The sequence below is a fragment of the Ailuropoda melanoleuca genome, chromosome 8 (genome assembly GCF_002007445.2).
Source record: "Ailuropoda melanoleuca isolate Jingjing chromosome 8, ASM200744v2, whole genome shotgun sequence".
Classification (NCBI taxonomy): Eukaryota; Metazoa; Chordata; class Mammalia; order Carnivora; family Ursidae; genus Ailuropoda; species Ailuropoda melanoleuca.
In genome coordinates, this window is record NC_048225.1 from 4,839,730 (window position 1) to 4,911,818 (window position 72,089).

General features: G+C 40.8%; 1 protein-coding gene and 2 non-coding genes across 5 annotated transcripts; 2 read left to right on the plus strand and 1 right to left on the minus strand.

Moving 5' to 3' along the window:
* Nucleotides 1–1,624: 1,624 nt before the first annotated feature.
* ALKBH8 (alkB homolog 8, tRNA methyltransferase) lies at nucleotides 1,625–57,099 on the minus strand. Of its 3 annotated transcripts, none has more exons than XM_034665687.1 (12): nucleotides 57,008–57,099; nucleotides 50,756–50,891; nucleotides 46,949–47,186; nucleotides 44,646–44,777; nucleotides 43,876–43,971; nucleotides 42,101–42,205; nucleotides 40,916–40,986; nucleotides 25,230–25,336; nucleotides 13,666–13,817; nucleotides 10,650–10,906; nucleotides 4,071–4,220; nucleotides 1,625–3,145 (listed from the first exon to the last, which is right to left on the minus strand). In XM_034665687.1, the coding sequence occupies exons 1-12, from the start codon at nucleotides 57,019–57,021 to the stop codon at nucleotides 2,600–2,602; spliced, it is 2,004 nt and encodes a 667-aa protein (XP_034521578.1). In that variant the 5' UTR covers nucleotides 57,022–57,099; the 3' UTR covers nucleotides 1,625–2,599. The 3 variants fall into 3 exon arrangements, with proteins under 3 accessions (XP_034521578.1, XP_034521580.1, XP_034521579.1); XM_034665689.1 differs by lacking the exon at nucleotides 57,008–57,099 and adding an exon at nucleotides 51,584–51,648; XM_034665688.1 differs by having other exon boundaries at nucleotides 1,626–3,145; nucleotides 56,962–57,042.
* Nucleotides 57,100–60,273: 3,174 nt separating this feature from the next.
* Nucleotides 60,274–60,359, plus strand: LOC117803624. The gene has a single exon (XR_004627567.1). It is a non-coding gene; the product is annotated as a small nucleolar RNA SNORA61 (small nucleolar RNA).
* Nucleotides 60,360–60,441: 82 nt separating this feature from the next.
* Nucleotides 60,442–60,610, plus strand: LOC117803623. Its single transcript, XR_004627566.1, has one exon. It is a non-coding gene; the product is annotated as a small nucleolar RNA SNORA61 (small nucleolar RNA).
* Nucleotides 60,611–72,089: the final 11,479 nt, after the last annotated feature.

The window sequence follows — 72,089 nt, forward strand, 5'->3', positions numbered from 1 at the left end:
GAGGAGCTAGAGGTTAAAGGTCAGCAGCAAGAGTGGTCAATCATGTCCGTGTAGTTAGGCCCTCAATTAAAAATCTGAACACCGAGCCTCCGGTGCGCCTCCCTGGTTGGCAGCGCTCCAGATGTGTTGTCATATATCTTGCTGGGAGAAGTCAGCTCTGTCCAAACCCCACTGGGACAGGACGACTAGAAATTCCATGCGTGTAACACTCCTGCACTTGGCACCATGCACATCTCCCCTTGGCTGACTTTAATCCCTATCCTTTGGCTGTAATAAACTATGGTCATGAGTGTAACAGTCTGTGTTACAGTCCTGCGAGCCCTTCTAGCAAATCATCAAACCCAAGCGTGCTTGTGGGAGCCCCTGAACGGGCAGCTGGCGTCAGGAATGACGGTGGTCTTAAGAGACACACCTGAACTCGACAGGAGTCATATGGTCATTACTCCGTGTATGGCTTCTTTAACGGAGCATTACCTGAGATCCATTTGTAGTGTGCCTTGTAAAGACAATGTATTCAAGTCGTCGCTCATGCAGTAACAATGAACGGACCATTACTCACTCACTCTACTGCTGTAGGCATTTGGAGTTTTTCCGGTTTTGCCTTGTTATTATTGATAGACCTAGAAGGACAAATAGAGAAATCCACAATCATAGCAGGAAATTTTGATACCTCTGCTGCACCTGATAAGAACAAAGCAGATAAAAAAAAAATCAGTAAAAACGTAGGTTTTGATTATATAATTAACAAATTAGATTTTGACATCACTCAATACCTAAAACTCCTGTGGCCGTTCTTTGGGAGTAACGGGAATAAACATTTTCCCCCAATGCTTACTATATTCTTATACCACTCTAAGAGCTCTGTAGGTATTATTTCAGCTAATTTTGTAACACATCTTCCAACTTTACAGCTGAAACACTGACACAGGGCAAAGTTAGGGAATTTGTCCAGAGTCCCACAGCTAAAACAAAAATGGCAGATCAAGAGTTCAACTTCAAATCTGATTCAAGAGCCAAGTTTTGCTTTCTACCTCTTCTCCAGGTAATGTTGGTATTTGCGTCTTCCTTGGAAATCGATTCCATCCAGAGTTTAAAATTTGTTAGCATGAGCTGAACTTCAAATTGCGATGTGAAGTCCTAGAATTCCTATCAGATTAAAACTGCTTTTTAGCCCTCTATTTTTTCTTTCCATATTATGAACCTTATAAATTCATCTGGAGGGAACAATTATTATCTTGCAGTGAAATTCCATGACAAAAATAATCATTGTTTTCATGTAAGACCTATTGATCACCACCAGTTTCTGGAAGCTTGATGCCTGAAAATAAACATCACTAACACTAACAAGAGATACAATCATCTGGGCATCATCAACCACGGAAAGCAATTTTTCTTGAAGTTGTCTTAAGCATTATGACTGTAAAAGCAACATATGCCGGCAGTAAAGTATTAAAAAAAAAAGTACTTTCCTTTCTGCGTGATTGTTTGACCTATGGTCAACTTTTTACCTTTATTCCTCCTGGAAACTTGACCTGAATGGTAAGTTAATTGAGTAACTAGGACACATTTGTAGGTAAAAACTGCTGATGGCACCCAGACCAGAACAAACTATGAATGAACTAGAAATACCCAATAGTGGCACCATAGCTTTGGCTCAACGGGCATAATTAGGTCTGACTGACAATTCTAACCTTTGCTATTTAAACAAAGGAGTTACAAGAGCATATTGGGGTTGCCCTTAGCACACAGTCAATGCATTAGGGGTACCAATTCATTCTTGGTAATAAACTACAGTCAGGATTAGTGGTTATCTCAGCCCTTTAAAACTACATCTTTTGTTCTCAGGTGCACCCTCCCGCTATCTTACCTTCCCCCGTGGCATTTATCACCGTCTAGCACACAGTGTGTTTGTTTGCTGATTGTCTGTCCTCCTCCTACAACCTAAGTTCCAGGAGGGCAAGAGCTGTTGTTCTTGTTCGGGGCTCCACTCCCAGTAGCTAGAATAGTAACTGATACATAGTACAGGTTCAATGAGGATTTGTTGGATGACGCTCCTACTAAGGTATGGCTATTAGCTGATGGACTACAATTTTACTGAGCACCTACTGTGTGTCAGGCCCTGTGTTAGTAAGGTGAAGGGACAGAGTGGTTATCATCTGTGATTTTACAGAGTTAATAATCAAAGATAAAACTTCAGACAATTCTCTACTGACCAAGAATATTTTATTAAAATGTATGATTACATCACTAAGATCTACATGATTCAGCTCAATTAATAACATTTACAGCAGAAGTTTATTTTGGACGTGCTGTGTTCTCACCCCAAGTTCCCAAATACTTCACAGATGACTTCACTCACTGCTACAGACCGTCCCTGTTCCTCCCCATTCAGGAGAAGCCTACATTTACGGATGAGGTCTGCAATAGTAGTACACTGGATGTGTCCTAACTAATCTTGGCTCCCAAATCTCTCTCAGGCATTCGTTCTCCTTTGGGACTTTTCCACAAGTTTTCTCTTTAACTATAAAGACAGAAAATTTAGTCTCCTTTAAAAAACCAAGCTGAGCCTTTCTTCCCTGTTCTATGTTCACGGAGACAATCAGAGCTTTTGAAGAATCACACACCAGTTGCCCTGATCGTAGTAGCTCTGCAGTAGGCGGACGTGACCCAGAGTCTGGCAGGCCGCCTCCAGCTCGCCCTCACAGAACACATGGTAGTAACGATGAAACACGGGGCCTGGGTCACGGGGTCCTGCTGCACCAACAGCCTTGTCTTTCCCAGGCTTCCCGTGATGGTGCCAGGGAACCAGTAAGTCTTGAGAATGAAAAGAAGTCCTGTTAGTGTGAACAGGAAGCTTGGCCTTGGTGACTGTGCTGGCATGACCCCCTCCCTCCTGGAGGTCAGTGATGGCGGCGACACAGCCTGCGGCATCCTGGTTGCCCACGTCAGGCACCTGCTCCGTCAGCGACTCTGGCACCACTGCACCACTGCTGATCTCTTCCTTTCCTTGGCTAATTCTGTTTTCTCTAAGATACTTGGATTTCTTCTTATTATATTCTTGTTCCATCGCCCAGACGTAAATGAGTGCCGTCCCACCAGGTCTCAAGAGTCGAACGAGTTCTCGGAGAGCCGCCACTCTCCGCTCCTGGTGAAAAACACACAGTGCCCTTTATCAACTGGGAGGAGACTGGAAAGTATGACTGACGACAGGGCTGTTTTTAATTAAGATGAACAGCCCAGAAAATCTAACAAAATATAAAACAAAAAAGAAAAAAAAAGGGACATTTTGTTCTGTGATTGACAGGAAAAAAGTGTTGAAGAAACAGGGAAAAGGACATTTTTATTTGTGTTAATAAAATAGAGGCATAGGTTTTCCACTTGATCTTCTTTTGAATTCACTTAAGGTCATCAGGTGTACGGAGACTCCTGGTGATGCCGGCACAGGGTGGTCTATAAAATTATTGCTTAGCTTAGGGGAGAAACTACTGACACACAGAAAAAATAAGCTGTTTTTTCTTATAAGAAAAATACAAAACATTAAATTCACTTACTTTAAAATTAAGAGTATCTGTGACAAGTTAAAAGCATGAGTGACAGCTACTAAATACCTGAGTTTTGAAAAAGAAGAAAAGCAGGATGGGAAGGAAGGGATTCACAAACATCAGGGAGGCGAGTAAGGGCTGAGAAGGGCAGATGAGAAACCGAGAGGGCAGCCACTCAGAGGCTGAGCGGAGTGTGCCAGCGGCCCAGGCGAGCTCCCCCATCTCTGACAGCTGAAATGAGGAGACCCTGCATTCGAGGAAGCCAGTCAAAGAAGAGGAAGACTCAGGTCGGGCCAAGAGCAGAACCACGAGCACTAAAAGCAGAGTCCACTAGCCTCCCGTAAGCACCAGCGCCACGCACCTCCTCTCCGCTCCACACGCTTTCTCAGTAAAGGGGGCAAACTGCAGGACCACGAGGGAAGAGAACGGGAAGAAAGGAAAGGCTACGATCGGGTCCACAGCGGTCACATCGTGAACATTTCCTGCCACCTGAGCTACAAGTCCTTGGAGAGAGAGAGGAATACTCACTGCTGTTGAGAAATGGTGAATCACAGCAATGGAGATGCAGGCGTCACAAGAGCCGCTGCGCAAGGGCACGGCCAGTGCATCACCGATGACGGCCTGAAAGTGTCGCTCTCGACAAATGTCCACGAGGTTCTGGCTACGATCGTAACCAATCTGTAACAGAGAAAAAGAACGAATTGCATAACATCTTGTTAAAATGTCCCGAGAAATTGAGAGCCATGGATGCACTCACTACCATAGGTTATTAGATTGCACGTTCACTGTGGAAAGGTGGAAGGCGAGATCTTCGCAGTTCTTACAGCCGGCGCAGGGTCAAATCAGGTACCGAGACGGCAGCGTTTACCATCTCCAGGGTGTCAAGCTGAACTCAAATCAGTGATTAGAGTAAACATGACAGCGGTGGAAACGGGAAGTCCTAATTGGCATCGAATGCATCCCTGACCAGAATCTAGATCTTTTTGTAATATCACACATATAAAAATGGAAATCATCCCCATTAACACAGACATTTAGTCTTTTGTGGGGAGCTACAGGTGTCTCTCAACACAACATAAACTATACTGTGATGGCCCGGATAGCAGGAGGTAGCTGGGATTTTTGCCTGCTTCTTTTCACTTTTCAATACATATTACTATACAATCAGAAAATAAAATCCCCAAACAATAAAAAAGTAAAATGATTTATTTCATTTTTTTAAAGCTCTTGAGTCTTGTTCTGCTAAATGCCTAACCTAGATACACCAAGAATAAAGTGCTGAATCCAAAATTTGTAAAATGCTATTTAATTAAACCTTTTAGTCTAAGGCGACCATCCTAAGGGAACAGCAGCATCCCCTCGTCTCCCCAGGCAGGGAGGCCTCCTGAGCCCTCCGCCGGGACCTGGTTCTGCGGGACGTGTTTGGGAGCAGGACTGCCCATCTCCTCTCAAGCTCGGTTATTTTTGTACAGTTTTGCTGTTTAGTCCCGAGCGAATGGTGTGTGTGCAGGTGTGTGCGCGTGCACACGTGTGTGGGGGGGGCGAGAGCAATGCACAATGTGCATAGGTAAACTGAGAGAGCACTGGGAGGGGGGAGGGGCATAAGAAATGTTAAATCACTAATATATTTCTTCCTAACTCACTCTGTACAATAGAGAAAAAGAAACGTGAAAGTAGATCTCAGCAGACAAAAGCAGCCACCTCAAGCCCGTACTTACTCATTTGAATTTCAGATGCAGTGAGCACTGAGTATTGGGATTCCCTCAGTCTAGCTGAGAATAAAGAATACGAGTCCTCATGTCAAAACAAGTCTTACTAAGTTAAATCACACTGCCACGCTAGTCATACTTCATATGAATTGGCTCAATTTCTAACTGGTATTAAACAGCTTCTATACTCGATCCTAGAGCTGCACTAATTGTTGAAGTATAATAAAAGGCACCAAACTAGAGGTAAAGTACAGCAATGTCCCTTTGATATATTTTAAGATGAAGAAGTACGAAGGCCCATTAATAACAACAGTGGCACAATTCCCAACTGACTGCTGTCTTTACCTATGTAGGATATACAACTGGCTTCTTACTTTTATCTCTTTTCCACCATATTCTATGCCGCCAAGCCAGCAGCCACAATAGTCAAGCTGACAATACCACTCAAATAATATGCATATTACATTCCAGGGTTTACCACCTTTTTTTACAATAAAACTCAGTTCATAGAGTCAAAGTCTCAAGTTTGTCCAATTCCGACAGATTGCTATAAATCTTGCTAAAAGTCAACAGGGGGAAAAAATCCAATTTTACTACAAAACAAATACCAGGATAGAGAGCACAACCAAAAAGGAATGTTATTACCCGCGAACCACAGATAAAGCACAACAAGGAGAACAGCAGCCAAACGAAGCCAGAGGAAATGTCCTTCCTCCTGCTGCCAGGCTGCTGCATGTGGGATGGAGGGCTCCCCTGCGCTGAGAGACAGGGGCCATGTGACTCACAAAGCAGCAGGTCTAGTGTAGACGTCGCTCGCGCCTGGCGCACGACCTTCATTCCGCGCTTACTCTGCCCGAGTCTTTCATACGTTCTCGTCCAGTCATCACTAATTTTCTCTCTTCCCTTTCTATTTTTAAATTTCCTTAAGTCTTTGTACCAAGGACAGTACCCAGGATTTGAAGGTCTCCCTAATCACGATGCATAATGTCAACAGTGTGACAGAAAGTGGCTTCTTTATAAATACGACTTATAAATACTCACATTTATTAAATGACTCACATAAGGCTACATAATTCTGTGTGCTGGACAGAGGTCAGTGACATAAAAACACATGCTGGTTGGGCTTGAAATGTATACTTCCGCTCCATTATAATTTTTTAAAATCTTCAACAAAACATTAAACACGCAATTCTGGGAAGATGGGTAAAAAATGAAAAAACATTCGACCTAGTAGTGAAAGGTGCAAACTACAAAACAAGGTTTCATTTTTCTCCCAATAAAGTATCAAAAATGTTTTAAAACCAAAATCCACCACGGTGATACCAGCAATAAAACCAGCCCTCCAAAGGGCTAGCACAGTACAAACAGACTCCACCGGTTTCTGAAAGCAATCTGGTGCACCACTTTCTAAGGAGGATAAAAATGTTCATAACTTTTTTTTTTCTTAAGTGGGCTCCACACCCAGCACGGAGTCTAATGCGGGGCTTGAACTCACAACCCTGAGATCAAGACCTGAGCTGAGATCAAGAGCCGGACACTCAACCAACTGAGCCACTCAGGTGCCCCAAAAATGTGCATGACTTCTGACCCAATAATTGTTCTAAAAATTCACCCTAAAAAAAATTATCCAAAGTATGAAAAAAGGTAAACGAAATAAAAAAAAAAATCGCCTTGGGGGCACCTGGGTGGTGCAGCGGTTAAACGTCTGCCTTCGGCTCAGGGCGTGATCCTGGTGTTATGGGATCGAGCCCCACATCAGGCTCCTCCGTTGTGAGCCTGCTTCTTCCTCTCCCACTCCCCCTGCTTGTGTTCCCTCTCTCACTGGCTGTCTCTATCTCTGTCGAGTAAATAAAATCTTTAAAAAAAAAAAAAAATCGCCTTTTACCAGAAGCAGCCACCCGATATGACAGCAGATTCTCTGTATGAATGACCTCAGCCCTGAACACACACCCTGGGTTAGCTACTGTTACTACATGCAAATGAGGAAGACTTGTCACACCACAGATAACTCCTCTGCCCCAAGTTAAAATAGTTAAGTGGTGGAGCAGAGATTTAGACCTGGGCTTTTCTCGCTCTAAACCCCACGTTCTTCCTTCGCATCAGATGTTTCTCAGGGGAGACGCTCGTTACTGTGTTATTTATAATAACTCCACACCGAACACGAGGAACCATCAAGTAACATCTACCTCAAGAGTGTTAAGTCAGGAACTGTGTAAGGCTACACATCAACAAGGAAATATGAAGTGACACAAATGAGTCATCGAGGTGTATGCATACTCGGGACAATACAAACTACAGGAAAAACACTGGAAGGACATCTCTCATAACAAGGTGCTTTATTAGGGTGTTAAGATTAAGGCAAACACCTTTCCTTTGTCCATTTTCTGAACTGAGGCTGTATTATTTTTATTACTTAAAAAATACCGCATTTTTTAAACTACTAAGGAAACAAGCACTGTAGGGAAATGAGACTGACAGGAAGGGGTTCAGAGCTCAGAGGAACAGGTGAAACCTGTCGACTACAATGAAAATAGCAACCTACAGTCTCGAACTGAAGCAGCTGAACAACCTAGGAAAGCCACTAACCTTCTGTTTCCTCATCATATAAATGCCTACTTCTCAGGGTTGAGATGAGAACCAAACGAAATGATGTATATTAAATACTTCACTCCGCAAATGTTATAACAACTGTACAGAACAAAGGGTGGACACAACCTCTCTTCCTGGGGTCCAGATACAAAGAGAAATCCAGGTATCCTAAACGTCCGTCACTCTGAGCGAAGGCCCACCGTTCTGAGTTTGTCCCATTTCCTTCAATGTATAGAACACAGCACTGTGTATATTCCGCTTTGCATGTGAGAAACTGAAAGTGAACTCACAGGTTTGCTCCTAACCATTCAACAAACCATCAGTCAGTGTCCATCATGTGCCAAATGATTCTGCCACATCTGAGACAACAGCTGGCTGTTCTGTCAGCAGAGCTGGCCACTAAGATCTCTCTCAGCGGAATGCCACTGAGTATGGACCCTGCAGCTGGAGACGAGGTTCTAATTCTTGTCCTGACACCATGGAACTTTGGGCCTGTTTTCCCGTTGGTAAAACAGGGACAGTAATACTGATCTCCTACACCCCATGAGAAAACATAGCCTAGCACTTGGCACATAGCAGGAGCCTGACACTGTTAGTGGCCGTTCGTCCTTTCCGTTACTGGGGTGGTTAACGGTTCAAACACAAAGCAAAACAAAAACAGAAATGTACAGAAGAGTCTTCCAGAAACACATCTCCAATTCTTATAATTGTCAATAGAAAACTGGCATTATTATTAGATCTGCATCCCAACTATTCACACCAACCAAGAAAGTCCCTACAATGTATTAAGTAATTATTAACCTGAGAAACACATCCGGACCGAATGTGGTCTGAGACCAATGCACAGAGTCATCACTTAGTGAGCGAGCCGGGCTGAGCTCTGGGTACATACTATCTCATCTATTGTTGGTATGATTATAAAGGCGGCAAGTCTCATGAAGGTATAAAGTCCTTGCTTACAAAATTTACCTCTGAACATAAAGGCAGCAGCCAGTGCTGAAGACGGAAGTCAAGACAAACTGAAGACACCTAACAAATGAAAAGCAGCTTATAAAACGATCTCCGTGAGAGCCTAGGCTAGTATTTGAAAAATACATTTTGTTACGGAAGCATGTGATAATAATATAAACAGTATTTTTAATTCTGAGACAATCCTATGTTTGAACACCTAAAATGAATGTCCCACGTCACATTCCCTCATGAATATCAAAAAATGCACAGATTTTCAAGCTCAAAGACAGCTGCTCAAAATACACGCAAATATACGGGCTGGAGCTTCGGCAGCTTCCCTTTGGTCATGTGTAACTCCACTTCTGGTGTAATGAAAGCCGGACTCCAGCCAGACAAGCGTCTCATTCCTGCACTGAACCAACACCCACTGAGCCTTCCCGGGAGGTCAGACACCACAGCAGGCTCTGCGAATCGCAGACTGCCAACTGTAAAATGAATACAAATAATGGAAAGTGACTATGCTTGTGATTTTCTAATTCTTCTAAATGTATTCCTTCTTGAACAGATTCAGATTCTGGGGCTCAGTTTACCAGGAAACCATGCTTCTCACTAAGAACAGGATAACGCAATCAGTATGACTACATCAGTGTGGCTGACCTCAACCCAGCTTCGCTGTCACAGGTGCTGCCTGACTCAGTAAAACCGTGCGTTAGCATCAAGAAGGTGCAGAACAGAGCTCACTGAGAGATGTTCTGGACGATACCTGAAGATTAAAATATCATAAGATATCACTTTGATTTTAAGTGGCACATCAAAACCTACCTCTTCCATGTGAACAGTGACCTTATTCCTGATAAACTAAAATTTAATTGTAGACATGATGACAATACATGGATACTAACGTCTTATCTTGATGACGAGCTATGCTTTATCTATCTCTTAATACACGAGCTCTGCCTTCCCCCAAGAGCAGCAGTGACTTACTTTCCTCACGGAGTTGCGTAAAGATACAGGGAGGAGGAGGTAAAGATACAGGAGACGTGTAACATGACGGCCTCCAGGAGCCCGAGTGAGGACTGCTCTCGTTGTCCCTACCTACCCTCCTTACTCTAGTCCTCCGGCACCTAATCTTGAGAAAGGGAAGCTTCAGTCCTCCCAGAGCAGCGTTGATATGGGTGTTTACAATATTTACCAGCGTAGGGAGAATGTTCTCCTTCCCAGCATAGCAGGAAAAAAAAAGTGGACCATAGGAAAGTAATAGCAACTGGAAACAGAAATGTGGCACAAGAAAGAAGTGGGTTCAGATCCTGGGCCTTGTGCTGTAACCTCGGTCACATGGTTTAAGCCACTTAAGCCCTAGTTTCCTCAACAGTAACACACCAATAAATAGTAACCTTTATTTTTTCCTACAGTGAATAAAAGAACACTATATTTGGCATCAGAGGCATGGGTTCAAGTTTCAGTTATGTCCCCTAATTACATGCCATCAGGGGAATAATATAGTCTGTGAATCCAGTTGCTTCATTTAAAACAGACAGATGAAAATACCAGCTTTAACGTTCTCATACTTAGCGGGATCTAAGCAAAGAAAGTGGCTTCTCTAAACATCCTTTCTGACCCGTAAGGAGTTTTATAAATTTAAGATAGTTTTACTGATAAAATAAGCAAAATCTAAAGGGAGGGGAACAACACACACACACACACACACTACAAAAGAATAGGAGTGCTCATTAATTTTCCATCTGTTGGTTATAACTTTTCGGCAATGACCTAAAAAACAGCATTATACCATAAGGCAGAAGGTGATAATAACCTAACAAAAAAAGCCAAAAGAGAGCCAGGAGCAACAATGACTTACCATATATAACTCCTTATTGATGCCAAGATACTTTCCGTTCCCACAGCCAACGTCGGCCACTAATGAACCACTTGGCAAAGCTTTCAAGAAGTCCACGACACGCGGCCACGGGGTGTGTCTTGTGCTGCTGAAGTGCCCAGCAATCTCCTCATAGACTCGATGGACGTATTCTTGCTCCAGCTGTGAGGCTTCTCTAGCACTCCCTGGGAATGATGGGGGGGTCGCCTTCATCTGGCTGTCACAGACCACAGGGTAGCCTAATGAAAAAATAAAGCAACATAAACCTTTCATTTTTATCCAAGTGATTCATAAGGTATCACGTTTTCTTAAAAGAACAAGCAAATCAATGCAAATTTGGTGGCTAGGGATAAGCAGGCTCTGATTTATTGGTTTAAAAACAGCTCTTAACCTAATGAGTCCAATTACAAGTGTGAGGGGTCTAAAGAAAAAGAAGGGGGAAAATCCATCTGCAACAAGACATGAACTGCAATTCTGCAGGCTTTCTAATGCAGATGCCTAGTTCATCCTGGGATTAAGGGTCCTTTCATTTAGGAAAGCATCTTGATGGGAGCTTAATTAACAGGAGTTAGGGTTTTTCTCTTGGTGAGCAAAGGAAACAGGAGTTCTGGGGCCCTAGCACTCTTGGAAAAACGACGAGACCTAGGAGCAAAGTGTCATTTGGTTATGATCACAAGCATTTAATGAACACTATTTGAACCAGTTTATACGGATGGTCTCAAGTCTCACAATAGCACCATGAGATGGTACTGCTGTGTCCTTTTTACAGATGAGGACACTGAAGCCCAGAATGCCAAGTAATGATCCCGAAGTGACAAAGAATGGTAAGTCATGGAGCCGGTGGGGGACTCACGAGCCCATAATCTCAGCGACTACAGGCGTCACCTCCTTCACTAGAATCAGCACACCCTAAGGAGAACACCATCAAGTCAAGGAGATGAAAGGAAAATGAGGATACACTGTTATCCTAATTAACATCCTAATTAAATGAAAGCTCCAGCTGTTCCCTGTTCCCTGCAATCATGTCTAACACTCATTTTTTTTTTAAGATTTTATTTATTTATTTGACAGAGAGAAAGACAGCCAGCGAGAGAGGGAACACAAGAAGGGGGAGTGGGAGAGGAAGAAGCAGGCTCATAGCAGAGGAGCCCGATGTGGGGCTCGATCCCAGGACGGTGGGATCACGCCCTGAGCCGAAGGCAGACGCCCAACGACTGAGACACCCAGGCGCCCCGTCTAACACTCATTTTAAATCCTTGCCTGTTCTCTGCTACACTGTAATTTCCCTTTATCTTCGGCCGAAGTCTATGAGACACATCCTTTTACTGCAGGAAATACAGGAGGAGGAGCGGTGCTCCCAGAGAAGCCACAGTCAGGACAAAGGCAATCATGAGAAGTCATGTGGCAGCTCAGAAGTGGGCTGCAACCCTCACGGCCTCAGGAATTCTCCCAACTCTGATCAGAGGGTGCCGAACCCTAAGAAAGGGGTGGGAGAGAGCTAGTCTTTGCTACTGTGTGAAGGGCAGCTCTAAACATTTCATGTGGACATTTAAGAAAACCTGACGGCTCTAACACATGCAGATCCCAGCAGATGGGTTACGTTGTATCTTGGGCACATCAGGATTACACTACCGCACGCGCTACAATGACCCTAAAACGGCCCTAGTAACACGTTATTCTTTTAGAAATTATAAACAGCTAAGTAATCTAAAGGAAGGATCAATCCTAATCCTTAAAAATTCACAAATTTTGACCAAAAGTATCCAAAAAACCTCAAACGTGAAAAACATCTGTAAACTGAATATACATTAGAGCTTCTACAACAGGCCTTACATTCAAGTAACGTCCACAGCAAAGAAATCTCTGCAGAAAACTAGCTTCTCTCTCCAGCTAGACCTCAGGTTTCTCGAGAACAGGAGTCACGCTTTATTTTTCAGTATCTTGTAAAACTACGGACAGTGTCAGACACTCAACAAATATGAAATACACTTTTTTTAATTGATAAAAAAAATTTGATGTTTCAAGGCCTCAATGACACCTTTAGCAAAAGAAACAAAAATCTGTTTTAAGCTTCACTAACATCAAGATATAAGATTTAGCAAAATCTTATTAAAAAAAAAGATATCAAATATAACAATTTCAAGTTTCCTAACAGATACTATTTAAAAAATGAAAGAGATTTTTATTCAATGAGTCCAAGAAATACAGGTCATGATGTACTCGTATAGACAATTCAAAATAACATCCTTTTGACAAGTTTTTCAGCATTTCTGTTATTCCCTCCTAGATTTCCAAATTGACCAAAACACAAACCACCGTTTATCCCCCTAGAGTTATCTACTTACTATGGAGCAATTTGTCATCTCTAACTTCCTTGTTGGGTTAATGAGAAGTAATTTAGAAACCTGACAAGCAAGCTATTTCCAATAAAACCTATTTTTGTACAAGTGATATTTTAACGTCCTACAATTTTATTTAGCACTCTTATAACTGTGACTTCAATGTAAAAAAAAGTTTACTTGGCGTCCAACTATGGCTAAGTACTATAGTTAGGAAAAATAAAGATGAATAAAATGCAGTCCCTGCCTTCAAGGAATATAAACTCAATGGGGGCAGTTAAGAAAAATCTACATTAGGGGCGCCTGGGTGGCACAGCGGTTAAGCGTCTGCCTTCGGCTCAGGGCGTGATCCCGGCGTTATGGGATCGAGCCCCACGTCAGGCTCCTCTGCTGGGAGCCTGCTTCTTCCTCTCCCACTCCCCCTGCTTGTGTTCCCTCTCTCGCTGGCTGTCTCTATCTCTGTCGAATAAATAATAAAATCTTAAAAAAAAAAAAAAAAAAGAAAAAAGAAAAATCTACATTAAGAACAACACTATGCAAATATGAGAAATGCCATTAGACAAGTTAAGACAAAGCTCTCCTTGGTTCTGATGGGACTTTAAAAGATTTTTACACTAGATTTACTCCATTTTACAGTGGAACCAAAATTATATACTTACTACAATTACAAGGTGTTTGCCTCACTTTCCTCAATGTAAATGATGTCCGTATTCCCCTCTTGCTTAAAGTTAAGTCTCCAACATCACTGGTGATAATTCCACTTTTGTGACCCTTGGATGCTTGAACAGTATCAAATTTTCTGGGTGTGATTCTAAAAACGACAGTCAAAATAATTTATTTAACATCGTATCCATAAAAATATTTCATGTCCTTTTAAAAATATTAAGGGAACAGCAAATTTAGAAGAATTTATGGCAAATAACTGCTGGATTCCCCAAATTGTTAAGCATTGTAGAAAAAACAAAGAAATAGAAGTCTGTATTTTTTAAGAAGTTAACTTCAGGGTAATCATATTAAAAGAATGTACAATAACAAATTATTCAAGAAATGCAAATAGAAAAATAACAAATATTTATTTATTTTTTTAAGATTTTTAAGTAATGTCTACACCCAATGCGGGGCATGAACTCAGAACCCCAAGATCAAGAGTCGCATACTCCTCTGACTGAGCCAGCCAGCCGCCCACAAATACTTAATTAATACCATTTCTGAGAAAGAGAAAAAAAAAGGAACAGATAGAGCAAAGGCGAAACACATAAACAATAAACTTAAATCCAATCAATAATTATGCAAATGTAAAACGACTACAACATCCAATTAAAGAACAAAGAATGTCAGAATGGGTTAAAAAAATAAAATTCAATTACATGCTGATTACAAGAGGCACCCACTTTAAAATAAGGACATAGAATGGTTGAATATCAAGATAGAAAAAAAAAAAAGATACAGGGGCACCTGAGTGGCTCAGTCAATTGCGCGTCTGCCTTCAGCTCAGGTCATGATCCGGGGGTCCTGGGATCCAGCCCCATGTCGGACTCCCTGCTCAGTGGGGAGCCTGCTTCTCCCTCTCCTCCCCACTTGTGTTCTCTCCCGCTATCTCTGTCACTATCTCTGCCTCTCTCTCTCTCCCTCAAATAAATAAAATCTTAAAAAAAAAAAAAAAAAGAAAAGAAAAAATATATAACATACAGAAGACAAGTATTTTGCATGTTCCAAGCAAAACCAAAAGAAAAGTGGTATAGCTATCCTAATCAAAGCAGGCTTCAAAGGAATAAATATTACTAGAGATGAAAAGGGACATTTCTTTTTTTATTTTATTTTATATTTTTATGTAGGCTCCACACCCAGTGTGAAGCCCATCATGGGGCTTGAACTCATGACCCTGAGAGCAAGACCTGAACTGAGATCAAGAGTCCAATGCCTAACCAACTGCGCCACTCAGGCGCCCCGAAAAGGAACATTTCATAATAACAACAGTGTCAATACAACAGGAATATATAAAAACCACACATATTTGTATGCATGTAACCAATAACATGGCCTCAAAATACATAAAGCAAAAAGTGAACAAAAAATAACAGGAGAAATAGACAAATACATAATTATCATTGTAGCTTTGAATACATCTTTCTTAGTAAGGGAAATCTAGTTGAGGGTCAAGGACATCAACATCAGAAAATAACAGATAATGGAACAGTTCCAGGCTGCCTGACATTCTCACCAATACTTGGTATTACCTGATTAATTTTAGTCATTTTAGTGAGTGGCAAGTGGTATGAAACTGTGATGTTTTGTTTTGATTTTTTTTAAGATTTATTTATTCATTTGAGAGAGAGTGATTGTGCATGTGTGAGTAGAGGGAGAAGCAGAAGGAGAGAATCTTTAAGCTGACTCCCCACTGAGCCTGCAGCCCTATCTCAAGACCCAGGAGATCATAGCCTAAGCCAAAACCAAGAGTCGGATGCTTTACCAGCTAAGCCACCAAGGCGCCCCTGAAATTGTGGTTTTAATTTGCACCACTCTGATGAATAATGATGTTGTATATCTTTTCGGGTGCTTATTAGCCATTCATTAATACTTTTTTTGGTGAAGGATCTGTTCAAATCTTAAGCCCAAACCTTCGTTAGATATATGGATTCTGGATATTTTTTTCCCATGTGTGGCATGCTTTTTCATTTTTTAAATGATATTTTTTGACGAGTAAGTTTCTAATTTTGATGCAGTTCATCTTTTTTTTATATATATATAGTGTGTTCTAAAATCTTTCTCTAAAAAACTTTGCCTACCCCAAGGTTGCAAAAATATTCTCTTGTGTTTTCTTCTAGGTGTTTTATAAGTTTCAATTTTACATTTAAATCTATGCTCTACAATGGGGAACCTGGGTAGCTCAGTCGGTTAAGCATCCAACTCTTGATTTCGAATTAGTTCATGATCTCAGGGTCATGAGATCGAGCCCCAGGTTGGGCTCCATCCTCAGTGGAAAGTCTGCTTGGGATTCTCGCTCCCTCTCTCCCTCTCCCTCTGCCCCTCCCCCAGCTCACTCATGCTCGGGCTTTCTTTCTCAAAATAAATAAATAAATCTTTGAAGAAAATCTATGATCTACCTCATATTACTCTTTGTAAATGATGTGAGGCAGATCATGGTTCATTTTATTTCCACATGGACATCCAATTGTTCCAGCACCACCTGTTCATAAATTTCCTTTCCACACTGAATTGCATTGGTGTCTTTGTCAAAAATCAACTGACCTTGGGGCGCCTGGGTGGTTCAGTTGGTTAAGTGTCTGCTTTCAGCTCGGGTCATGATCTCAGGGTCCTGGGATCAAGTCCCACTTGGGGCTCCTTGCTCAGTGGGGAGCCTGCTTCTCCCTCTCCTTCTGTCTGCTACTCCCCGTACGTGTACTCACTCTCTCTGTCAAAAAAAAAAAAAAAAATCAACTGATCTTATATATGTGGATATATTCTGCCCCACTGGTCTGTCTATACACCAACACTACATTCTTTTTTTTCTCTCTCTCTCTTTTCTTTTTGTTCAAGCAGGCTCCACATCCAGCATGGAGCCCATTGTGGGGCTTGAACTCAAAACCCTGAGATCAAGACCTGAGCTGAGATCAAGAGTCAGATATTTAACCGACTGAGCCACCTGGACATCCCATACACTTTTCGATTATGTAGCTTTAGTAAATTTTAAAAACCAGGTAAAATAAATCCTTTAACACTGTTCTGCTTCAAGAACATTTCCTTATAAATTTTAGAATCTGCTCATCAATTTCTTTTTTTTAATTTTATTTATTTGACACAGAGGAGAGAGAGAGAGTGAGCACGAGTGGGGCGAGCTGCAGGCAGAGGGGGAGAGAGAGAAGCAGGCTCCCTGGGCAGGGAGCCCAATGTGGGGCTCGATCCCAGGACCCCAGAATCACGACCCGAGCTGAAGGTAGCTGCCTAACCAACTGAGCCACCCAGCGCCCCTGCTCATCAATTTCTATTAAAAAATCTTAAGATTTCTAATTGGAATTACACTGAAACATCAGATCAGCTTGGGACAATTGATATCTTAATAATATTAAGTTCCTATCCCTGATCATGGCATCTCTACCTCTTCATTCATTTTGGTCTTCTGTAATTTCTCTCAGCAGTGTTTCATGATTTTCAGTGTATATGTGTTGCACAACTTTCATTAAATTTATTCCTAAGATTTAAATCTTAGAAGTTTTCTGCTTCATATACCCTAGCTAATCTATCCCCTACAGAGGTGGGTTTTACAGCCAGAGGGAATGTGCTAAGCCTGAAAGATCTTAGCAAATTATTAAAAAGCATAATTTTATATTTAGGTTGTTGATTTCTCTTTATCGGGGGCCAGGTAAGTTTTTTCAACACATCTAAAAAAGAGAAAGTTCAGCCATATAATTAAAATGGATTTGATCCTAAAATGAAAAAATGTAATGTATTTCAGTTCTCAATTTTCATTTTGTCATCACTATACTATTTCTTCAATCTGTTGTTAGAATTCCCAAAAGGCAACAAAAGCAAAAATAAACAAGTGGGACTACACCAAACTGAAAACCTTATGCACAATGAAGGAAACCACCAACAAAATGAAATAGCCACCTACAGAATGAGAAAAAATATTTTAAATTATCTATCTGGTAAGGGATTAATATCTAAAACATATAAAGAACTCCCACAACTCAATAGCAAAAAACAAACCGTTTAAAAAATGGACAGAGGATCTGAATAGACATTTTTCCAAAGGATATATACAGACGGTCAACAGGCACATGAAAATGTGCTCAGTATCACTGATCATCAGCGGAATACAAATCAAAACCCCCACTGAGGTATCCCCTCATACCTGCTGCAGTGGCTATTATCAAAAAGATAAGAAATCACAAGTGTTGGCGAGAGTGTAGAGAAAAGGAACTCACGGGCACTGCTGGTGGGAATGTCATTTGTGCAGCTGTTGTGGAAAACAGTATGGAGATGTCTCAAAACTTAAAAACAGAACTACCCTGTGATCTAGCAATTCTACTACAAGATCCTTATCCAAAGGAAATAAAAACACTAACTTGGAAAGATATCTGCATCCCATGGTCACTGTGCATCATTTACAACAGCCAAGACATGGAAACAACCTAAGTGTCCATCAATGGAGGAATGAAGAAAGAAAATGCGGTATGTATATTTTAAAAAGCATTTTATTTCATTTTTCAAAAACTACTTTTTGAATATTGACCTAGTAGGCTACAACCCTGCTATATTCGCTTTTTAGTTCTAACGCTTGTTTTGTAGACTTCCTAGGATTTTCTACACCCACAATCATAAAGAGTTTTACTTCTTCCTTTCAAATCCCTATGATTGTTATTTATTTTCCTTGACTTATTATACTATGTAAAACACCCACTGTAATATTAAAAAGAGGTGGCAAGAGCAGACATCCCTGCCCTGTTGGGTATCTTAGGAAAAGGCATTCAACATTTCACCATTAAATACACTGTCAGCTGTGGGTTTTTTACAAATGCCCTTTATCAGCTTGAAAAAGTTTCCTTCTTGTCCTACTTTGCCAAGTTTTTATCATGAGCGGATGCTGAATTCTGTCAAATACATTTTCTGCATCAATCAAGATGATTGAATATTTTTTTCACTTTTGTTCTTTTTATGTCTTGAATTACATGGCTTGGTTTCAAAATGTTAAGCCAATCTTGCAGTCCTGGGATAAACTCTACTTGGTCATGATGTACTTTCTTTTTTATGTATCATACAACTGGATTTTCTCCTGTTTTATTAAGGATGTTTTTTCACCTCTGTTATGAGAGACATTGGTCTGTAATTTTCTCCTATAGTAACGTCCTTGACATGTTTTGGTGTAAGGGTAATGCTGGTCTCATAAAACACATAAGGAGAGTGGCTCTTTTAAAAGAGCTTGCATCAAAGGTAATTTTTTTAGAAGTAAAAGAAAGCAAACATTGCCTGAATTTATATGACTGTTACCCTGATAGAGGAAAATGAGTAAAACTATGGTATTATACACAGTCATGATAGTTCACAACAATGAGTATCTTGAAACTCTTATCAGCAAATAAATTTCCCTCTTGAGGACCAGTAGTTCTCTATCACAGGCTTTTTAAGTCAATTTCTTTACTTGCCTAGAATTAAATCTTAGACAAAGGCCAAGCAGTACTTAACTCCTTTCGGCACCAATCTCAGATTTTTAGGAATAGGTAATCCATACGTTAAAGATTAATGAATTCTTTAAACATTACTGAACATCTTTTTTTCTCTCCCTACTCAAATTAATAATCTAGGTGAAAAAAAAATGAAATAAAAAGATAAAAACGTTTTTTAGATTTAAATAATAGTTCGATAGAAGAGACATCTCAAGGTAGAAGACGACAATACAATCTTTAGGAATTCAAGGGAGAAATTATTTCAGGCTAATGTACCCAGAAAAGGTTTTACATACTATAAGGAAGTAAGAGCTGAGCTCTATGTTAAAAACAAAGTAAAAGGAAATCTATTGCACTGAGGGCTGGCGCAAGAGTAAAGGCCAGAGGGCACAGCATGAATTTGGAGGAGAGGGAGCAATCAAGGCCAGCTGGAACCACAAGGTTAAGGACACAGATCCTGAGGCCAGACTGCCTGGCTTCTCATCTTGGCTCTGCCACTTAATGGTTTTGTGACTTTGTAAAAGTTACATAACCTCTTTATGCTCCAATTTCCTTTAAAAATGGGGACAAAACCACAGAACAAACTTTCCACTGTGCCTTGTATGAGTTAAGTGAGCTAATTGTGTGAAACTTTGAGAACAAGGCTCAGCAGAAAGAAAATGCTCCAAAAGTAATTTAAAAGGGGAGTTAAATAAACTTATAGATAAACGCCTGCCAAGTCAGTCGAATAACCTCAAGGAGGGAAGCACGTGGGTTTGTCTAGAAACACAATGTTCGCTGTTAAACACATGAACGGTTTCATTTCAAAACAACAAAGTGTTCTCTTCCACTTTTCTTAAAACTTTCCCATTCATTTTAGCTTTCCATTTCCTACTCCTAATGCAGACAAGATTTATTTCATTTTCAAGCGGCTCTGTCCCAACATAAGCAAAACAGTGCAAGCACAGTGCTATGTGACAGCTGATGCTCAGCCCTAGCATGGGGCACCACAGAACGTGCTGGAACTGCAGAGAGCTTGAGAACGCAGGCCTCATCTACAGAAGCCCACAGATGGTCTCCAACCAGGCCCGAGGCATCCGAGGGCCCGATGTTGTCAGACTGCCCAATTTTCAAAAGAAGCTGAAGGCTCAGATTTTTAGATGAAAGCTCCTGATTTTTACATGTATGCAATTTATAAAAACGCTGCCACAGGGACCACCACCGCCAGCCAAAGAGAACATGCCTGACTGCTGGATTTGACTCGGGTGCTGCCGGCAGCCATTCTGATTTAAGCCGTGGTGGCTACAACAGTAATCTGAACTAGACTGAAATGAGAGTCTGGAATTAACCTTACACGACAGAGTCTGTCAACCTTTTCTTATTTTAAAGTAAACATTAGATCATTATATTGTACACTGAAACTAATATAACACTACATATTAATTATACTTGAATAAAAAATAAAGAACCATTGAAATTGCAAGGATTATTAGAAACTTTTATCAACAGCTATATGCCAAAAAACTAAACAATCTGGAAGAGATGGGAGGCCTTCCTGGAAACCTATAAACTACCAAGACTGAAACAGGAAGAAATAGATTTCTTAAATAGGCCAATTAACTATGAAGAAATTGAGTCAGTGATAAACAACCTTCCAAATAATAAAACTCCAGGCCCAGACGGTTTTCCTGGGGAATTCTACCAAACATTCAAAGAAGAAATAATACCTATTCTCCTAAAGCTATTTCAAAAAATAGAAACAGAAGGAAAGCTACCAAACTCATTCTATGAGGCTAATATTACCTTGATCCCCAAACCAGGCAAAGACCCCCTCAAAAAGGAGAATTACAGACCGATTTCTCTAATGAATATGGATGCCAAAATCCTCAACAAGATCCTTGCTAATAGAATCCAACAGTACATTAAAAGGATTATCCATCATGACCAAGTGGGATTCATACCTGGGATGCAAGCATGGTTCAACACTCGCAAATCAATCAATGTGATACATCATATCAACAAGAAAAGACTCAAGAACCATATGATCCTCTCAATTGATGCAGAAAAAGCATTTGACAAAATACAGCATCCTTTCCTGATTAAAACCCTTCAGAGTGTAGGAATAGAGGGTACATTTCTCAATCTCATAAAAGCCATCTATGAAAAGCCTACTGCAAGCATTATTCTCAATGGGGAAAAGCTGGAAGCCTTTCCCTTAAGATCAGGAACACGACAAGGATGCCCACTCTCGCCACTATTATTCAACATAGTACTAGAAGTCCTTGCAACAGCAATCAGAAGACAAAAAGGGATCAAAGGTATCCAAATCGGCAAAGAAGAAGTCAAACTGTCTCTCTTTGCAGATGACATGATACTCTATATGGAAAACCCAAAGGAATCCACTCCCAAACTATTAGAAGTTATAGAACAATTCAGTAAGGTGGCAGGATACAAAATCAATGCCCAGAAATCAGTTGCATTTCTATACACGAATAACGAGACTGAAGAAAGAGAAATTAGGGAATCCATCCCATTTACAATAACACCAAAAACCATACGTTACCTTGGAATTAACTTAACCAGAGACGTAAAGGACCTATATCCTAGAAACTATAGATCACTTTTGAAAGATATTGAGGAAGACATAAAAAGATGGAAAAATATTCCATGCTCATGGATTGGAAGAATTAACATAGTTAAAATGTCCATACTACCCAGAGCAATCTACACTTTCAATGCTATCCCGATCAAAATACCGAGGACATTTTTCAAAGAACTGGAACAAATAGTCCTTAAATTTGTATGGAAACAGAAAAGGCCCAGAATCTCCAAGGAACTGTTGAAAAGGAAAAACAAAGCTGGGGGCATCACAATGCCGGATTTCGAGCTGTACTACAAAGCTGTGATCACAAAGACAGCATGGTACTGGCACAAAAACAGACACATCGACCAATGGAACAGAATAGAGAACCCAGAAATGGACCCTCGGCTCTTTGGGCAACTAATCTTTGATAAAGCAGGAAAAAACATCCGGTGGAAAAAAGACAGTCTCTTCAATAAATGGTGCTGGGAAAATTGGACAGCTACATGCAAAAGAATGAAACTTGACCACTCTCTCACACCATACACAAAAATAAACTCCAAATGGATGAAAGACCTCAATGTGAGACAGGAATCCATCAAAATTCTAGAGGAGAACATAGGCAACAACTTCTATGACATCGGCCAGAGCAACCTTTTTCACGACACATCGCCAAAGGCAAGAGAAATAAAAGATAAAATGAACTTATGGGACTTTATCAGGATAAAGAGCTTCTGCACAGCCAAGGAAACAGTCAAAAAAACTAAGAGACAGCCCACGGAATGGGAGAATATATTTGCAAAGGACACCACAGATAAAGGACTGGTATCCAAGATCTACAAAGAACTTCTCAAACTCAATACACGAGAAACAAATAAACAAATCATAAAATGGGCAGAAGATATGAACAGACACTTTTCCAATGAAGACATACAAATGGCTAACAGACACATGAAAAAATGTTCAAAATCATTAGCCATCAGGGAAATTCAAATCAAAACCACACTGAGATACCACCTTACGCCAGTTAGAATGGCAAAGATAGACAAGGCAAGAAACAACAATTGTTGGAGAGGATGTGGAGAAAGGGGATCCCTCCTACATTGTTGGTGGGAATGCAAGTTGGTACAGCCACTCTGGAAAACAGTGTGGAGGTCCCTTAAAAAGTTAAAAATTGAACTACCCTATGACCCAGCCATTGCACTACTGGGTGTTTACCCCAAAGATACAGACGTAGTAAAGAGAAGGGCCATATGCACCCCAATGTTCATAGCTGCATTGTCCACAATAGCCAAATCATGGAAGGAGCCGAGATGCCCTTCAACAGATGACTGGATTAAGAAGCTGTGGTCCATATATACAATGGAATATTACTCAGCTATCAGAAAGAACGAATTCTCAACATTTGCTGCAACATGGACGGCACTGGAGGAGATAATGCTAAGTGAAATAAGTCAAGCAGAGAAAGACAATTATCATATGATTTCTCTCATCTATGGAACATAAGAACTAGGAGGATCGGTAGGGGAAGAAAGGGATAAAGAAAAGGGGGGTAATCAGAAGGGGGAATGAAACATGAGAGACTATGGACTATGAGAAACAAACTGAAGACTTCAGAGGGGAGGGGGTGGGGGAATGGGATAGACTGGTGATGGGTAGTAAGGAGGGCACGTATTGCATGGTGCACTGGGTGTTATACGCAACTAATGAAGCCAAACTTTACATCGGAATCTGGGGATGTACTGTATGGTGATTAACATAATATAATAAAATAAAATTTAAAAAAAAAACCTGTTATAACACAGGCCTATGAAAAGTAATTTTTCATTTTGTATTTGCTGAAATACCATTACTCTTAAGTTTAAATGTACCGATCATAAAAACACTTAAACTTAAAAAAAGAAAATGTGAATATTCTCAGTTCTAGAAATACCTGAAACCACTGGATCATCTCACCATTTTCATTTACTGTAAGTGAAAATATTTTAGATGGCCATGAAAAGCACATCAGGTAAATTTAAGCCTCATTGCTCAAAATCAGGCCATCTGTTTTTACGGTTCACATTCAGGACCTGTTACAGAATCATTTATGTGTTCACCTCCTTGATTTCTTAAATGCGTCAGTTAAAAATCTCCAAGCAGGACATTATTAACAAGCACAGAACTCAGCAGTATTTTCAGCAGAAGGTACGTAAATTTTAGCAGAAGGTACGTAAATTATAGATGCTTCTCCTCTAAAGGCTAAAGCTATGTTCTTGCCGAAAGTGCATAACCCATTTCTTTGAGATAGGTTCAATCAAACAAACTCAAATTGAGGACCAGTCCATAAAATAACTGGTCCCCTTAAATGTGCCAACATCAGAAAGACAAAGAGAAGTTGAGGAATTGTTTCCAAGTAAGGAAGACTGCAGAGAAATGACAACTAATCAGAGTCACAGACGGAGTCCTGGATCAGAGGGACAGTGTACTACAAACCACTAACAAAGATTCTCTGCTTGACCAAACTTTAGTCGGACTCCCCTGAGCCCAACTGGGCTCATCCTGGGCATGCCCGCCACCCACTGGCGCTGCCCCAGCCCCGCCGCCACCCCCTCGGCTATCTATTCCGACTTTTCCTGTTGTATGTGGAATCCAGCCCAGTTCTATACTGCCATCCCTTGTCTCCTACTGCAATAGTCCCTCGGTGAAATCTGGTTTTGCTCCTGTAAGTGCTGGCAGTCTTCGACAGTACTATAGTATAAGTACAACTAGCGGAATCTGAAGATGGATTGTGGAAGAGTATTTTTATCGATGTTGATGTTTCTGAATTTGAGTTGTATAGAGGTTTTGCATCATAGGGGTTGGCAAACTTCTTCTGTAAAACAGGGCCAAATAGTAAACATTTTTAGGTAAAAAGGGCCACATACAGTTTCTATTCTCCACTGTTTTTTTTTAAGAACACTTTAAAAACGTAAAAACCATTTAACAATCATAATCATAATAATCATAAATAAATTAAAAAATACAAATAAAAATATAAAAACCACTCTTGGCTCAAGAGCCGCACAAAGCAGGCTCAGGGCTGAATTTGGCCAATGAGTCATAGTTTGCCAACCCCTGATATAACGAATATCCCTGCTCTCAGGAAATACGCAATGAAGGGTGTAAGAGTAAAGGATCATAATGTCTGCAACTTACTCTCAAATGATTTAGCAATAGTAATAACAATGGTAACATATGAGATCAATAAAATACATGGTCAAATATTCACAATTGGTAAATCTAGGTGAAAGGTGAAGGGAGTTCATTATACCATGCTTGCAACCTTCCATTAAAATTGAATTTCATCAAAATAAAAGGTCACTATTTACCATAAAAGGGCACAGATGTCCGTGGGGGTTGAAACCTGGAAACCTCAATGTGCAGATAAGGGGCGCAATTCTGGTGGCTCAAGCAGGAAAGACTGAGAACTCTCACAAAGCAAGAGGTATTCTGCCACTAAGGTCATTTAGATACATACCCATGTGTCCAGAGGTATCTAGATTCTCCGGTCATCACCAGCAAACTCCGACGAGGCAACATGACTGGCACTGTGACACCATCTGGGTGCTTAAAATCCATGACAATCTTGAAGGAAAAATGAATGCATAAAGATGAATCCAAAACACCATGTATTCCAAGAACAAGTATGATTGATTCTGGCTATCTTTCTAGGTTAATAGAGATTAAGACGTGATAATGCTTCTTCTAGAAGAGCATAGGGGAGTGGTCCTCAAACTTCAGAGCACATAAAAATCAACTGAATGGGGCACCCAAGTGGCTTAGTCAGTTAAGCGTCTGACTCTTGATTTTGGCTCAGGTCATGATCTCAGGGTCCTGGGATCAAGCACCACGATGGGCTCTGCACTCAACAGGGAATGTGCTTGAGATTCTGTCTCTCCCTCTGTCCCTCCTCCTGTACTATCTCTCTAAGATAATAAATAAAATAAATTCTTGAAAAAAAATCAATGAATGACTAAAACACATATTTCATCCACAGGTTCTAACTCAGCAGGTCTAGGATGAGGCTCAGGAGTCTGCATTTCTAACAATTACCCCAGGAAATTATGACGCAGGTGGTCTGAGGATACAAAACACTAAGGCGGTGGTCAAATGCTAGGACTTGGAGCTGAAACGCTCATTCCTGACTCTTCCATTTGTAGCCACATGACTCAGGACAAGCCACTTAACCCCTCCATGCCTCAGGTCCTTAGCCCTTAAAGGCTGGTTACGTGAATTAAAAATATAATGCAAAATAAGGAATCTGGCACACAATAAATATAAAAAACAGCAGCTGTAATTATTCATAGGATATTAAAAATTAATAACCCCCCAAACAACCATTAGATACCTATTCTCATATAACCCATTTTGCCTTTAAAGTCACTCAACATTTTGGATATTACAGGCTAATTTATAAGAGATAATCAAAGAACACAGGAATATTTTCAGCAACTCCTCCTAAGTTGTGCTCAAATATTATTGGATATTTATTGGATAAATATTATTGGATATTTATTGGATAAATATTATGGATAACAATCTATAAAGATACAACACCCAAGAAACTGTTTTTGAATGGGATAGACTGGTGACGGGTAGTAAGGAGGGCACGTATTGCATGGGTGCACTGGGTGTTATACGCAACTAATGAATCATCGAACTTTACATCAGAAACCAGGGATGTACTGTATGGTGACTAACATAATATAATAAAAAAACATTAAAATAAAAAAATTAAAAAAAAAAAACTGTTTTTGTCCTCAGGAACCCAAACACCAAAGAGTTCAGTCTAAACATAGCAGCAGCTGACAAATGTGAATTTAAAAGGCATGCCACAGGGCTAAAAAATATTTTTAAGTGAACAAATCAATCCCCTTGAAAAATAAATATGCCAACCAAGTATCAGTGGGATGAGCAGAATCTAGCATCTTTGTTAAAGGTTAACTGTTAGCATGGTAACTGGCACAGTTAACTGTTAGCTACTGTTACTATCAGCAATATTATTGGTCCAAATTAGATAACAGACATGAGAATTCTTCATAAACTACAAAGAATTATACAGATCTAAGCTGCTTTCTTCCCTTCCAAGTATGGAAAATAAAGTAAGATGACAGCATTTCATTTTCTAACAATTATCTGTTCCAAATGATCACATATAATTAAAAATAGACACACTCTAAAAACATTCTATTGATAACACTGCAGATGAATTCAGAAGTTGTCAGGGTGAAGTGCTGCATGGACACCCACAACTTCCCAAAATGTATAAGTAAAATATACCAATAAGAGGATGGACAGATAGACAGATATTTGATAAAGCAAATATATTAACATGTTAACTATAGAATCTAGGTGGTGGGTATATAGGTGTTTGTTGTACAATTCTTTCAACTTTTTTGTATGAAAATTTTCATACTGAAAAGTTGGAGAGGGACGCCTGGGTGGCTCAGCTGGTTAAGCGTTTACCTTTGGCTCAAGACCTGATCCCAGGGTTCTGCTCAATGAGGAGCCTGCTTCTCCCTCTGCCCACCGCTCCCTCTGCTTGTGCAAAAGAAAGAAAAAAAGAGAAAGAAGAGAGAGAGAGAGAGGAAGGAAGGAAGGAAGGAAGGAAGGAAGGAAGGAAGGAAGGAAAGAAAGAAAGAAAGAAAGAAAGAAAGAAAGAAAGAAAGAAAGAGAAAAAGGAAAAGGGAGGGGAAGGGAGGGAAGGAAGGAGAAGAAAGAAAGAAAGAAAGAAAGAAAGAAAGAAAGAAAGAAAGAAAGAAAGAAAGAAAGAGAGAAAGACTAAAAAAAGAAAAGAAAAGTTGGAGAAAGGAGAAAAAGCCACTGTGATGCATTTTTAAACCAGTACATACAGGTTTCAGGTTTCTGAAGAAACACTAAGGTCCACAAATAGGAAAGAATAATGAGCACATTTATTAAATATTTTGTTAGAGAGAATCATTTGTGGCTTAAGGGAATGAAAACTGTTGATGGGAAAATACTCTGAGAGACTAGACTCCAGCTTATTCTTTAGGTAAGTACTTATTTTTCATTGTCTGAGATATCAAAGGCCACAATGTTGAGCGAGGGACATGTCCTTGCCCACCGAGAGGTTACAGTTTCTGGCTAATTAACACTCAATATGTGTGACAAATAAATAGTACCTATTTACTTGTGAAATTCAAACACATTTCCTCCCATCGACAGAGAGTAATGATTTTAAATAGGGAAATCCTAGTTTAAACAAATGATTAGAACTAACAAGACAAGTATGAATATAACACTAATTAATTTGGAAACACTTGTCCTGAATACAGAAGCCAAGTTTCAAGGAAGAAAAATACACTACCAACTAAGCCGAATATTATGGGATATAGGTTAGAAAATATACACAATACTTATTATTACTCTTGATGACCATTATCAGTTTGCTAGAGAGCCTCACAGAACTCAGGAAAATAGTTTACTCACTGTTGACCAGTTTATTATAAAACATTATAAAATGATATGATAAAGGACACAGACGAACATCCAGATGGAAGAGAGGCACAGGGCAGGGATGTGAGAAGGGGCACAGAGCATCCCTGACCTCTCCGGGTGCGCCCCTCTCCTAGGACCACCATGTGTTCGTTCATCAACCTGGAAGCTCTCTGAATCCCATACTATTGGGATTTTTATGGAGGCCTCATCACATAGGCATGATCAATTATTAACTCCATCTCCAGCCCCACTTCCACCTGGAGAATAGGAGACAGGACTGAAAATTCCACGCTTCTAACCCCAGCTTGGTCTTTCTGGTGACCAGCCCTCATCCAGGAGCCCACTAAGAGTCATCTCATTAGAACAAAAAACACTGTCATCCCCCAGGATATTCCAAGGGATTTAGGAACTCCGTGTCAGAAGCCCAGGTGAATGACCAAACATTAGAACAAAAAACGCTCCTACTACTCCTATCGCTTACAAGTGTTTCAGGAGTTCTGTGCCAGGAACTGGGGACAGAGACAAACATATATGTTTTCTATTACCTCACAGGTTATCTAATGTGAAAGTACAGTTTTTTTAATTTAAGAAAGTAATTTTTACTTATAAAATTAAATGTACATTTTCTTTGAAAACTAAATTTTTCTTAAAAAGCCCATCATAAAATATTGTCACTATCATCATATTTAAAGTATCTTTATCTTAAGTGAACAATGCTCAAGAGACCAAAAAAAAAAAAAAAAAGAGGGGGAGAGAGAGGAAAAAGACTTTTTAAAAAATTCACCAAGGATTCACAATCAATAATGTTCCCCACAACTCCTGAATCATTCTGCCCTGTGACAGCTTCGCTCCACAGGACCTTCTTTCCAATTACTCTTTTTAGTTTTACCTATTTTCCTTATTTTCCGAGATGGCAGAGTCAATAAAGATCAAGGTCCCAGCAAGCTTGTGGGGCATGACTGAGGATAATGTTCAGTTCAAAGCAAGTAAACAAAAAATCTTAGACTTTCTGATCTTATAAAACTTTTACGCATCCAAAGTACAACTGAATGAAAACCCAGACACAGCCATCACTCTATCACTCAAGTGAAGAAAAGATTCGTGACAGAAAAGTACATGAAATAAATAGATCTCCACATCGGCTAAACAGGAAAATGGAGAGTACACTGCACCTGGGACCACTTCGGAGAAGAACACAAATTTAATGTGGATCCTTACTGGTTAGAAAGGGGCTGAGACGGTTAGCCTCCTGAAACCCTGAAGGGCATACACACAAGAGACAACACGATGTGAAGCAGGACATGTGATTCACATCAAATGACGAATGTCCAAAGTCACTCTGTTTGCCTGAAGAAAGTATCCCACAGCCAAGAAGGGAGCAGAAGAGAGAGAAGTCCACCTGTTTCCCACAGGCTGCCAAAAGTAAATCTTCTGTATTGGATCTTGTCATTGGACCCAAATGTAGTAAGAATTTGCTTTTTATTGTAAACAGCAAACAGGTGATTCCACACGCTTCCTTGCAGCCATGTCTACCATGTCTGGACAAGCGGGAAAGGAGAGGAGACACGCTCACGATTGCAAGCGGACAAGACTGAAGCTACAAACTACTGACAAAGAACTACAGGTATGTCAAAAATGTCTGTTTACATCCTCTCCTTGGATCACAAATACAGAATCCCAGCGTATCATGAGATCGTTAGTCCACTGTGGGGGAGACAAGGAACTGAAAACATTTTAGTAAAACAAATATAATGTTCTGTTTCTCTACAAAAATGACACTCCTAGAAGTCTACTTTGCCCAGCTGAAAAGTAGCTGGAAGAGAAGCCTGCTGACATGCCAAATTATTCCAGGGCAGAGGACCTAAAGGAATTTTGTCTGGGACACGTTCGAGACCAGCAGCTGATGTCAATGACCTTTCCATCTCCTCCCACATAAGCCTGCTCAGTTTCCATTCCTTAAGGCAAGTTAATATCCAAGACTGAAACCAACCTGTTTCCCTTCCTTGACTCCTACTAGCAAAACAGGTTTCCAAACAACAAAAACAGGAGCCTTGACATTTGCTAAATTTCTTGAAAACCAGAATCTCAAGATAACCAAGTCTTGTGAAACTCAAAGGAAAGAAACAATGGCAAGAACAAGACCCAGGGCCTCTCATTTGAAAATCACTGAAAGAAACCAAACTCCTCTCCCTCGTTCTGGAGTAAGAGCAGTATTATAAAGGTCAGGTCTCAGTATTCTCGTCAGGAAAGGGAAACAGTCCCGTATTTGAACATAAAGATGGTGCTTTACAGCACAGCAAAGTGGTCCGTCGACTGGGACATGCAGGAACGAAATAGCACTGCAGCCGAACGCACTGGCCTCTCACTGCCACTGAGAGCAGATGTGAGGGGCAGAGCATCATCTGACGTTTCTGGTATGAAAATCCCCCGCTGCTGGGTTCCACGTGTGCATTTAGCATACATACCTGGGAACCTGTCCGCAGTACTGGGCATGTGAAACTAGCAAAACAAGGCTGAAATTTTAAAAGAAAATACCACAAACAAATCTACTTTAGAGCATATGTCCGCAAATTCCACCTCTCAAAACAACTCTGCCTTACAGAACTAGGTCTCAGCTGCCGAATGAATAGAAGCTGCCATCTCCACGTCCCCACCGCCAAATACACATGATTCTGAACTGTTTTATCTGGCTGAGCTCAAGCAGAATGTAAAACAAGAGGACGCATTTTTTTACTTTAATGTCGAAACACATCTGCAAAAGGCACAAAAGAGAGCAAAGGAAACCTTGCATAACAGAAAAATAAGCCTGAAAAAGAAAAGATGCTAAAACGGAGACACATTAGCCACCACTGAATATCCCATATTATAAATGCTTAGCTGAAATGCCTACAATATAGGGGCACCTGGGTGGCTCAGTTGGTTAAGTGTCTGACTTCGGCTCAGGTCGTGATCTCAGAGTCCTGGAATCTGAGCTCAGCAGGGAGTCTGCTTCTCCCTCTGCCCCCTCCCCCTGCTCCTGCTTCCTCTGTCTCTCTCTCAAATAAATTAAATCTTAAAAAAAAAATGCATGCTTATGTGTTTGCACTGAGACCACTTACTATGAGCTTTCATCTATCACACTGTGGCTACGTTCCTCTGTCGGAACTGTGAAGTGAAAATCTACGTCATCCAAAATCAGACTCCAAAAACGAGAGTCAATCACAAACCACTGCAGTAAAATTAAGTTTTATTTTATATATGACAAAGCTCCAAAGGTAATGAAACATTTCACCTTTAAAAAACATTTTTTGAGATTTTATCCTTACTTACTTGTTAGATTCTGTCTAGCAGATTATGCTCAACAAATATTTTTGAATAAATAAATTAATGAATAAATTCATCATAAACAATTTATGTGAAAAGAACAGGGTAATGTACCTTACATTTTTGGACAGAAGGCTTCCTAAATTAAATTTATTTATTTTCTGAGCTTTCCTCCTTAAGCAAAATAAATCAATAGATTCATATACACAGATAACCAAAATTCATATACACAGCTAAAGTAAAAAGAACAATAATAGTCATGAGTGTATCTCTAGCCCTAGGTTACTCCTCATAAAGAAAAATTCATCGAGGATAGTACTTTCCATAGGTACCATAATGAGTTGCCACCTCACATCTCTTAGAATGTCTACTATCAAAAGAAAAAAAGAAAGAGAGAGAGGGAGGGAGGGAGGGAAGGAGGGAGGAAGGAAAGGAGGGAGGAAGGAGGAAGGAAGGGAATGGCACAAGTGTTGAAAATAAGGAGAAAAGAGAACCCCTGTGCACTGTTGGTGGGAATGCAAACTGGTGCAGCCACTGTGGAAAACAGTATGGAGGTTCCTCAAAAAAACTAAAAACAGAACTACCTATGATCCAGCAATTCCACTTCTGGGTATTTACCCAAAGGAAATGAAAGCACTGACTCAAAAGGTTACCTACATCCCCATGTTCACTGCAGCACCATCTATAGCAGCCGAGACTGGGAAATGACCTCAGCGCCCACTGATAGATGAATGGATAAAGAAGTTGGGTATTTATATACAATCGAATATTTTTCAGTCATTAAAGAAAAGGAAATCCTGCCATTTGCAGCAACATGGATGGACGTGGAGAGCATTATGCTAAGTGAAGTAAGTCACACAGAGACAGACATGCCATATGATCTCATTTATATGTGGAATCTAAAAAAACAAAAACAAAACAAAACAAAAAAACCAATAAAACACCAAACTCCTAGGTACAGAGAGTGGTTGCCAAACCACTAGTTACAGGCTGGTGATTAGCAAAGACAGGGAGGGCAGGGTAGGTGAAATGGGTGAACCACTGTCCAGTTATAAAACAAACAAATTCTGGAGATGCAAGGTACAGCATGATGACTGCAGTAACTAACAGTGTGGTGCATATCTGAGAGCTGCTGGAGGCCTTCAAAGATCTCATCATAAGGCAAAAAAAGAGTTGTAATCATGCATGGGGACAGATGATAACTAGACTTACTGTGGTGACCATTTGCAATACAGACATGTATCAAGTCCTTATGTTATACACCTGAAACTAATACAATGTTATATGTCAACTATATCTCAATTACAAAAACCAAACTAGGAGATATACACCAAAACAACACAAAGAAAGAAAGAAAAGAAAACACCTCATTGCTGGTGGTGACGATCATAGTAACACCAGCGTTGGCAGAAGGAGGGGGAGCTACAGTGGCTGCTGTCATTACTATTAAATTCTTCTCAATTCTGCATAACAACTGAAATTCAAGAATCATATGCATACAACTTCAAACTATCACAGAAAGCACAGAAATGAAGTGATTTCTCCATGGTTCGTTAGGAGTTACCATTAGGGATGAGCTAGAATCCCGCTCTCCCAACTTGTCCAATGCCAAATGCAGTCCCAGTGCAAACACCTGAGGGTCTGGACACAACACACAGGGACTTTCACTTCCTTGGTCCCTAGCGTGGTGCTGGAGTATTTAACTGAATGGTGACTACAACCGCCCCTGGGGCCTACAGTACTTCATGTCTACTTATTTGAGAAGGATTACTATGAAATCCTACTGCCTTTGGAGTTGATACTACATAGATTTAGCATTTCAGCATTTTCTAACTCAAAATCCTAGCTAAATATCATAATTGTCTGTGAGTTTTCTATAAATACAGAGAACCGGCCTTCATCTCAGACATTCTGAATCAGGATAAACCACAGTACCTGCTCTGGAAAAAGCCAGTCTAGCAAAGAGAACGGAAACAAACCACAGGGACCTCAAATATGCAAATATCAGATACAGGCTAAGAACCAAAGTTTCTTACCATGTTTACAGATATGAATGCCAAGCTTGAAAATTTCAGCAGAGAACTGGAAATTTTTTTTTTTTTTAAAGATTTTATTTATCCATTCGACAGAGATAGCCAGCGAGAGAGGGAACACAAGCAGGGGGAGCGGGAGAGGAAGAAGCAGGCTCGTAGTGGAGGAGCCTGATGTGGGGCTCGATCCCACAACGCCGGGACCACGCCCTGAGCCGAAGGCAAACGCCCAACCGCTGTGCCACCCAGGCGCCCCTGGAAATTATTTTTTTTAAGACATCATAAATCTGAAGAAAAACCAAGCAGATACTCTATAACAGAAAAACACCAGGACTGAAATGAGGCCATTGATGACTGGGCTTAACAGCAAATCAGCCGTGGCTGAGAAGAGAATTAGTGACAGAAGAAACTGTCTGGAGTAAAGTGTGGAGAGAAAAAATACACCAAACACAGAACAGAGGGTAAGCAAAACAGAGTCTACAGAAAACAGGCAGGTGGAGAATGGAACAGAGACAAAATCTACAGGGATAATGGCTGAATTTTCCAAAACTAATGGAAAAAAAAAAAAAACCCACAGGTTCAAGAAATCCCACAAATCCCGAGAACAAACCAACCCATCAAAATAAGCAGAATAATCAGGCACATCAAAAGGAAACTACAGAAAACAAAAGATAAAAAAAAAAAATCTTAAAAGAAGCCAGAGAAAGAAACAAAGGTCACTTTCAAAGGTCACAAAAGCAATACTGGGAGCCAGAAGAAAGTAAATGACATCTTTCGTACACGAAGAGAAAATAACCGCCAGCCTGGAATTCTATCCCTGGTGAAAATACCCCTGAAGGATGAAGGTGAAATGAAGACACTTGCAGACAAAAATAACACAGAATGGCCACCAGCAGACCCGGAGTAAAGGAAATGTAAAGGGTGCTACATGACACAAAAGGAAAACGACCCCAGATGGAAGGTGTGACATTAAAGAATGAAGAACAAAGAAAACAGTAAGTATGTCTAAGTGGACACTGACTGTAACTGCCACAGAAGTATCTGAAAAAAAGTAAGATAATTCAAATACACAATAATAAAAGGATATAAATTATCAGGGAGTATTGGAGTTAAAAAGTTCTGAAGTTATCATACTATTCAGCAAAAAAGATACCAAATAAGCTTAGACTTTGAATGCATCTCAAGTAACTATGTTGAGTGAAAGAAGCCACACAGCAGGGTGTACCCTGTAAGATGCCCGTATAACAGACTCCAGAGAATATCTGTGATCTAAGGTGTTGAGGAACAGGAGGTGATAAGCAAATTTCTGGGAAAGATGGACACATTCGTCATCTTGAAAGTCTTGAAGCTTTCATGAGTGTCTATTTTAATACATGCAGCTTACTGCATGTCAGCTATGCCACTAGGAGCTGTTTTTCAAAGAAAATGTTGTGGGATGTAGTTAAAACAGTACTTGAATTCACAATCATAAAAATGTATGCCAAGACTATTTCCCAGGTTCTTGGGATGCCTGGGTGGTTCAATCAGTGAAGCATCTACCTTCGGCTCAGGTCATGATCTCAGGGTCCTGGGATCGAGCCCCGCACTGGGCTCCCTGCTCAGGGGGGCATCTACTTCTGCCTCTCCCTCTGCCCCTCTTCCCAGCTCATGCTCTCTCTGACAAATAAATAAATAAAATCTTTAAAAAAAAAAAAAAGAATATTTTCCAGGTTCTAAATTGATCCACTGGTGAACAATTAAACGGAACAGGAAACTCAGGAAGACCAGGAGCTTGTTTTGTTTTGTACGGGAGAAGAGCAGTGGGTGGTAAATGGCTGAAAACAAAGATGAGCTCAGACTTAGAAAATGTCTTTTAGGAAGTTGGATACTCAGGTCCAAAATCAGAGGTGGGGAGGGGGAAATCAAGGCTGGAAATAATTTTCTATCTCCCACACTGCTTGGGAAAATGCAGGTCACAGAAATAAAAGCTCTTTTAAGACACATCTATTTAACCAACCTATATGCTCCGTTACTCTGGAAGTCATACTCATGCTCCAAATGTGTGCTGATCACAGGCAACTCTCTAACACGTTCATGCATTTCCACTCTCACCACCTGAGCTACATGCTTAACAAGTCAAGCACTCTGTGCCATCCACACTTGTTTTGCTATTACTTAATTTAATGATATATTATGTAAACTGATGAAATTGACAAAGGAAAGATAGAATTTTTTTTTAAGATTTTATTTATTTATTTGACAGAAAGAGAGGCAGTGAGAGAGGGAACACAACCAGGGGGAGTGGGAGAGGGAGAAGCAGGCTTCCCGCTGAGCAGGGAGCCCGATGCAGCTCGGTCCCAGAACGCTGGGATCATGACCTGAGCTGAAGGCAGACACTTAACAACTGAGCCACCCAGGCACCCCAGGATTTTTTTTTTCCATACATTAGGCTGAATACTGCTGACTTAGTACAAGGGAACAAAATAACGAATTGTTGTAACAAATGTGATAACTCAATACTAAAATCTTGGAAACACAAACATCAAAACATAAAACCCTACACTCAGGTGTCACAGGTATCTTTAGAAGCTTTTGCTTCACCTTAAAGAAATGAAAACCGGAAAGACAAGGCAGACTGTGGACCCGCCCAAAAAGAAAGGCCCTATATCAAAATACTGGTAAGTGAATTTATATGTAGGTTAAAACAAAATGTTTGTAATATTCATGATTATCCCCAAATTTTAGTGACTTCTCAGTTAAACAGCCAACCACTGGTTCCTACTGTGTCTCCTAAACGGGCCTCTATTGTAGCTCTCTGCACTCGATGAATTTGATTCTAGTTCCACATATCTGGAGTGACATAATGCTGCTGTCTTGCTACAAAGTAAATGTACAAATTCTACCCGAAAAGATAAAGGAATTGGTATTTGGAAGGCTCCAAATACAACAAAACGTTCTATTTCATGGTGTCAAGCTGTGAAAGATTTTTTTTTTCAGCAGATGACAGGCCAGAACGGGCATATCTCTTTGCCATTATCCTTACTATAATGGCAGCATGGATACTGCGACATATGAAGGACAGAAGGAGGACGTTGTAAGAATTGTCAGCAGCCTCCAGTTTGCCCCATTTACACAAAAGGGAATTTTGGCTTCCAAGAGATCTGGAGAGATAAGAAAATTACACAAAAATTGGAATCTTCAGAACATAAGTTAGTAGAGGAAATGCTTAAGTGAAAATAGAACTCAATGGGGGCGCCTCGGTGGCACAGCGGTTAAGTGTCTGCCTTGGGCTCAGGGCGTGATCCCGGCGTTATGGGATCGAGCCCCACATCAGGCTCCTCCGCTATGAGCCTGCTTCTTCCTCTCCCACTCCCCCTGCTTGTGTTCCCTCTCTCGCTGGCTGTCTCTATCTCTGTCGAATAAATAAATAAAAATCTTAAAAAAAAAAACAAAACTTAGTAAAAAAAAAAAAATAGAACTCAATGTATAAAAACCAACACGACCAAGTAAGGTAAAGCATTTACTTCTGGCCCACAAACCAGCAGATCCATCCACTTGACCACGTTAGTTCTGAATGTTAGGGACACAATGGATAAAAAGGCAAATGAAGACATGGCCCAATGCACCCCCACCAATACACACAGCCATACCACAGCTATGGGTACAAAGCGCCCCTGCACGCACACCCAGAAATGGGGGAACAATATAAACCCACTTGGATGGCAGATCGTCATCCTTTCAATGCTGAGGGCACTACAGAGACGATGGGAAATACCACAGGTAAGTTTTAAGGATAGAGAAGGGAGAAAGGAGCTACACAGCAGACACAATCTATTTGACAGAACTTAACAAAATGTAAATATTCCAAGGACTCGCAGAAGAATAAAGTCTGAGGGGTGGAACCAAGGTAAAAATAAGGAAGAAGAAATCGCTTGGCTTCTGAGGCTATAAATGTTGCCAACATATATACATCTTGAGGGCTGAAGTTGAGGTTAAAGATGAGGTTGGGATGCTGAGGGTCCAAGCTATATTAGTTGTTTCAAATCCCATAAAGTATCTTTGTTTTCTTCCCCCAATTTGTGCTGAGGATCAGAAAATAAGGAAACATTTGTCTGTTAAAGCAACACACTCCTAACAGAGACGTACCCTATGAGTCATTCCTGACATACAGGAAGCGATGAGAATCACTCCAGCATCAGAACATCTCTGGGGCAAACTATGCAGAGTTTGCAAAAAAACACAGAATCTACAAAACTACTCAGCTGGCAACAGAGACACTGGGTCGCTCGAGAAATTTCACAAAGAATTTTTACTCAATACCTTATATTTCAGAAGATCAACCTGGACTCAATATTTGCTAAAAGCATGAGCCTGGAGAGAGAACAGGTAACATAATGAAAGACGGAGCCCTCTAGCAGGCATTCAACAGACACAGTCTTCATTAACCAAATACCCCATTGCCCAGCCCACTCAGCTGCAAAAATCATCATAATAAAAAATATTAACTGATAAACAGCTTCTTATAAAATTGGTACTTCTCCATGTGTTTCATACCAGCAGCTATCTGCGCCCATTGTGGTAACCCTTTGGTCGGTCTTTCTCTGAATTTTAATGTAATGTATACTAACTTTGTAGGGTGACAGAAGGTAACAGACTTGTTATGGTGATCATTTTGTAATGTATATAAATTTCAAATCACTATGTTTCACCTGAAATCAGGATAATACTCTATGTCAATTCTACTCAAAAAAAAAAAAAATTAGGAGTTCTCAAATTTTCTAGGAAGAGGAAGCAAGTAAAAAGTTAAATATAATCTCAAGGATTTTAGCTAAGGAGAAACAAACAAACACTAAAAACAATGGTGCCACTGACAACTTACTTCAATGGAATGGAAACTGGAGTAGATACTATAGTAAATTTCTTACAACAATTAAGGATGTCAAGGATGAGGAAATACAGAAAAAGGGACAGAAGTCTGGGCGCCAGGTTCTAGGTCTGGGGCAAAGAGCCAGGAGAGAGAGCAAGCAATTACACAGTGTCAAAAGCAAACAGAACAGGCGCAACGGTGAGTAAATGCAAGAAGAAAAGGTGAAGCCACCTTCCTGGGGACCACCGAAAATCTCATCTTCCCTCCAGGAAGGGACCAAAGAAGCAGCTTACCTCAGTAAGTCTCTACACGTATGAACTGCTCTGAGTTAGAAAACAGTTCACATACGTTAACTCACGATCCTTCAGCCAGGCAAGAGCTAGTATTAATCCCTTTTACATACGACACAAAGGGCTCCAAATATAGTCAACTTTTTAAACTGCATGATACACTTACATGTTTAGAAAATATTTTTTCCAAAATTACAAAGATTGGCTACTGTCAAAGACCATCTTTTACAAGAAAACCTATTGTTCTTGTCCTAAATTGTAACACCCATGCTTTCCTGCTATTATGAGGGCAGATTTAATCAAGAACCCCATCATTCAAATTGGCAGTTAAAAATTATGTGCCTTCAGAGACATCAAGTGGAGGTGACAATTGCAGCAGATTATCTGTGCAGGTAAAGGGCACATTTTCCCTTCTTTACGACCTTCAATTGTGGAGAGCATTTAAGTTCTCACTCCTCATATTTCTCTAGGTGGGGCAGAAATTTCCACAGGAGTGAAAGTATAGGAACAACACACCTGGCTTTTCTCCCTCCTTTACTTCCGTTTGCTTGTTTGGTTTTGGTTTTTTAGAGAGAGAGAGAACACACGTGTGGGCAACCAGGGAAAGGGGCTGAGGGAAAAGAAGAGGGAGAGAGTCTCCAACAGACTCGCTGCTGAGTGTGGAACCCAACCCGGGGGCTCAATCTCACAACCCTGACTGAGATCATGACCTGAGCCGAAATCAAGAGTTGGTCCCTGAACCTACCGAGCCACCCAGGTGCCCTTCCACTCCTTCACATTTAACTCTCCAGGAGAGAAGGCATGGCTGGAGCCAGTGGCTAGCCTGGGGCCACGCTTGCTCAGCTGAGCTCTTCCCTCTCTCTTTTTCAGATCTAGCTGGTTTGCAGAACCTAATACATGCTCCTTCACGTCTTACTTTAGAGAGGAATCCCCTGCCTCTACGAGGAAGGTCTCCCACTGTCTGGCTGCACCAGTGACAACGACAGCATGTCACTTTAACACATCCATGTGGCACAGATCTAAAGCCACACTCTCCTGTGTCTTCTCAGTAGTAAAGTGGACACGCTGATCTCCAGTTACATCTCCTTTCTCAGTTGGTTACACAGCTGAGAGGAAAAGACAAAGATTTTCTTTACTGATCTCCGAAAGCCACAAGCCAGGATAAGAGGTAAAATAAAAATAAGCCACACAGAGAAGAGCTCTTTCATTTTCCCTACCCATCCTCATTATTTTATAAAGCATTTAATAAACATCCACACATGTGGCTGATACGATGAGTCCATCTCATCGAACAGCACTAACTCTTTCATCACAGCATCAACACGATCACACGAGTTCAGTATCAGTTAAAAAGCCGAAGCACTAAAAACCTAGTGATGGGAACTACACGAATGCAAAACAAAACAACCTAGTAAACAGTATTCGCCTCCAGGAACAAGATCAGATTTTGAAGCAACCTCTAGTTAGATTAGATGACCTGATATTTTAAAGGTTCTTCTGGACTTAAAATTCTGATTTCTAACTAAAATTCTACCTGCAGTTTGCACCTCTCACTTTTTCTATCTTCTTGAGCAGTTCCAAGTCAAGTGCAGCTATACCAACAAGTCAACGAATAACATGAACCTCGTGTTCTTCATCTGTAAAAATGAGGATATTACCATGTACCGCTCAGAGTTTTTGAAGGGATTGAATCAGGTGAAATATGTGGAAAAAGTATCAAAATTCTGGACATACACATTTTAGTTTTGTGTTCCTTTTTCTGTGGCCTGCAGCCACCATCTTTGGCCACTAGATGGCAATGCTGCACGACTCAGGAGGGTAGTCTGACTTGGCTTCAACAGCCACACGTGAAATGCTTAAAAAAATGTGTAAAAGGGGCGCCTGGGTGGCACAGCGGTTAAGCGTCTGCCTTCGGCTCAGGGCGTGATCCCGGCGTTGTGGGATCGAGCCCCACGTCAGGCTCCTCTGCTGTGAGCCTGCTTAAAAAAAAAAAAAAAATGTGTAAAAAACAGGGGTTTTCCTACCATCTGATCAGCTGATGGATAAAACTTCAGACACCTGAAAGAAGAGGCTGTGATAATTTTACATTCTATAAGAAATGAAAGTACTAATAGCACCTTTACTTCTCATGCTTAAATCTTAACTCATTTTACTTAAGAAATGTGGGAAATCCCATGAAAACAGCATCGCGTAAGGTAAGATAGTTGATGGCTAATGAAAATGTTTGAACATTTACCTCTGACCCCAAACTGAGAGAAACAATCTCATCCTCAAAAGCAGAATGTGTGTCAATATGAGCAGGAATTCCTGGGATAGAAAACAAAATCATATGTCATTTCATTTTTCCTTTCAGTAGATTTAAGATGACTCTAAATAAAGCCTCACACCATACTGGGGTCTGATAATCAGGAAGATACTGTAGTTTTAGGTAAAAGGAAACACTGAGGGTGAATGTGGCTACACAAAATCAAACTAAATCTGAATTAAAAACACCTTCACCTCACGCTGAAGAGCCACTGGTACTCCACTTCGAAACTAAGACGTGAGAGTCACTGCTCACCTGGCGCATTTACCCAATCCCAGCCCAAGAGAACATGTGACAGGTAAATACCAAAGTCATGTTTTCCCTTAAAAGCGGATTCCCAAATACATGCGGAACAAAAGCAAGAGCCCATTGTGAAGACTAAGCATATCAATAACTCAAATACGGCTTCCTCCATCAGCTTCTCATCTATGTTAACTGAGCGTCTCCCAAGAAAAAGGAATTTGCTAGGTGGTAAGAGTATATAAAGCAAGTAAGACACATCCCTGTACTCAGGGAGCATACAGACCAACAGAAAGACTGACAGGTAAATACGTAATTACAATACTTATGATAAAAGCAGGAAAAAACCCAAAACCCCACGATGTCTGCCATTGATAAAATCCTTAAGATCATTTCAGTACTAGAAATATTACATGAAGATGCTGCTAATATTAAGTGCAAAACTCAGGAGCCTGAAGATTTTTACTAATATCATCCTAGAATTGTCTTCACATTCTCAGAGGAGAAGGAAGAGCAAGACCATCCAACCGAGCAGCGTTCTTCCAGGGTATCTGTAAATTACATGTTTTTCCACTGTGTGCCTCCTAAGTCTGAAACAATCCCCTCTGTCTAAATGAAATGCTGAGAAGCAAACAAAAAACCACTAACAGCAGCCCCGTGCCATTCTGCTTATCTATACTGAGACACAAGTTCCTCAAGGGATTAACATGTAGATTTCCATGGGATTAAACACTCAACACAGGTAACACACATAAGCAAATTACTGCAAAGAGCTAGTTTAACCTAAAATATCGTATCTTTGATTTTAGCGAGTTAAAGAATCTACTTAGTTATGTGAAATATATGATTGCAATGTGGAAATAAGAAAATACTCACCATGCCCAGGTTCATACTGGTTTACGGTCAACTGATCGGGTTTGTGTTTAATCAAACCTTCTTTCAACCATTTCTCCAGAATGCTATCCCAAATGTCAGGAAGACCTGATGTCAGTAATCATAAAGATAAAACATTAAAATATTTACTTTGCATGTTTACTCAAGAATAAAAAAAGCCACTGTGAGAAAAATCACACAGCTTTTAATTTAGCAGTCAAGATCTAAATACAATAAACCCATAAGACAAAAACAAAATAAGAACAAAACCTTCAGAATCTTTTAAAGTTATTTTACTGATTTTGATCAAAAAAATACCCAAAAGAAAAATTTTGCTCACAATTCTGGCATTTTGTAAAACAGCAATGAAATTACAAAATTTACTATTATATACTGGAAATTAGCCTGACCACTCTTTCTTTTTCTTTTAAATTATTCCACTTTTTAAAATTAAATTTCAATTTAATTTACTTATTCTAAATCATTTCCTTTTATTTTTTTTTAAGTTTTCTATTTATTTAAGCAATCTCCACACCCAAAGTGGGGCTCAAACTCACAACCCCAAGATCAAGAATCGCTCATTCTTCCAGCTGAGCCAGCCAGGTGACCCTAAATTATTTTCTTTTAAAAAACACAGTTTTCAGGGTGCCTGGCTGGCTTGGTAGGAGGAACATGCGACTCTTGATCTCAGGATGTGAGTCTGAGCCCCACTGAGCCCCATGTTAGGTGCAGAGATTACTTAAAAAATTAAAATATTTAAAAAACAAAAACAAAACACAGTTTTCAAAGTAGAACTAATTTACTTTCACTGGAGTCAGAAATGTTATTTTATGAGGGAAAATAAGCCTTAAATAAGATTAAAGTCATACTAATAAATATAACTCCAACACAATCCTACCAAAAGTTTAATATGCAGATCATACAATAAAATCTTATTAATCAGTCAACCCATTAGCAAAAACTGGCAAAGGATATGAAAGAGGAATTCACAGAAAGGTAAATATAAATGGCCACCCTCACCAGTAATCAGGAAATTATATATAAAGTTAAAAGTTTTATAATATCCTATGTTGGTGTGGGTAGGGGAAGGAGGTGCACGCTCAGCAGGAATACGTCAATACGGCTGGGTTAGGGGGCAGTTTTTCAGTATCTATTGACATTTTTAAATGAACATAAATGACATAACAATTCTACTACTTAGCGTCTCCCCTGAGAAATTCTTGCTTACCACAGAAGAGATACACAAGGACACGCACTGCAGCACTCCTTACTAAAGCTAAAAACTAGAAATCACCTAAATGTCTACCAACAGGGAACTAACTGAAGAAGCCACTACTGAACACTGAATACAATGAAAAACCACATAAGATCTCCAAGACAGCTAATAAAGGGAGAACCAGTTGGAGGTATACATGTAAGATGTGAACATATAACACGCAATATACTACTACGTGTTAACAACATACTTACAGTACCTCTACTGGGATGTAAAGTCTTTTGTTACAGCACGGGAACAACGTGTGCTCACCTGGTAACAGCACTACTTCTGAGAAGAACGGGAGTAAGGATGGTGTTCAAGAGGAACTTTCGCCTCAGCTATATGCATCCAATTTTTGCAACAAAACTGCACTACGTATGTAATTTAAATGTTTTAAATTTAATCAGCTATTTCAACAAGCTTACCTAGAAATGACAAATGAAACATACTATGACAAACTTCCAATATATTAAATCTCTCTTTTCTGAGCCACATTTGTCATTTATTAGCAATTACTTACCCCCAGGTAATGGCTTGTCTTTATCTACATTGTTGTTCTCATAGTGGAATTCATAACCAAAATGCTTTACTCTCCTGTGCTTTAAGGATTTTTGAACTAAATGAAGAAAAGAAAGTAAACTATTTGAGAGAAAAATATCTGCATTCCTTTGTTTATTTCAAAGTCAAACTTGTGAGTCAGGATTCCTTTAGTAATGGCAATTTTTGTTAACTGCTAACTATTGTCTTTAATAAAAGTAAACATTCTACCCCATCTCTGCTGTTCTTTTCAGTCTAAAATGGTAACAAACCCTTGTAGAGTTTCACCCCTCGACCTCAAACACGGATGCTGCCACTCACAAGATCACTTAAGACCTTGAGTCAGAAGAACTCTAATTTGCAAGTACCTCCAGCAGGCTCTCACTGCATTGCAGCAGCAAGGTGCTGAGCTGCTGACCCCGCACCGGAAATGTGCCTGTGGGGGGGGGGGGCGGCGGGGGCGGGATCAAAGAAGATTATGTGAAAGGGCTTACCAGTGTTAGCTCTACAAATGTTAGCTAATAAATATTAATTAGTTTGGAGCTTAAAATTGATAGCTATATAAATGTCATTTATTATTGATGCCCCTACAAATTGTAGGCATGACTTGCCTAATATGAGATCTAGGCTACTTTCAGTAATTTTGAGGAAATACTGAAATTTTAATAAAGCAAAGGAGGAGAAGGAAAGGAGAAGCACGAGCATGGCGTTTTGCAGAGATATTAAGTATCATATTTTAGAAGTTTTACTTACCATTTTGATTGTCCATATCCTCTGTCCAGTTAACGCTTTCCAAAAGCATTTTCTCATCCTCAGAAGAAATAATTTCTTCTACTACCATGAGGCCTGGAGGTAAGGCCTGAAGCCCCAACTCTTTCCATTGTGCTGTGGGAAACCAAAACAAAACAGTCACATACAAAACTTAAATTTTCCTAAATACAAATAATTCTGTCCAGAGGCCATTTATCAGTTCATAAAATTCCCAATCCTCATATTCGGAAATAAGAATGCTAAAGGCACATGACACAGGAAAATACAAAAACAAAAACCAAGATACAAATTATGGTACATTGTATCCACCACAGTTACTAACAGCAAATAAAACAGTATTTACTTAAATATTATTTGATTGAGCAACTTTTTACATCTCACTAAGAAAGAAGGCCTGTCATAATATCTACAGTTTGCCACTTTATTAAAAATCCAGACTGTCTCTAAATATTGAATACAAAAATTTAAATGCTCATTTTTGCCCTTAGGTTCTTGATACTAGCTAGCTATGGTCCAGTAACAGAAAAAAGTATAACAACAAAAAAAAGTATTCCAAAAAATGAAAATATCATCGTTTGAAGAATTATTTGGTATATATTAAAATAATTTAAGTCCCTATACCCTTCAAAGTTCAAGACAGGTGTAGCTGTGAAAGAAAAAGAAGAAAGATTTATGATTAAAGGGAATAATGCAAGTCACATTTACTCTTAGGGATCTCATCGTTCATGCTACAGATGTGATTTCTAAAGCTTTTCTGCTGAAGAGTTTTCATCCTTGAACCATTTAACATAAAAATTCACGAACAATGATATAAATGTCTACTAGATTTTATTACTATTTCAGAAATACAAATAGTGAAGCACGTGATAAATATTTACCGAGTGTTTACTGCATGTCAGGCATTATATCACTTACTCAAATTATGTACGGGAAGCTTTGGGGAAAATTCCTTAAAGACAGGCAATTTATAGTACAAGTAATTCATACTTAGTTTTCTAAAAACAGTTTTTAAAAAAAGAATTAAAAACACCCCTTGTATTTATTTCTCAGTGGCTCTTTGGTAGTAGTTATCAAAACCAGTATCAAAACATTCGTGACACAGTTTTGTTCTCTATTTGCTTCTACTCGGATTTATTTCCTAACAACAGCCTTGGAAATACATCTGGATCTAATGTGGGATTTCAAATAAAGAACACTCCAGGACTCACTTTGTACAATTTCTTACAGAGTGTTCAACATAATAATTAGGGGAAAACCCAAGTACTTCCTGATCAAAACTTACTCCCAAACCATTCAGTTTTCAAAAACTGCTCGTAAACGCATACAATATAAAAATGACACAGTTTTTTTAAAATCTAAAACTTATGTCAGATTTTAAATTAAATACATATAGATACTGCAGATCTATATTTAAGATTTTAAATTAAATACATATAGATACTGCGGATCTATATTTAAGAATTATTTAATTCTTAAATATATCTTTAAAAAGTCTTTGAAACTTTCCTCTGAGTCTTATTTTACAAAAACATAAATTCGGTCAGATTAGACTCACCTACCCATCCCCAGGATATCTGAACAAACATTATGTTGCCTAAATAGGTGGCAAATGAATATAATGGGAGACCAGATGTCCACATCAAAGTTCACCCCAGTGCATCTTACTTCCATGGGACAGTGCTGAAAAGATGTACTAATCTCTGTAGCAGTTCTGTATATCGGTCTATAAAGCTTTTATTTAAATTAGTTTCCTTAAATAAAATTTAAAAACCAGTTCCTCAATCACACAATCACATCGGACAGTGCAGCTATGAATGTACAAACATTGCTGTCATCACAGAAGGTTCTGCTGGACACGGCCACTAGAAAGCTTTAGGGATCTCTGGTGGCTAAAGGTGTTCCCCCATAAATGGCAAGCTTGGCACACAATCATCAGATCACAACTGATTCTTAAGCGATGAACTGAAAGCGTCTCCCAGCATTAAATTTTGAAAAACACAATGAGGTAGCAGGGTTCCAAAATAAATAACAGGGGTGATAAATATACTGTGAGGGTGGAAGGCCCAGCTCCTTAAAGGCAGGCTATGTCTAATCCACGTCCCTTCAAGTACTGGCCCCATGCCTGGCACAAACTAGGTGTGTAAAGAGTGTTTGTTAGACAGAAAGGGTCTGCTTACCTGAGGTCCTATTTGTTTCACAATAACTCAACCTCCTAACTCAGGTATGAAAAGAAAACTCACACAAAACCAATGACTATTTTTTAAAAGATGCCTGTATACTAATACCTTTTTCCACAAAATTCAAGTACAGAATGATCTTTTGTCCTAAATCATCCACTATTTCCTTCCCGTTGAGGGTGATGTAGGCTTTCTTGGCTTCGTCGGCAGTCCTGTATCTCACAAACGAGTAGGGCTTATTAGGTGGCATTAGGAGAGCATCCACCAGCCCACACTTCTCTAGTGCTGGGAGCAGCTGGCTCCTACTCACACTGTTACCCAAACCACCATTGGCAACAACCAGGCTCTTTAAAAAACAAAAAAAGAAAAAAAAATGAGCAATTAGTATCAATCCATTTATTTTCAAATAAGATTTTAAAATAAGATAAAATAAGATTCTTTTTAAATAAGATTTCCACAAAGGTGTAAATAAGACAGGAAAAAGGTTTCCTTATGGTGGTTATTTGGTTTTCTAATTTCATACACAGTATATAAACCAATTTATTAAATTTTGTGAATTAAAAAGTATACCTATGATATAAATAATACTGATTTTTAAATAGTCTTTGCAGGGACGCCTGGGTGGCTCAGTCGGTTAGTGTCTGCCTTTTGCTCAGGTCATGATCCCAGGGTCCTGGAACTGAGTTCCTCGGGCTCCTTGCTAGGCGGGGAGCCTGCCTCTCCCTCTGCCTGCCACTACCCCTGCCTGTACACTCTCTCTGTAACAGATAAATAAATAAAATCTTAAAAAAAAAAAAAAAACCTGCTTTAAATAGCCTTTGCAGTGAAATATTCCTTTCTTAATGGCCACACATACAAATTAAAAGGTCACATTACTGCATATAAGTTTAACACAATGAAAGAGAAACAGGAGGGAGACAAGGAATAGGAATTACAAAATACTTTCTGCCAGACTATACTATATACTTTTACCTACTTAATCCTCATTAACATAACCTTCACAACAAGCCTACAAAGTGGGTAATAGTAGCCCCACTTCATAGTTAGAAATTGAATAGCAAAACAATTAAGTTAAGGTAGTGATTAGAGGGAGCTGGGTCTCAAACCTATTTCTGTCAGTTTCCAGAATCCAGACTTGATATAACCATGACACAATGTTTACTACAGTTTCTACTGAACATAAAACAGGAAATTTTTCTTGTGTCTGAGTAATTTGGTCATTTTGCAAAGAAAACTTTTTCCTTATTAAGTTTTATGCTTATTTCCTGTTATTTGCAGTCCTGCACTAAACTTTATTCAAGGGATTTGTTTGCGGCGGGGGTGGGGGGGTGTTCCTATTTTTATTCTGATGGTTACAGCCTAGGACCTCTTATAAAACATTCTACACAGTGTTAACATTTTTAATTTATAATCTACGACTCCTAAAAACTTTGTAGCATAAGAGAAATAAACCACTAATGGCTAACTCTTATCAGTTTTATCATTTATACTAGGTATTGACAAATTTCTTCTGAAAAGGGCCAGACAGTAAATATTTTAGGCTTCTCTGGCAAGTCTCTGTCACATACTCTTTGTTTTCATTTTCAACAACCCTTTGAAAAGGTAAAACTCATTCTTATCCAAGCTGGAGATCAGAATATAATGTATTAGTTTCATATATCACCAAATGGGAATATCTAAAAACTTGATTTAAAAGAATGTAATAGATCTTTATAAAACTGGATGAGAAAAGTAAAGCTCTGTGCTGTCACAGAAGACCCAATGCTTCATATGTTTGCAATTACACACATATACATGATGAACAAATACGCTAATACAATGATATAAAACATGGTATAAAATTTAGTCTAAGATGGCTTGCCTTGGACCTCATTCAACAGGGTTTATAAAGTACTAAAATAATTTGGTTATATGCAGCCATAGTTACAAAAATATTTCTATATTCCCAAATCTAAGGGATTGCAAAGGTGTTATTTGTCAAGGGTCCATTGCCCCATCTAGAAATTGGGGAGCATGGTGAAGTACCACTTGAGGAATACTAGTGGTCCTCAAGGATGCTAAGTGATCTGTGGGCAATTCTAAAGGCAAACCACACAAACACAAGTGCAGAGGGGAGGAAAGGGAGGAATTTATTTTCAATTGCATGTGAGTCACACAATGTCTTATTTTTAATTGTTCAGGCAAGCAATTTTCCCAATAACATGAAGTACAGAATTCAGAATTTTTTTTAAAGTTATCTTCAGTCTTGGCAATTTGAGGACCACTGCTCTAGAAAAATCTCACAATGGCTATAAATTTGCACAAAGGCACAAATACTTAGAATACATCATGAACAGAATATTTATTGTCTCCTGCAATCAGAGGTCCTTCTAGAATTTTATTCTTTTCTTTTAAAAATATTGTGGAGAAAAAATAATCAAGCCCAAATAAGAAGACAATTTGGAAGCCAAGAAGGTGAGATTAAAGCTTCTAGAAATCTAAAAAAAAAAACAGATCCACTAGAAACAGCTTCAGAGGCAGAAAAAAAAAAACTTAACCCATTTCTTTCCTTACACTTATCTTCACCTAGAAGAAAAAGAAAGCAAGTTACACTTGGGAAGAGAGGAACAGAGACTATGTCAGTTTATCTTATGAATGCCGCACAGTCTTGGTGGCTCTTGGCAGAAACAGTATAGTGTGTGCAGCCATATTACTTCTAATCCATCCTGTTACCTGCTAAATTTAAATCTCCCTCAATAGGAGCACCTGGGTGGCTCAGTCGGCTGAGCGTCCAACTCTTGATTTCAGCTCAGGTTATGATCTCAGGGTCGTGAGATCGAGCCCCACATTAGGCTCCGTGCTGATCATGGAGTTTTCTTAAGATTCTCTCTCTCCCTCTCTCTCTGCCCCCACCCGCTCTCTTTCTCTCTAAAATAAACAAATCTTTAAATACATAAATAAATAAATCTCCCGTAACAGATTACTCATTTCTAAAACTATCACACAGCACAGAAGACAGCGTAACGTGATATAAGGGAAGAGAATTGGTCTGAAACCCAAGTTTTAATCCCAGCTTCACCTTCTCAAGGGCATGTGTTTGGCCCTTGGTTAGATGATGGCTGATTTTCCTTCCTACTCCTTAGAACCAGAAAAAATACCTTATATTCACATGGAATTTTAATGATTAATAAGTACTGTCACATACTTGCTCTAGAATCTAATAACCCAATGGAATGAAAACACATGGGATACTATGTCTTTACAAAAGAAGAAAGCTGAGATCAAATGGACTGCTCATGTCCAGATAAGTGGAAAAACTAAAATTTAAACTAAGTTCTTCTTAACTCACAGTCCAAGAAGCCTCACAGTCCCTCATATGTATAATTGATATATAATACATATATTTGAATTATTGCCATTAGAAAATAAAAAGGCTTTGTAAATAAGGTCTAATAAATTTAAAATGTTTTATAGCAATAATCAAAATACTTTATAACAAAAATGAAGTTAGGAATAGAGGGGAAAGACTACATTAGGATACAAAAGACTGAGGTTTAGTTTTCTGTTCAGCCACCTTATCAAAGGACATGCCACCTCTCAGAGCCTTATTTCTCTAACCCATCACATAAGAATTCCTAAAGAATTAAATATAATAATGACTTGAAGCATGCTTTGTAAATTCTACAGTTATACAGTGTTTCTGTTATTAACATATACCTACCACTCCCTCCAGTTCAATCAACGCAGCCAATGGAAATTCAAACCATGTCCCCAAAACAGAAAGTTAGCAGGTCCCATCATTTGTATACTGAATAGAGACATAACACAAGACTGAACGATCATGGCCTTCTTCTCCGAGCAATTATTAACAAATATGATTACAACACATTAACATGGCGACACAACTACACTCAAACAGTAATAGTTCTAGGTTACCTGAGTGGCATAGGATACTGTCTCAATGCCTTCGTGTCTCAGCAAAGTATGCCTGGCTTTAATCTGTTTCCTTAAAAACTTCTTCTCGGTTTTATTGAGTTTGTAATTACTTTGATGGTTGCTGTCCATGCCAATACTGGGGGGAAAAAAGGGAATAAAATGTCAACGTTAAGAATCCTAACGGAAGTCATAACAATGCTATTCATATATTCCATAGTTTATAAATATTTCTATGTGATCATTTTTTAAAACACTTTATTTTTCACCGTCGAAGAGAAGTGAAAATAAACAGATGCCTGGAGAACAAAGGGATATTTAAGAAGGTAACAAAAAAGCAGGAACATCTCTGAGGTTCTACAAAAGGTTCTAATGCTTTAGCTCTGTTAAATGCACTACATTACCCATACGTGATATATCCCCTTACTTGTGAAGTCCTAGGTGAAATGTGCCACAGACGAATTACACAAACATAAGGTTAGGAAAGAAAAAAAAAAAGAAGAAAAAGAAAGAATACAAAAACATCACAGAATATATGCTATGATTCCATTTACATAAAGTTCAAAACCCAAAAGCAAACCATTTATTGTTTAAAAATACACATATAGCAGGGGCGCCTGGGTGGCACAGCGGTTAAGCGTCTGCCTTCAGCTCAGGGCGTGATCCCAGCGTTGTGGGATCAAGCCCCACATCGGGCTCCTCTGCTATGAGCCTGCTTCTTCCTCTCCCACTCCCCCTGCCTGTGTTCCCTCTCTCGCTGGCTGTCTCTATCTCTGTCAAATAAATAAATAAAATCTTTAAAAAAAAAAAATACACATATAGCAGGGGCACCTGGGTGGCGCAGTCGTTAAGCGTCTCCCTTCGGCTCAGGGCGTGATCCCAGCGTTACGGGATTGAGTCCCACATCTTCCTCTCCCACTCCCCTGCTGTGTTCCCTCTCTCACTGGCTGTCTCTCTGTCACATAAATAAATAAAATCTTAAAAAAAAAAATACACATATAGCAAAATGCAAAGAAATAATAAACACAGAATTCAGAAGAGAAGTTATTTCTGATGGGAGGAGAGGAATATGATATAAAAGGAACAGACAAAAGCATCAAAGGTATTTCTTAAGCTAGACGATGATTTAGGTATTTTTTTATTTTTTAAGCTGTACATATTATATATACTTATACCCATAATTTTTTAAATACAGGTGTAAGAACCCCATAGAACCGTGTTTTCCTTCTACTAAAATATGTTAGTCAGCAAGTAGTTACTGAGCACTTTCCCACAAAGGCCTTCACACTATCCAAATCAATACCATACATCATGCTCTATTACAGCAGCCTGTTTATTTTAGTCACAGAATTTAACATAATTTGTGATGATTCGTTTGGTAGCTTAATCTCCCCACCAGGATATAAACTCCAAGACAGCAGGAATGCTAGACATAGTAGGTGTTCAATAAAAATGTGTTGAAGGGCTACATGAGTAATAATGGGCAGATATACACGTGCCTATTTATGTTCTCGGCACTCTACAGCTTACAGCCACAATACACAGTTCATGCTTTCAACAAGTTTAGAAATTAGTTGAGGAAAACACACAAACACTAAACAGTGAAAGAATAACATATCTTGATATAATTGTTAACTGTAGAGTCTTCAGATGTGACATGAATTAGAAAAAAAAATAAGATCCCTGTTAACTGGAAAAATCTGGGAGAACTTCAAAACAGAAGTCGACTTGAGCTGAGCACTGAAGGGCAAGAGGAATACGGAGTCATCTGGAAGGGAAGTATCCGGTGAAGCAATAAAGAGGAGCTAAAAACAGAAACGGACGTGTCTGGCAAAGACAGTGAGAGGTAGGCATAATTTTTTTAGAGCAGAGACTGTCGGCTGATCCACCAATCCCACTCTTCACCCACTTGAAAGTCTTCAAAGTTAGCAAACAAAATAAATTTAGGAAGTTAAATAAAACCATATTCCAAAACAGCTCATCAACAGCCAAATCTCTAATTACTAATCTTTATGTCTAGAGAGAAAGTGCTGAGTCGACTGGAAGAACAGCCAGGAGCTAACTTAACTACGCCACAGGGTGCGTGTGAGAGGAGCTAGACAGCTGGAAGCGAGACACAGGAGGACCTGGCAAGTAGGAACAACAGGCTGATCCCGCATGTAGGGAGGCTGTAAGAAGAAAGAAAACAGAGAGATGGGGAAGACAAAAGAAATGTTCTAGTACCTTCCATAGGACTTGGTGACTACTGAGACGTGAGGGAAAGAGGAAATACAGATCATTTCCTAACAGGACAGAGCCCAAGTGACTGAGAGACCAGCGATGTCATTCGGAAACTGGAGAGTCAGAAGAGGGTCAAGAAGAGAGAGAGTAGGGGCGCCTGGGTGGCACAGCGGTTAAGCGTCTGCCTTCAGCTCAGGGCGTGATCCCGGTGTTGTGGGATCGAGCCCCACATCAGGCTCCTCCGCCATGAGCCTGCTTCTTCCTCTCCCACTCCCCCTGCTTGTGTTCCCTCTCTCGCTGGCTGTCTCTATCTCTGTCGAATAAATAAATAAAATCTTTAAAAAAAAAAAAAAAAGAAGAGAGAGGGTAACAAGTGAGGGAGGTAACAATGAGTAGGACTGAGGATGTAACAGGTCTGAGGCACTGGTGAGATACACAGTTGCAATGTCTGGCTGGCAAGTGACAGTATGAAGTGGCTAAAAGAAGAAATCAGGTTAGAAAGCTTTCCGTGTCCTCATTAGACAAGAAGAGGATAGTTGAGCGGATATTTTTGACACTGCACTGATTATAATTATTTGTTCTAATGTTTGGCCCCTTCCATTGGACTATGAGCTCTTTGAGGACAAGGATTAAATCATAATTTTCACTGTTTGCCCAGAATCTCTTGTGTTATGAGACAGTATAACAGTGTTTAGGGGTCCAGGTTCTATGTTCAAATCTCAGCTCTACCACTTACTAGCTGTACCATCCTGTGTGAGTTATTTCTTTCTGTGCTTGGGTTTCCTCACCTGTGAAACTGGATTAATAGTGCCTGCTCTTAGCACATAACTCCACCTAAACCGTGCACTAGAAAACTAGACCAAACTCTACCATGGCATCTAGCAGCATAAAGCCACGTCCCTAGGATGTCCCCAGCTTCCCCATTACAATGCCTGCCTGAGAAAACTAAAAATGCTGCAGGAAATTTTACTATTTGTTCTAGCAACACCTGCCAATAGGCCCCCAATCTCCCTTTCTTAAGAGTATTTACTAAAAGGGGATTACAACCGTGAATATGTATCTCTTACACTCAGTATCTCTCTCAGAGCACCTAGGTGGCTCAGTCCGTTGGGCATCCAACTCTTGATTTCAGCTCAGGTCATGATCTCAGAAGTCAAGGGATTGAGCCCTGCATTGGACTTTATGCTGAGCACGTTGTCTGCTTGCATTTCTCCCTCTGCTCCTCCCCCCCCACTCACGCACTCCCACTCTCTCTCGCTAAGATGAATAAATATTTTTTAAAAAGAAGTATTTCTCTCGGACCTGAGAGCCATTCTTTGAAATGTAATCATCAGGAAGGACAGGACCTCTGATAAAAAAAATCCTAAAAAAAAAATCCTTACTTTGATTAACTGCCAGGTAGCAAAAACAGCTGGCCTAATTGCATTTGAAAGGACCAACTCTTCGTGATTTTTCACTTCTCTGACTCTACAGAGCCCCTGCTCTAACCCCACCCCATTCTACCTTTAAAACACCCAAATCATTTCTCACAAATTGGAACGGAGCTCAGCTCTTTCCCCTACTGTCAATAGTGACTAAATAAAAACCTGTTTTCACCACTTTAATGTCTGGCTGTGTTAATTTCTAACACCATCTCATAAATTTGTTAAAAGGATTAATGTCTATTAATGTCTTTTATTAATTATTGATTAATTAATAATTGTCTATTAATAAATTTAGGATTAAATGTCTATTAATAAATTGTTGATAACTTCCAGAAGAGCCAGAGCAGAATGATTTAAGAAGACAAAAGCTGAGTACCCTCAAAGGAGCTATCGTATTGCCATTCTATTTCAAGACTATCATCTTTGGAATGGCATCTCTGCAGTGTGAAATGGAAAACAGGGATAAATACACAAAGAATTCTTGTTTTAATATGTCACATAAGCAAAGACAGCAAAGTGGAAGAAATGAGAAAAGGATGCTGAATACATCTTTTTAAAAGTGTGACACTAAGAGCCCAGCACCAGCAGATGGAGCCTCATGATTACATCTGTCATCCTCGCTCCCCCTCTTCCAATTTTTTTATTTTAAAATGTTTTACTTGAGTTCAAACAATTAAGGTCATTAGAAAATACTTTAAAAAGTTGATGAAGTTGGAACTCTGAACTCAATCAGAAATATTCTTGAGTTAAAAACAATGCCATTAATTCAAGTGATAGTGTGTGGGGTTTTTTTTGTTTTTTTCCTTTCTTCCCTTTCAAAGACAAATCCAGATAGCTCTGGAGGCTCGTTTGTTCCCCATTCAGTGACTTGGCAATGTGCTGGCCCAGCAGGTCTGAGTCACCTCAACCCAAGGAATAGGCTGATACCAACTGCTGAGGTCTGGAGATACCCCCTTTCTAACAAGGCCACTTCCCTGGCCAAAAATTTCTACTATTGCACAAAGGTTGGATGCTCCTTGCCATGCTGTGGGAGTGTTATGAGATGTTATGGGAGTGAGGTCACTATTTACTAGACATGATATTAGCCATACTGAGTCCAGTCTAATCAAAAACAGTCTAAGCAACCATGAGAGACTGTGGACTCTGGGAAACAAACTGAGGGCTTCAGAGGGGAGGGGGGTAGGGGATTGGGATAGGCCGGTGATGGGTATTAAGGAGGGCACATATTGCATGGTGCACTGGGTGTTATATGCAAATAATGAATCATGGAACATTGCATCAAAAACTGGGGATGTACTGTATGGTGACTAATATAACAAAATAAAAATTATTTTAAAAAAACAGTCTAAGCACACTCTCTGTGGGATACCAAGAATTTAGAGATTACACAGACTCTGCTAGGAAGTTTAACCTCAACATATCCTATTGGATATTATTGCCCTAAGTGCTAACAGTAGTGTGATCCTGCCCCCCCCTTGAACAACAGAGTGTCCGTAACGAAGTGTAGAAAAATGTTTCTGTGCTTGTAGATAAATTTGAATTTGGTAGCTATTCAAACTGCATTGCCTATTTAAAAAGAAAATTAAAATTTTAAATGATTAAAAAAATTGACCTCATCACTTGTCCTATCACCCTGTTTTAATTCTTTAAAGAACACCTACTCTATATTTTCTTATGTCCTCATTCATTTATTTTCTCTCTTTCTCCTCTTACCAGAAAATAAACTCTATGAAAGTACAGATTTTGTCTGTATTATTCACCCGGAGCACTCAGCACCTAGCACAGGATCTAGCAACAGGCTGACACCCAATAAACTTATTACTGAGTAAGACTGTACTTCCTAAACTTAACCAACCTTGCCTTATCTCCTAAACCACTTCTTCAGAATTCTGAGTTTGGTGGCCCTCTTCGACGTTTTCACTAATACTTGGTGTGTGCCTCCGTCTCTGCTGTTTTCAGATGGTATTATAATTACCCATTTATGTGTTGGGCCCGCCCCGAAAACTGTCGCCGACTTGCGGTCAGAGACTTGAGTGCCTGGCACAGAAGGTACTCAGTCAATACCTGTGGAATAAAATCAGCTGAAACCACAGCCTGACACTCCGAGAGGCTCAAACGTGAGCACAGCAAGATTCAGCTGTGACCCAGCAGACCACCAGCGATGCCTTTTCCTCGCCGCACTGGCACAGGCCACACAAGACCGAGCAGCGCCAGCCTAACCCTCCCCAGGCTGCCGTCGCCCGTCCCCAACCTCAAAGGAAACAGAAAAGTGACACAGACAGCACGTGAGCACCCGCACCGAACACACACACATGTGCACCCCAAACACCAATGGAACCAGCTACCCACGGATCAGCCCAGGGCCCCTATCCCGCCTCCCCCCGCCCCGACCCGGCTCTGGCCTCAGGATCACGCGGGTGAGGCCGACAGAGAAGACCGGAAGAGGACGACAGGAGACCGCGGGGTTGCATCCATCCCGCCCGCCAGGAAGAAGCTCCACAAATCGCCGCCGCGGCTCAGGCTGGACTCTCGCCACGCCGGCGCCCTCCCCTTCGCCAGCCTCACCAATTTGTCCCCGAAAGCTGCGGCGGGTACTCGCACAGCACCTCACCTGGGCGCAGCCATGTTGGAGGAAACTGCACTACATTTCCCGCAAGTCTGCGGGGCGACGAGGAGGCGCTCCCACAATCCCCTTCGCCGCCCTGAGGCTCTCGTTTTCCTGCGCGGCCTGGAGGCTTCGGGCAGTGAGCCGTTGTGCATTACGGTGAAGACTTGGCTTCCTCATTTGCGGGAATAGTAAGGGCTGGGAGTGCATCTGATTTCTGGTAGCTCCCCACATGGTCACTGTCAAGCCGGTTGTGTCCCTCGGTCGCACCATGATGCCTCCCCTCCTTGGGTAGTGCATCTTTACTCCTGAATCTTCTTGGAGGAATGGAAGAGGGCCCTGGGGTCTGAAAGGTGACTTCGCGCGGGCGACGGAGAGAAGAGGAAAGGGAATATGCGTGAACGTGCCAGGGAAGTGGGGAGGACCGCACAGCGACAGGACGATGCGTGCAAGGATGGGGGGGGGTTAAAACTGGAAAGATGGGCTGCCCCAGTCACAGATAACTCTCTGTAATTACAGAAACCATTCCCTTCTGTAGGTCTAAGAGGCCCCTGGAGGAAATGGAGTTGTGTGACCAGAGCTGCTGGTGGAAGGCAGGAGGAGAGAGTAGAAGTGGTGCAGTGGTTAAATAACGAGGTAACAAACTACGAGGTAGGACCCAGCAGTGGCAGACAGAAAGGAAAGATTTGGTTGCAGACCAGAAGACACAGGAGAGGTTGATGATTGGCCATTGTTCCTGCTCTGATGTCATGTGTGGGACGTGAATGTACTGTCACCATTCTGCCTGCATTGTATTGTGAGCTGTGTGAGTGAGTACAGGGAAGGAAACGGGAGTGAGGAGGACATCTCATCCCATAGTGCCAATCGATGCAGGGCCCGCATGTGCACCACGCCACCGTAGACCGGCGGCAACAGCTGGGGCTGGCCGGCAGGGGAAAATGGCCCCAAAAAGAATGTTGGGGAATGACTTTTTGGAGGACAGGTTAGAAGGAGGAAAGAACAGAAGTTGGGGGGGCAGATAGGCAGCCATTGCAATGGTCCAGGGAAGAGGGGGTGCGGCTGAGGCTGAATTGCAACACTGAAGAGCCAAGTGCAAGCTGGAGAGGTCAGATCAACCACACAGCACCAACTACCAAAGAGAGGATAAGGGACAACCTGCTCAGCCTCCTCATTATGTTCTTACTTCTGCACAATTGGATGTGTTAAAAAAACACTCCACTAGGGCTTTCTGTGATGATGGAAATGTGTTAGCTGTCCAGTATGGTAGCCACAGACCATATGTGGCTTTTGAGCATTTCAACTGTGGCTAGTACAACTAAGGAACTGAATTTTGAATTTTTAAAATTTTTATTTGGTTTTAATTAACTTAAATTTAAATAGCTGCATATGGCTAGTAGCTACCAAATTGGACCATGTAAAATATGTGTCTTAGCCAAATTCAACTATTTCATCTTCTTATCCACCCTGCTTGAAGGTAGTGAAACTTTTAAAACTTTTTAATTTCTTCGCCTCCATGAAACTACCTTAGTTCTCTTAGTACTCTTTACGCATTCTGATCACTTGTTTTCAGAGTTTTTCACTAGCTTGTCTTCATCCTTCCACAATTAACAGAAGCAATCCTTCAGGTTTCGTTTGACCCTCTTCTCTTATTCTATAGTCTTTCCCCATCTGCTGTCCCAGAGTTTGAGGGATTTGTGAATCATTCCTTAATCCTTTATCTTCAGCCCTGACTTCCCTTTAGGAGTCAGTTTGGTTTAGTGAAAACAATATGGGCATTAGGGTATGACCTGATGCAGAAACTACAAAGTAGCATTCACCTCTGGGTATTGATGTAATAATTAATTACTATAAAATACCTATTAAATGGTTGTTCGTTCTTTTTCTACCTTTCTGATCTTGAGTTACCGGCACAAATTTCCAACCACCCACTGTCCATCCTTGCCTCCATATCCTGAGAAAAAGGTGGATACATATAAAATTTTGCATGAAATCCTTTTTATAAAGGCCCTTATCTTTTGCTTGGAATATTGCATGGATTGTTTCTCCCAGAGAAGATGACTCCCTGAAGTGATTTTCAGCTACATTAAGACCCTGTTTTATTCATTATGTAACTCCAGTGTCTTCCATAGTCTTGTAATAATAGAAATCTAATAAATGTTGAGCTGAAAAGAAACTTAATTTGAAGATAGAATTCATCTTCACCTGTGCCAAAAGCTTTACGTGGTGATCTATAATAATCTCTCGAAGGTATTAAATGCTGACCTAATCACTCTTTCCTTAGTAAAATTCATCTCAGCTTCTTGGTAGGTACAATCTTCTGTATGACTGGCGCAGGGGTTGGCAAGATTTTCTATAAAGGACCAGATAATATTTTCAGCTTTGTAGGCACACGTGGTCTCTGGTCACATGTTCTTTTTTTGTTCTAGTTTTTTTGTTTTGTTTTTAAACAACCCTTTGAGAATCTAAAAACCTTCCTTAAATAAAAACCTTCCTTAACTAAAAACCTTCCTTAACTCCCCTGGCTTATGCCAGCAGGATCTGGCTCACAGGCTATAGTTTTCTGACTCCCAGCACAGCACAGCCTCAAGACGAAGCTAAGATTGGTGCCACGACTGAAGACATTTATTATGAATTACTGTATAAATGAATTTAATCAGCTTAGTCGATACTATGTTTTAAGCATGGAAAAGCAGAGATCTGTCCCACAATAGAGTTCCAGAAATTAAGGCTAGGAGCAACATATCATTCAGAATTGCTTTTAGTTGCCAATGACAGAAAACTAGAGAGACTGCTTAAAAAAAAAAAAAATAGTTATTTTACCTCAACTGACAACTCCATCCAGACAAAAGCAATCACTGGTATTGGTCCTACTGTTCAAAACTGTCATCAAGAACCCAGGTGCTACCTACTCGCCCATCCCACCACCCTTTGTACGTGGACTTTTTGTCCTCATTCTTGACGTCTCCTTGTTACAAGGTGGCTGCTGCAGCTGCTCCAAATATCTTGTCCCCATACTCGTGTCTCTAGCTGGAAAAAAAAGGAGCAGAGTCTTTGTCTTTTCATCCAGGAAATGAAGTTCCCAATGGACTCCTTGTTTCTTTGATCATACATGGGTTGCACACTATGGGCAGCAGAATAATGGACCCCCAAAGATACCCCACTCTCGTCCTTGGAAGCTGCAAATACACAGGAATAATGAAGTTTGCAAACCTCAAAAGAGAGGATCTAGGGGCCCAATATAACCACGCAATTCCTTAAGAATAGAACATCCAACCCTCTGATTCCCTTTCCCATCTGATTTGAACACTGGTCTTGGTGGTAGTTAAAGGAGGAAAAGGAACAATAAATTNATACACAGGAATAATGAAGTTTGCAAACCTCAAAAGAGAGGATCTAGGGGCCCAATATAACCACGCAATTCCTTAAGAATAGAACATCCAACCCTCTGATTCCCTTTCCCATCTGATTTGAACACTGGTCTTGGTGGTAGTTAAAGGAGGAAAAGGAACAATAACAATATGGGCATTAGGGTATATAGACNGGAACAATAAATTTGGCGTCCCAGTGCTTATAGACTGGTATATAGCTTGTGGGCTGTTTCAAACAAGGTTTGAATAAAAAACAAAACAGAACATCTACTCTGGCCAAAGCAAGAGAGATCGAGCAGAAGAAATCAAAAAGATTCCAAGTGTAAAGGATTCAACATACTGTTGTTGGCTCAGAGAGGTAAAAGTCTGTGTGCAGCATCTGGAAAGAGGCTTCTAGAAGCTAGAAGCAGCCCCCAGCTGATAGCCAGCAAGGAAGTGGGGACCTCAGTCCTAGAACCACAAAGAACTGGATGCTGCCCACAATCCGTATAATCTTGGAAACAGATCCTTCCCACAGTATCTTGATCAGGGCCCAGCCAGCTGACACCTTGATTCTGTCCTTAGAAAACTCAGAGCAAAATAACCAAGCGAGCCAACCCAAACTTAGGGCCTACAAAACCGTGAAATAAGAACTCTATGCTAATTTGTTACAGTGGCAATAGAAAATTATTAACATGCTTACCTCCGACCAATCACTAGCTGAAGGGAGTGGGACTGCCACGGCTGCTTCAGGCTAGTCATGCTTAATTCCCTGGGGCTGAGATGAGGCCCATGCTCCCTGTGATCAAGAGACCTTAACAGAATACACTGTACCTGGAGAAAAATAAAATTAGGGTTGTGTTAGCAGGGAAAACAGCTGTTAGGTAGACAAGTAACAGCATATTTCGTAAGGGGGTTGAACACTTCATCCGGCTGGATTTATCTCAAAACCTAAGAGAGAAGGATGCTAGAAGGATGAGCACTATCCTATCATAAACTAATAAAGCATTGAAAGATAGAATTTTAATGACATTACGTTTCTACTTCAAGATTCCCCAATCAGAAAATATCAAAGATGTTCCCAATAGTCCTTGAGACTTATTATATATTTACTATGTTTCCAAATCATGGTATCATTTCACTGCAGTTTCAGATTTAATTCCTATTGAGAGGTTTCTAATGTCCCTTCCTCCCAACCCAGACCATTTGTTTTTGGCTACCTTCTGGCTTTTTCCCCACTGTCGTCCCCAGTGGCAAGTGTACTACTTTTTTTGCTTTTTTTTTTTTTTTTCCTATTTATGGTTTAAAAAAAAAAAAAACTTTCACTTCTCAGTCTTTCCACTTATTCTTCTGCTACTTACTTTATCCCTCCTAGGTAAATGACAAGTTTGTATCAAATGACAAGTTTCCTTTCCAAACTTTTATTTCTGCTGCTTCCCGGATTGCTGTCTTCTTGAAACTCCAGCAAGAATACATTATGTAAAACCATTTGATGTTCACAGTGACATTTCAGGACTGAATGCATTATTCATGCTTTGGTGATAAAAATTCAATGAAAAGTTTGCAGTTTTGTAAGTCATATGGTAAAAGAATTCCCATGCAGTAATTAGAGGCAAAAAAAAAAAAAAAGAAAAGAAAGAAAGAAAAAAAAAGAAAAGGGGCCAGTCTTCAATGTGTTACATAACACTGCTTGGAGGATTGGTGGTTTTCTTGGTCAGGTGGAAAACGTAAGATTTTACCTGTAAAACAGTAATGTTTTCATGCCCACCCCCCCTCCCCCCCCGACACACACACTGGTTAACTCATTCTTGAGGCTGGAGATCTGCTACTTCACAGAATAATTACTTATTTGCAACATACTTTTCAGGGAGATGTGGTCAGAGGACTGGGATTTGTGATTTATAAAATCATGGTCAAATGAGGCAACTTCTTTTTTTTTTTTTTTTAAAGATTTTATTTATTTGACAGAGAGAGAGCCAGCCAGCGAGAGAGGGAACACAAGCAGGGGGAGTGGGAGAGGAAGAAGCAGGCTCATAGCAGAGGAGCCTGATGTGGGGCTCGATCCCACAACGCCGGGATCACGCCCTGAGCCGAAGGCAGACGCCCAACCGCTGTGCCACCCAGGCACCCCAAATGAGGCAACTTCTTAAAAATGTTTCCCTTTACAAGAATTTAAAACATATAATCTTAAAAATATATAAACAATTCATTTTAAAATGTCAATTCTGATGGCTTCCTACTATCATTAATCTCTTAAAAATGCACCGAACTAAAAAGATACTTGCTGAGAGACCAAGCTTCATCATTAACTATACTGGATGTAAATCCATATTTCATATCGTCTTCATGATCATTTCTAATTTGGGGGGATTTCTTGTTAGATCTAATTAGATGGTCTTAGCTTTTCCCTTATGGCTAACAAAGACCTCCCTCGTGCCAGAAGCATCAATTTTGCCATTTTCTGTTGGTTGGGCTGGAATTATCTTTATTCACCTTCACCGTAGGGAATTTAGAATTTTCTAACCCACTTGTCCATTTTGCAAAAATAGTTTTTGGATTATGTAAGCAACTTATCAGGCACCAAAATCATGCCTGGCTTAAAGCAAAGGAGGGAAGGCACGAGAGGCAGCTCCTCTGCCTGAGAACTCCCACTCCACTCTTCTTTAAGAGTCTCTCTCTGAGTCTGCGACGCGTGACAATGCGACACGCAGACCTGATGAAGCCTCCAGTGTACCAGCTGTGAGTGGAGTCTAACTGGCTCTGCATGAAACTGTAAATAGGATCTCCAACATCTTCCAGCTACTCTCAGCTGGGCACACGGTACATGAGCGGCCACACCACTGGGGCAGGTTTCTCCAAGGGTGGCCCTCACGCTGGCTGTTATCAGCAGCATGGCAGGACCTGGTAAAAACAATTCCAAGCCCCACTAGACAGGAGCCAAATAAACGCAAATGTAAGTTTTAATAGCTTCTCTGAACACCAGTGGATTATAGGGTGCATTTCAAAATCTCTGCAGCCAGGGCTTGGCGATTTGCATGTTTAACAAGCCATGCGACTGCTTTTCAAATGTTCAACCATCGAAGAAAAATTTTGCATGTTACTTGTTAACATAGAGCTCTTTAAAAACCTGCCCCAGTGTAACGAATGGCCAGGTTTCTTATATTTTGGGAATTTATTTTAAGTGAAATATTTTCATTTTATAAAGTACGAGGGACAAAGAAACCAAACGGTACTGCACTCAGATTATCAAATTATTACAGAACCTGTAAAATGTATGTCTCAAAACCGTTCTAATTACTGTCGTCTCCATATCCCATTTTACAGATGTAGCAGCTGAGACTTAAGACAAAGTGTAAGCTGGTTAAATAGGAGACATTTTAAGGAGAGTGATTCACATTCATGTCTGTGTGCTCACAGTGTTATATGTTAAAACACATCTATCTACTATCTTTTGGCAAGTACTAACACTGAACATACGTTATTATTTAACCCTAACAACAAAAACAACCCTAGGACTAAGTTTCATGCTCTCAATTTTACAAACGTGGAAACGAAGTCTCCCCGAGATGAAGCGGCTTTCCCAAAATCACGCACTTACTGGCAGAGGCAGGAGTCCATCCCAGTGTCCCTCCTTCCCCAAGCGTATGCGTTATGCTCAAGGACAGCACTGGAGGAAGATGTCTGCTGGTATTCTGAAGTCTGTCCAAGCATTATGAGACAAATACGGACATGACAACCATGAACAATGTTTTGTTTAAATGGCTGCATCTTTAAGCAAGCACACTTGCAAGAATAATTTACACAGTATAACTTTTAACCTTCAATAAAGATAGTGTGTCCAGAATCCTAATTGCAAGTTTAAATGCTCTCTTGTCAACTTTTTATTTTTATTTTTTTTTAAAGATTTTATTTATTTATTTGACAGAGATAGAGACAACCAGCGAGAGAGGGAACACAAGCAGGGGGAGTGGGAGAGGAAGAAGCAGGCTCATAGAGGAGGAGCCCGATGTGGGGCTCGATCCCGTAACGCCGGGATCACGCCCTGAGCCGAAGGCAGACGCTTAACCGCTGTGCCACCCAGGTGCCCCTCTTGTCAACTTTTTAAAAAGACAAGCAGTATTAATTGTCTTGTTCTCTTTGTTCCAGCTCTCAGCATCAGAAATAAGATTGGTCACCATAACTTTCTCGCCTATTTATGATCATGGCTTCAGAGACCGTGGTTAAGAGGAAGTCAACTAGACCTAGAATTTACTTTTCAACATCTCTAGGAAGCCTGTTGACATTCTCAGGATGAAGAATTAATAATTAATTAGCATTGATTATGGAGCTCTTCATGAAATTTAACACACCATAATGGAAACAGATAGCTTTGAAAAATCATTTGAAACAAGAAACTTAATGAACTTGAATTATTGAGGTAGTGATACAGGTAGACCATGATCTCAAGTTTAAAAACGTCTTCCATGCCTGCCTAAATAGTTGTTTGAGGTTTAAGAGTCTCTGACAGATTTCTTATCTCATCCCTTCTGTTACAAATTCCTCCATAGTTTTAAATGTTCTTTCAGTGCAGTGATTATATGTTATTGTGACAGTGGCCTTGTGTTAACTAGTTCTGATCTAATCCAAGGAAACTGGGGTAGGGTGGGGTGAGGAGGGTGGGCAGACAAGCCTTGGCTGGGAATCCAGGAGAGAAAAGGAGTTACGGATAAATTGTTAAACAATTTAGCGTCTAGGACCTAAAGAAACGCAGGAAGCACAAAGCATATCCCATTCAATGCAGCAGCACCTCCAACCAGGAGATGGCAGCAGTGGAAGCAGGAACTTACAGGAAAAAATAAAAATAAGTAAGAATCCATCCCTGGAAATCAGGAGCCTGCCTCCAGAGCTCTGGCATCACTGCAGGCTTCTGGCCGGTATGGAAGTCTTCCAGAGATGCTGTGGCTCTCAAGGGATCCCAGGCTTCTCCCACTCAGAGTCCCAACAGAAAGCGTTAGGCATACTGAGCAGACCTTAACCAAGCCTGGGTAGCAAAGGGTGTCTCAGAAGTCAGCCCACTTTCTACCAAGAAAAATCAACTAGAAGTAACAGAGACACCAAAGCATTTCAGTAAGAAGCAAAATGATGAATAGGGATTCTGGCCATAAGTCACAGACAAAGCAGAAAAGCCAATCTGACTGGGAACTAAAAATGTTAACAACGGTGGCCGGTGCTGAAGATCTAGGCTGGGCCTCCGGTTCTGCCAGTTTTTGGAACAGTGGTGGGGAGCGCCCCTGGGAGGACTCAGGTCAGCGGTCATGTGTTTGGGGGTAGTTCGGTTTCTGGAGCCATACTGAAGTGGTAATGAGAGCAGCTACAATCAAATGGTGCAGATCACAAATGCCCCCTTTCCATGAGCTGTTAAATAGAGCAAGAAGGAATGAAACCAAGGTGTCAATTAGTTGGATAAAAGAAGGTCAATGAACGTTTCTTCCCAGGAGCTTGAAGAGATTGTTGTTGGGGCTGGGGCGTCAGACCTAATCACCACAAGGAAAGACTATTGCAGTAATGAATTCACTTCCAGTACAATGTCTTGCATTCTTGGTTGTGCCATTTATAGACCATGGCTTAGTCTCAAGATGATCTAGAATGGTCGTTAGTTCTTCTACCCAAGTCTATGACAGAGGTGATGCTTGGAGCTTTACGCTCCTAGAAACACTGACATTAGAGAAATGGGGTCAAACCACAAATTGAAGAAGAGCTGAAAACCTTTGTTTGGTGTTCTAAACAAAAACACTTGGGTTTCAGCAATCATTTCTATTTCCTGAGGGAAGATGTGGGTCAGGAACACTCCTTCCCTTAGCCATACTTTTCAGTTAAAGCAGCATTGTATCAGGTTGTCTGGTCCAGAGCCCAGGATGAAGCAAGAAATCAGTCATCCATCCTTTTTTTAAGGAATAGGGCCTGGTGGTTGGCCTCAGATACATAGCACACCCTCAGCACAGCTCCTGCTCAGTCCAAAACACTCTTCTCAACCCTCTCCCCTTTCACTTCAAGATCCAAGGTCGTACTCTCCTGGTGAGTCAGGTTTGGAACAAGTGCTTGGCAGAGATGGCCCCCAGGTCAAGGATGGCAAGCAAGTGAAACCAGAGCACTCCACAGCCAGAGTACCCTTGCTTTGTTTCTTGCACAAAGAAGAAAGGAAATCTGATATGTAGAAATTCCTAAGGAATTTGAGATTCAGACTTTGATCACCATGATCCAGGCCCTTGGACCATAAAACACAATGAGAACCCTGCCTTGCTCCCAACAACACTGTGTGGGAGACTGAGAATGCCATCCATTAGGTGAGGTCCTACATGGACCTAGAGACTGAGGCTCCAGCCACTAGTCTATCATTAAACATGTAGCCACGGTTGGTAAGGGTCCAGCCCTATTAGAAGAGGGTAAATATAACCCCCACCCCTCCAAACAAGGCACTTTCCATACCAACCATCGGCCAGGAAGCCAGAGTCCCAAGTCATACACAAATGCCAGGAGTGGACAACATAAAGCAGCCCACACAGAGGAGACTGTCAGGCCTTTAATATGGAGCTGGGCTGTCTCCACCCTTGCTATACACTGGACATACGGCTGGAAAATTCTCAGACTCTCACAGTGGACATAAGTCTCCTATTAACAGCTGGGGCTTGAGCTCCTCTTTGCCGTGATGCACTTCAATTTCAACTGGAGAAAGACTTCTAACCTTTGAATTTAAAAGCCGGGTTACTGCTTCTCTCTCACACCAGCACTGTTTTTCTCCCCCCAGATTTGTCAGGGCTTTTCCATAAATGCGGTCCTTGGGGCAGTTACTCACCTAGCAGGTTGCTTACTTCTTGAGGCTAATGACCTTCAGCCTGATTTTCACCTGATCAGTAGAAGAGTCCATGACTAGATTCTAGGACCTAGAAAAATAGAAAAAGGTAGGTCAACACCAAATAGCTAACCAGGACTTCTCTAACTCCTCCACATGGGTCAAACTCTCAGTGAGGTGGGCCGCACTGTGATGAGATGTCCCATGTGCTGGGTCTTTAGGAGGTGGTCCTCCTGGGTGAGGAAGGAGATGTAAGGCCTCAGAGCAATATTCTCCCATAGTAACTGCTGGTCTAGATGCCACACAGCCATAGTATTACCAGGGGGAGGTCAGGGCCTGGAAGGGACAGGTAAGCCTGCTAGTTCACTCATGCTCTTATTTGCAAATTAGGTGGCAAAAAACAACTCTCCACCCCTTAGTGACATAAAGGCCTGAAAGATACATATGCACTCAGGTGCACATTCAGTTAGACGGATTGCAGCTAAGACCAGGAAAAGCCACCAGCAAGGAGAGACAGGACCTCCTCGGGCACCATTGGCAAGGTCTGTTTCCACAAAGGGAAGATGCAGAGCTGCCCAACCACCAGTGTGGCCATAAGACGGTCCATCCAGAAAGCAGGGCAGACTTACCAGTGCCATCAAGCAACCCAAGGTAGCAGAGTCATCCCAAAACAGTGACAGAGAAGAGATCCAAAGCGGGCAATTACTGAAACTCCCGGCAAACCATCTTCAGGGAACTCTACGAGCAGGGAAAAGCCCTCCGTCACCAGAGTTTAAGGCCAAAGTCGACTCAGAAGAGCTCACAGTTTCACGGAAAGCAAGTTCCCAGAACTTGGGCTCAGAAGCACCGGGCAGGAGGGGCCCCTGGCTGGCTCAGTCCGTAGAGCACCTGACTTTAAATGTCAGGCATGTAGGTTTGAGCCCCACACTGGGTCTAGAGATTACTTTAAAATTTAAAAAAAAATTTTTTTTTTAATTTAAAAAGAAGCAACAGGCAGCAAACACTTCTGAAGAGCTCATAGACTAAACCAGACACTGAGCAGCAGGGAGGAGACCTGTGGGGGCTTTAAATCCCTCCTGGGGGAAGCAGCTGGGGCAGGTTTGAGCAGACAAGTGAGAGGTCAAGGACTCCAGGTGTGTTCAGAAGGCTCCCACTGTGGGGACAGTCCAATCCCTCTGGAAGCAGAGATGGACGGTGTCTGATTTATATCACTCCTGGTAGGTCCCGCCCCCTGGTCTCTTTCAACTATTCAACTTTTAGGTTATTAATTCAATTTCCCCCAAATAGGCTATAAACTCTTTGAAGGCCATAGCTTATACTTTTACATCTTACGTTCTTGCCTCCAGGAGCACGTACTGCGTGTAAATAGTGCTAATGTGTATTTGTGCATCGATTCTGTTCACGGGCTGAAAGGCAGTGAAGTACACCCAAGAACATGCTGCTGGGGGACAAGCGAGGAGTATGTCATTCCTACAAGTCTCGTCACCTTTCTGCGTCTCAACTGCTTCTCTGTGAAATGGGGCCTTTAGACCGAACTATTGATTTTTCCGTTGTGTTTCTCAGAGACGTGTCAGGTAGTCACCAACCACAGCAGGAAGGGAGAAAGGGGAGGGATGCTGGCTCAAGCCCACTTTACGGACAGCACATCTGCTTCTATCCGTCTTACATTGTGGGGTTCACAGTAGAAGGCCGTTTATGCGGGTCCCGTGACTAAAATTTTTTAAAAATTACCTGACTCAAACATTTCAAAGGGCCCTTTCACTCTAACATAATAGGATTTTGCAATTTCAGGGGACAAGAGTCTTACTAGGTAATAATCCATCCCTGTCCAAGGACCGTGCTTCCCTTTCCCACCCTGGCCTCCGCTGCTGCCCTCCAGGTCTGCAGAGATGAAACAGACCGGGCTGGGTTGCATCGAACTGCATCCCTCATTTGTACCCCTCAGCTCACTCGTGCCTGACTCGAACCCACCTCCCACCTCCCTTTCCTCCAGCTTCACAGGAACCTCATCAGTGTCCTGACAGGTGGGAAAGGCCCCTGGGATGCCCCTCCCTCCACTCCACATGGATACATCCTTGCCTCTTTCAGCGTTTCCCTTCCACAGGGTTCTAACCTGTGCCTCCTTTGCCTGGCATCACACTTGGCTTTCTTCTCCCACTCTGCTTATTTATACCTGAGGAACGGTTCCCAAGAACACTAAGAATTTCTGCAGGTAATGTCTCTAGACTGACAGCCTGAGCAGTGGAAAAGGAAAAGTTGGGGCAGGAAGAAAAGGAAAAAGAAAAAGGGGAGGAGGGAGCGAGAGCAGCAGGAGAAGGTGTGCATGGTCTCAGCAAATAGCCATACGCACTCTTCCTCGCCCTCCTCTAAAACTCACCCCAGGCTGCCACTAGGTATGGGGCTGCTTCTGATGAACAATTAGTAAACAGACAAAGCCAAATGAAATATGACTCTATTCCCTATCCCCAGATTGGAGTCAAGGCCATGACTTCATGGTATCACCCAGTCATTCAAATGCAGTTAGATTAGACTGCCTGGAACCTTGCTGGCTTCGTGACCTTGACCTCTCCGTGTCTCAGGTTCCTCATTTTATTTATTTATTTTTTAAGATTTTATTTATTTATTGGAGACAGAGAGACACAGAGAGAGAGGGAACACCAGCAGGGGGAATGGGAAAGGAAGAAGCAGGCTTCCCGCCTAGCAGGGGGCCTGATGCAGGCTCCATGCGGGGCTGAATGCGGGTTCGATCCCAGGACCCTGAGATCATGACCTGAGCCGAAGACAGATGATTAACAACTGAGCCACCCAGGCACCCCTCAGGTTCCTCATTTTAAAGTGGGAATAATCAAAGGACTCACCTTTATGGTTGTTCCGACGATGGCGTGACAGAATGCAAGCACAGTGTTCTGAATTGAGGCTGGCCCAAAGGAGGCCATACAGATTGATGGACGAGATTCTAAAGAAATGTTTTGCTTTAAGACTTTTCCCCCATCCCTGTCTGCTGCACTATGTTCCTTTGTAAATGAACTGGCCCAGTCTCGGGTGGCCTTACCATGCCGACCAGAGCCTAATAAATGTTAATGGTAAGTGATGGCAAGCGCTGCTTCTCTCTCTGGAGCGCCTATTAAACGCCCTTGTTGTCATGCTAGTTAAGGACTAGTGCCACTTTGGCAAAAAAAGGAAATAAGCACATTACAGTCTATTCACAAGAGGCCTGTTCAAAAGTTTCAGCCTGCATGTATTGCATGGTGCACTGGGTGTTATACGCAACTAATGAATCATCGAGCTTTACATCGGAAACCGGGGATGTACTGTATGGTGACTAACATAATATAAGAAAAAAACATAAAAAAAAAAAGTTTCAGCCTGGGGAAACGTACACATTTTATGATTTTACTGCAAGAATAGAATAAAATAGGAAACAAACAAGTTCATGCTTTTACAGAACTTGGCTTATCTCCTAAGTGTATGGTTCTTAATCAGCTGTGTGCATTAGCGTCATCTGGGAGAGTTTTTAAACACATACATGCCTGGGCCCCACACCCCAAGGATTCGGATTCCCTAGGCCTAGGTGATGTTCTGGCATGTTTATTTGGGAAATATTTACCCAAGCGATTCTGATGCAAAACTGGTGTTCCAAGTATTCCTGGCCCCTTTCCTCCCATTCAACAAAAGCCAATTTCAAGGAGAGTGAAAACATCACCCGCAGTTTTGATGGCACTCTCCATACAACTAGGCAGACTGGGAATTTCTTAGCAAATTTTCCGATCACAGAAGAAAATGTCTGCAGTTCAGTTTCATCACAGAACCATGGAATCCTGTTCCATGGGGTCTGAGCTACTAGGAACTCTTCTAGCGGGTTCTTCTGCCATTTTAATGAGAACGACAACAAAACAGAGGCTTTGTGGATAATTTTGCAACTCACTTCCTCCAACTGAAGCTGATGTTGCAAGCGTGACGGCCTCGCTGTTGCCACTTTGATCTTTCCCTTGGGGGCTTCGCCCCCTACTTTCTTATTTTAGGTGCTTGTTCACATTCATATCTGAGGCACCCCAGTCACACAGAACTTTGATCCAGAAACAACAGTGGAATAGGGAACAGGAAAATGTAATAGATTCTCCTCTACTTAACTAATGCATGTGTTTTACTTTCATAAAACGATAGATGTTATAAATAAAAAAGCCATATTGGTTCACCTACGGGTAGCTTCTCAGCACTGAAAGTTCGTATTACCATTGGCTGCTTCTCTGCCTTTAAAAAGTGTTGATAATCTGGCCATCTGTGCAGCTCCTTCCACACTGGCTCTACAGAAACACTGGCTAAAGTGATCTAGCAACAAAACAGAGATTTTCAAAGAGGGCTGTATTTCCCCACATATTCAAACACAAATTTCTCATCTCCTTTATTCCCAAATGCACAGAAATCAGCTAAATCAGAGACGTGAGAGCCCCATGTCATTTTAGTTGAGCCAGTCTGTCGAGTGCTTACAACAGTGCCTGGCACATTATGAGAGCAATGTGGAGATGTCAGTTATTTTTATTATTTTGTATTACCTTCAGGTATTATTATTATCCAGGGGGCTACAGTTAATTTTCAGGACCCGACTATGTGGCCTCTCCCTAGAAATGTGTCTCATTTATAGTAGGATTTCAAGAAACGCTTGTCGAAGCAAAGGGAGTTAATTATGAATTTATAAGTAATGGTTTTGGACTTCAGAGACACTTCACAGAGGAAATGCCCTTCCTACAATAACAAAAGAACAGGTACTCTAAGCCTGGCTGTCGCATGGAATTTCAAGAGCTGAAAAGTCGAACTTTCAGAGGCAGACTGCTCTACATTGTGACTAATACACTTCAATACGAAATGTAAAGCCACAGCCTTTTCCATAAACTGCACACCGACACTGCAAGAG

What these genes read in the sequence shown, in the direction of transcription:
- ALKBH8 (XM_034665687.1), bottom strand. An exon ending in GGATATGGACAATCAAAATG is followed by an intron (nt 43,972 to 44,645) that starts GTAAGTAAAACT and finishes TTCTTCATTTAG; the next exon opens with TTCAAAAATCCTTAAAGCAC. An exon ending in TCAATAAGGAGTTATATATG is followed by an intron (nt 4,221 to 10,649) that starts GTAAGTCATTGT and finishes TCTCTGTTACAG; the next exon opens with ATTGGTTACGATCGTAGCCA.